At 41.4% G+C, this 72,089-nt stretch overlaps 2 protein-coding genes across 5 annotated transcripts; both read left to right on the plus strand.

Annotated features, from left to right (window-relative positions):
- Positions 1-9,311: 9,311 nt before the first annotated feature.
- On the plus strand, positions 9,312-29,420 carry LOC139410670 (solute carrier family 2 member 6). 2 transcript variants are annotated; one of them, XM_071156059.1, is made up of 11 exons: positions 9,312-9,467; positions 9,590-9,743; positions 10,047-10,156; positions 24,769-24,865; positions 25,682-25,781; positions 25,895-26,106; positions 26,197-26,346; positions 27,457-27,565; positions 27,806-27,982; positions 28,115-28,260; positions 28,916-29,420. In XM_071156059.1, exons 1-11 carry the CDS (start codon positions 9,421-9,423, stop codon positions 29,075-29,077), a joined length of 1,464 nt encoding a protein of 487 aa, XP_071012160.1. In that variant the 5' UTR covers positions 9,312-9,420; the 3' UTR covers positions 29,078-29,420. The 2 variants fall into 2 exon arrangements, with proteins under 2 accessions (XP_071012160.1, XP_071012161.1); XM_071156060.1 differs by lacking the exon at positions 28,115-28,260 and having other exon boundaries at positions 9,389-9,467; positions 28,916-29,228.
- A 7,349-nt stretch (positions 29,421-36,769) lies between these two features.
- On the plus strand, positions 36,770-40,953 carry LOC139411920 (uncharacterized). 3 transcript variants are annotated; one of them, XM_071158677.1, is made up of 7 exons: positions 36,770-37,005; positions 37,708-37,854; positions 38,638-38,703; positions 39,168-39,377; positions 39,540-39,686; positions 40,013-40,161; positions 40,251-40,953. In XM_071158677.1, the coding sequence occupies exons 1-7, from the start codon at positions 36,889-36,891 to the stop codon at positions 40,360-40,362; spliced, it is 948 nt and encodes a 315-aa protein (XP_071014778.1). In that variant the 5' UTR covers positions 36,770-36,888; the 3' UTR covers positions 40,363-40,953. The 3 variants fall into 3 exon arrangements, with proteins under 3 accessions (XP_071014778.1, XP_071014780.1, XP_071014779.1); XM_071158679.1 differs by having other exon boundaries at positions 39,540-39,602; XM_071158678.1 differs by lacking the exon at positions 38,638-38,703.
- Positions 40,954-72,089: the final 31,136 nt, after the last annotated feature.

Genomic DNA, 72,089 nt, shown 5'->3' on the forward strand with positions numbered 1-72,089 from the left:
GCTCTAGGAAGAGTCTTGGTGATTCCAAACTTCTTCCATTTAAGAATGATGGAGGCCACTGTGTTCTTCGGGATCTTCAATGCTGCAGAAATGTTTTGGTACCCTTCCCCAGGTCTGTTCCTCGACACAATCCTGTCTCGGAGCTCAACGGACAATTCCTTCAACCTCATGGTTTGGTTTTTGCTCTGACAGGCACTGTCAACTATGGGACCTTATATAGACAGGTGTGTGCCTTTTTTTAATGGATTTTTTATTAAACCTTTATTTAACTAGGCAAGTCAGTTAAGAACAAATTCTTATTTACAATGACGGCCTACCCCGGGCCAAACCAGGCCTTTCCAAATCATGTCCAATCAATTGAATTTACCACAGGTGGACTCCAATCAGTTTGTAGAAACATCTCAAAAATGATCAATAGAAACAGGATACACCTGATCCCAATTTCTAGTCTCATAGCAAAGGGTCTAAATACTTATGTAAATGAGGTATTTCTGTTTTATTTGTTATGAATTTGCAAACATTTCAAAAAAACTGTTTTTGCTTTGTCATTATGGGGTATTATGTGTAGATTGATGAGGGGGGGAAAGTAATTTCATCCATTTTAGAATAAGGCTGTAACATAACAAAATGTGGAAAAAGGGAAGGGGTCTGAATACTTTCCAAATGCACTGTATGTATATTTTATATATATATATATATATATATATATATATATATATATATATATATATATATATATATATATTGTGTATTATTATTTCTTTATTTTTATACATATTTTATTTATGAATTTTCGGTTTTACAAACATACAGATAATGACAGAAAACAATACATTGAGAATACCCCCTCAACTGAAAAATAAATAAATAAGGAATTAAGGTATTGGCACCTTGCTTCGTTGATATTTGACCTACTGTAAAGTATAAGGACTATGCTGGGCATTAAAAATAATGACAGTGGATCAGGGTTGGTTGCAGGTTGTGTGTTGTGTTTCCCATCATCATATGAAAGATACGCGATAAAGGGCTGCCATATCCTAACAAATGTACAGTTGAAGTCGGAAGTTTACATACACTTAGGTTGGAGTCATTAAAACTCGTTTTTCAACCATTCCACAAATCTGAACGTACTTTGGTGCGAAAAGTGCAAATCAATCCCAGAACAACAGCAAATAACCTTGTGAAGATGCTGGGGGAAACAGGTACATATATATATCCACAGTAAAACGAGTCCTATATCGACATAACCTGAAAGGCCGCTCAGCAAGGAAGAAGCCACTGCTCCAAAACCGCCATAAAAAAGCCAGAATACGGTTTGCAACTGCACATGGGGACAAAGATCATACTTTTCTGAGAAATGTCCTCTGGTCTGATGAAACAAAAAACTGTTTGGCCATAATGACCATCGTTATGTTTGGAGGAAAAAGGGGGAGGCTTGCAAGCCGAAGAACACCATCCCAACCGTGAAGCACGGGGGTGGCAGCATCATGTTGTGGGGGTGCTTTGCTGCAGGAGGGACTGGTGCACTTCACAAAATAAATGACATCATGAGGGAGGAAGATTATGTGGATATATTGAAGCAACATCTCAAGACATCAGTCAGGAATTTAAAGCTTGGTCACAAATGGGTCTTCCAAATGGACAATGACCCCAAGTATAAAAAAAAATCTCCAAAGTTGTGGCAAAATGCCTTAAGGACAACAAAGTCATGGTATTGGAGTGTCCATCACAAAGCCCCGACCTCAATCCTATAGAACATTTGTGTGCAGAACTGAAAAAGCGTGTGCGAGCAAGGAGGCCTACAAACCTGACCCAGTTACAGCAGCTCTGTCAGGAGGAATGGGTCAAAATTCACCCAACTTATTGTGGGAAGCTTGTGGAAGGCTACCCAAAACATTTGACCCAAGTTAAACAATTTAAAGGCAATGCTACCAAATACTAATTGAGTTTAAATGTATTTGGCTGAGGTGTATGTAAACTTCTGACTTCAAATTGTAATTTCAGCTAACCAGGTTTTAAAAACAGGTACTGTCTCCTTATTCCAAAGGCTTAAAATTTTTATTTTTGCAATAACCATGCCATATTGTATCTGTTCCCAGTGGGTTAAAGTCGTTAGATGAGGTGACCTGCCTAAAACTGCAGTGTCCAGGGCTGGTTTGAGGTTGAAGCTGTATACACCTGAGAAGCACTTAAAAAATTCTGCCAGAATGTGTGCAGTTTGGGGCATGACCAGAAGAGGTGACCCAGGGTACCCTCTGCAGATGTGCACTTAGGGTATATCGGAGAGACCGAGGGGTAGAACGAGTGTAATTTGGTACAGGAATAGTGTAGTCTGTGAATCACTAAGTTGGTGTCAGGAGTTTATCGAGCACAAGTGAATATCTCGAAGGCAATCAGCCCAACAGTCATCAGTAATCTCCATACCAAGGTTTTCCTCCCAGGTCTACCTCAAATGTTGTGAGGATACAGAGTAATATGCTGTAAAGTGATCTACAAATCTGGAAATCAAACTCATGGAGCCAGGAGCAAGGTTCATGAAAATATACAATTCGCGGGCAGGTGTAATTGCCTCAAAATGTGGGATATTTAAACGAAAGTTGTTTCTTATCTGAAGATATCGGAAGAAGTCCGATACAGGAGGTCGTACATTTCCCTCAACTGTGCAAATGTGGCAAAAATGTTATTGATGTAAAGGTCTGCAATAGTAGTAATGCCCTTTCTCTTCCAACATAAAACGTCTTGTCAGTTAGTGAGGGGGAGAAAGCATGGTTATGGCAAGTAGGTGTACAGACAGGGGTCTCTGGGAGACCAAATACTTTTCTTATTTGATACTAAGTTTTTAATGCATTTTTTGCATAAAGTTATTGCCAGGAATACATGTATGGGATTTAGCTGATGAAAAGAGAAGTGCTGGAAGAGAGGTGTTGTGCATATCTTGTTCAATAGCGAGCCATGAAGGGGTGGAGGGATCCATCACGCCAGGGTATGCATCCTGCTAATAAACCAGTGCTCTAGCATTTGCTGCCCAATAATAATGCTGAATATTTGGCAGACTCAGGCCCCCTAATTCTTTGGGCTTGATTTTATGTTTTTTAGAGATATGGTGTACTTTGCATCCCCACACAAAAGTCAATATAATAGAATCCAAGGATTTGAAAAAAGCTTTACTCAAACAATATAGGCAGATTCTGAAGAGATACAGGAATCTAGGGAGTGTAACCATTTTAATAGCATTAACACGGCCAATCATAGATAGAGGCAACACTCTCCAGATCTCAATGTTACGCTTCAACTTCTCTATCATGTCGAGATAGTTCACTTTATAAATCAATTTAGGGTCCTTAGGGATGACAACCCCTAAATATTTAATTTTGTCTTCTGTGACTTTAAAATGAATATGTTTAAGGAACTCTGGGTTTAAGTCACCTTTAAAAGGCATACATTCACTTTTATCCCAGTTTTTGGTGTATCCATAGAGTTCTCTAAAATGATTCAATGAGCTCCAACAGTGGTGGAAGTGACTCTTCGGGGCGCGAGACGAACAAGATGATATCATCCGCATAGAGCGAGATGCTGTGATCAACCTTTCTTATGTTTAGCGGAACAATGGTAGGATGGCTTCTGATCCTGATAGCTAGGGGTTCCATAGCAATGGCGAATAGCAACGGACTCAAGGGGCATCCCTGGCGGCAGCAACGTTGAAGTGAAAACGGAGGTGATTTATTGTAATCAGTGAGAACTGAAGCCGTTGGGCACGCATATATTATTTCAACCCAAGAGACAAAACTCTTGCCCAGACCAAACTCAATTATTACTGTCAGGATGTAGTTCCATTCCACTTGATCAAATGCTTTTTGAGCGTCAAGTGCAAGTATTGCAACTTTAGAATCTTTGTCATGTTTGGAATACATGATATTCACCAGTTGCCTAACGTTGGAAAATGAAAATCTGCCTGCGATAAAACCAGTTTGGTCATGATGAATTATAGTCGAAATGCATTTATTTAGTCTGTTCGCAAGTAATTTAGTAAAAACCTTGATCGCATCCGAGGAGGGAAATAGGACGATATGAAGATGGATCTGTTTCTTCTTTATCTTTCATTAATATTAGGGAGATATTAGCGGAGTATAAAGATTCTGGGAGTCTGTGAGTTTCAAGTGTTTTAACATCCTGAACATAAGAGGAGTAACCTTTTCTGAGTAAGCTTTGTAAAACTCGATACCAAAGCTGTCAGGGCCAGCCGCTTTTCCATTAGGGAAGGAACAATTTGTTTTATTTTATTTCACCTTTATTTAACCAGGTAGGCTAGTTGAGAACAAGTTCTCATTTACAACTGCGACCTGGCCAAGATAAAGCAAAGCAGTGCAACACAAACAACACAGTTACACATGGAATAAACAAACATGCAGTCAATAATACAATAGAAAAGGTACAGTGTGTGCAAATGAGGTAGGATAAGGGAGGTAAAGGCAATAAATAGGCCATTGTGGCGAAATAATTACAATATAGCAATTAAACACTGGAGTGATAGATGTGCAGAAGAGGAGTGTGCAGGTAGAGATACTGGGGTGCAAAGGAGCAAAATAAATAAAATAAATAACAGTATGGGGATGAGGTAGTTGGATGGGCTATTTACAGATGGGCTATGTACAGGTGCAGTGATCTGTGAGCTGCTTTGACAGCTGGTGCTTAAAGCTAGTGAGGGAGATATGAGTCTCCAGCTTCAGTGATTTTTGCAGTTCGTTCCAGTTATTGGCAGCAGAGAACTGGAAGGAAAGGCGGCCAAAGTGGGAATTGGCTTTGGGGGTGACCAGTGAGATATACCTGCTGGAGCGCGTGCTACGTGTGTGTGCTGCTAAGGTGACCAGTGAGCTGAGATAAGGCGGGGCTTCACCTATAGATGACCTGGAGCCAGTGGGCTTGGCGACAAATATGAAGCGAAGGCGAGCCAACAAGAGCATACAGGTCGTAGTAGTGGGTAGTATGTAGTAGTAGGCTTTGGTGACAAAATGGATGGTGCTGTGATAGACTGCATCCAATTTGCAGAGTAGAGTGTTGGAGGCTATTTTGTAAATTACATCGCCGAAGTCAAGGATCGGTAGGATAGTCAGTTTTACAAGGGTATGTTTGGCAGCATGAATGAAGGATGCTTTGTTGCAAAATAGGAAGCCGATTCTAGATTTAATTTTGGATTGGAGATGCTTAAAATGAGTCTGGAAGGAGAGTTTACAGTCTAAACAGACACCCAGGTATTTGTAGTTGTCCACATATTCTAAGTCAGAACCGTCCAGAGTAGTGATGCTGGACGGACGGGCAGGCAGGTGTGGGCAGCGATCGGTTGAAGAGCATGCATTTAGTTTTACTTGCATTTAAGAGCAGTTGGAGGCCCCGGAAGGAGAGTTGTATGGCATTGAAGCTCGTCTGGAGGTTAGTTAACACATTGTCCAAAGAAGGGCCAGAAGTATACAAAATGGTGTCATCTGCATAGAGGTGGATCAGAGAATCACCAGCAGCAAGAGCGACATCATTGATGTATACAGAGAAAAGAGTCGGCCCGAGAATTGAATCCTGTGGCACCCCCATAGAGACTTCCAGAGGTCCGGACAACAGGCCCTCCGATTTGACACACTGAACTCTGTCTGAGAAGTAGTTGGTGAACCAGGCGAGGCAGTCATTTGGGAAATCAAGGCTGTTGAGTCTGCCGATAAGAATGTGGTGATTAACGGAGTCGAAAGGCCTTGGCCAGGTCGATGAATACAGCTGCACAGTATTGTCTCTTATCGATGGCGGTTATGATATCGTTTAGGACCTTGAGCATGGCTGAGGTGCACCCATGACCAGCTCGGAAACCAGATTGCATAGCAGAGAAGGTACGGTGGGATTCGAAAGTCGGTGATCTGTTTGTTAACTTGGCTTTCGAAGACCTTAGAAAGGCAGGGTAGAATAGATATAGGTCTGTAGCAGTTTGGGTCTAGAGTTTCTCCCCCTTTGAAGAGGGGGATGACCGCGGCAGCTTTCCAATCTTTGGGGATCTCAGACGATTGGAAAGAGAGGTTGAACAGGCTAGTAATAGGGGTTGCAACAATTTTGGGGGATAATTTTAGAAAGAGAGGGTCCAGATTGTCTAGCACGTCTGATTTGTAGGGGTGCAAATTTTGCAGCTCTTTCAGAACATCAGCTACATACTGCAGAAACAACCTCTTCTAAAGTTCTCTGGATTTAGCTCCATTTGAGCAGCACCCCATAAATTAGGTAGGGAAAGGGAATGGAGGAAATCAGACATTTTCGCTGTATCTGCAGTGCGGCATCTGCAGGTGTAGAGGTCTTGATAACACTTTGTGAAACATGCATTAATTTCTTTTGGGTCTGTAGTAACAGCTCCTGTACTAGATGTAATTATATGAATAGCTCTATTGGCCTGTATACCTCTCAGCTGGCGTGCCAGTAGTGTATCCGGTTTGTTAGCCAACTCTAAGTATGTTTGTTTAATCTTTAATAGCATTGTGTTTACTTGGTTAGAGAGAATAGTATTGTATTCATATTTGAGTTTTATTATGTCATTCAACTTGGAAGATAAGGGCGGTTCCATATAGACTCTCTCAAGCACCGGGAGCTGGGCCTCAATTTCTAATAATCTTCTCTGCCTACATTTTTTCATGGTAGCCTCATATATTATATGCCCACACATAACAGCCTTAAATACCTCCCACAAAGTCGAGTCGGATACATCAGCAGTATCATTCTGAGACATATAGTCCGTAATTAAATTGGCTGTTTGTTGGTGAAATTGTTCATCATTGAGCAATGTTGGATTAAATCGCCAACTGAATTGCGGCCTTGTTCTGCCGAAATCCATTTGTAATAAAATGGGGCTGTGATCGGAAGTTATTATATTATAGAGGTGACGTTAGATGTCAATTTAGAGCCTGTTTAAAAAGTAGTAAATTCTTGTGTATCATTTATGCACATGTGAGAAGAAAGAATAATCCTTATCCGTAGGGTGTTGTAATCTCCACATATCGACAAGGTTCATTGTTCCAATTAAATGATTCAAGACAGTAGTGGAATTCAGTGAAGTGGTAGGGCGAGTAGGAAGCCTATCCATATAATGATCCAAAATGCAGTTCAAATCTCTGCCTGTAATTAAATGTGTGGTTGATAAATCTGGTAAGAGACTGAAGACATTCAAAAATAACCCTGGTTCATCGAGGTTCGGTGCATAAAGATTTATAAATGTTACATGTCGTGATAGAATGTGGCCTATTACTATAATAAAGCGGCCATTGTGGTCGCTTATAGTTGAAATATGTTTGAATGGGACAGTTTTTCGAAATAATATGGCTACACCTCTAGTCTTGGATGAAAAAGTTGATTGGTAAATCTGTGATACCCAACTACATTTTAATCTCCATTGCTCTGTATGCTTCATGTGAGTTTTTCGTAGAAACACAATATCTCCAGATAAAGATTTCAAATGTGAGAAAATGTTTCCTCTTTTCAAATTCGTTCTCAAACCTTGTACATTCCACGAAAGAAGGGTAATGTAAAGAAGTAATTATCAGTAGTCATAAGAAATAATTATTTGGTCCTCAAATACATTATAATTGTAACAGTAGGGTTGGCGCAACATGTAAAGAGCAAAGGACAAATGAAAAAAAATGAAAAAACATTCTCCACCTCCCTCCCCTGTCCACTTCCCCAAACGAAGTGGAATATAAATTCCCACATAAACATTGTGGAACTGCTGGACACTACAGGGAGGCATAGGTTTGCTAACCAATGTATAGTGAAACTAAATTTGTGTACCTTCAGGTGGTCCGACTGGGCCCCCTCACTCTTATGTCTATAACAATTGCTCTTAGAAAATAACTGAATTGAGCCAAACAATGTTGTCAATATGTCCCTACTGAAACAGGGAAATCGGTCAGGTGCAGTTTTACCCGCCTGTAGGACTATGACAGCACTGTCATATCTGAAAACTGCGGGATAAACCGGCCCACCGATCACTGTGAACAGCTGCTCTGGCCGGCCCTAATGGTCCTAGGCGTTGGTGGCTATAGAAGTAATCCTGTCAATGAAAGACTTGGCATCCTGTGGTTTTTAAAACACCTTCTCTACCGTACCATGGGTAAGAATCAGCCAAGCAGGGAAGAGGAGGCCATGTCTGATTCCTGCATCTCTGAGCTTCTTCCGAGCTCCATCAAAGGTCTGGCGCTACTTGGTTACCTCAGCAGTGTAGTCTGGGTATATGTTAACTTGAGCTCCGTTGAAGGATATGGGGAATTGCTGGCGGGACAGGCGCAGAATCTTTTCCCTCTCGGGGCCGTGGTGTATTTTGGCAATCATGATGCGGGCAGCGCAGCGGAGAGCCACTTTCGGCCTTGGGGGAAATGGTCAATCCCTAACAGTTTTGGTATAAATACTGCCAAGAACTGTGTTGGTCTGCCCTTCTCAATTTTTTATTCCAAGCCTGTGATTTTGATATTTGAATGCATTGAATGTCCCTCAAGGTCAATTAGCTTGAGTTTCAAAGCTTTGTTTGCTGTTAGTAGCTCTTCATACTGTCCCTCGAGGGTGGCGATGCGTGTCTCGTGGTCACCTGCGTTTCCTTCCAGATCAATAATGCGGGTTGTATGTTCAGCCATGGAGGCTTGCACTGACTGTAAGGATGAGTGGAGATGATTAAATTGAGTGTTCATGTCCTCTTCCATTTTCTTGATAGCTGCTAATATAATAGTCGGTGAGGGCTCCGAGTCAGGGTTAGCCATGCTAGCAATTACGGCCAGGCTAACGCAAGCATCACCATCCTCGTCTTGTGCTGTGGTGGGGACTTTGCCGTCTTTCATTTCTGTTTTTTGATTAATTAGTTTTCCCTTGGCCTTGTTTCTCATGGAGTTGCTCATTGTAACATTTTGGTCGGGCAAAAGTAGAATTTAAATCAAATTTAAGCAGGGGTGAGGAGAAGGTAGTCGTCTACTCAATGTGGTGCTCACTAGCGCCCCGTATTATTAAAGAAAAATAAAAAATAAAATATATATATATATATTTACAAAGAAAATATATGATGCAGACAATTACATTGATCTATCTGCTATATTAAAGCTGATCTACCCCCTAAAACAAAAACTAAAATAATTATATGATAAATGACAAGTCTGTAATGACTGAACAATGTGTGTGCTATATGAGATAAGACAACCTTTCACATGTTTAGGTCTGTTGCTCAACCAAGGAATTATGATCATATGACACACAAGTGCACACTTTCCCACAGACTGGGGATTTATGTTCTCCTTCCTTCCTATGAGGACACAATGGAATTGGTTGTGATTGCAAAACTCTAGTTCCACTTTCAGCTTGTTAAATGACAATAGCATTAGAACTAGTTTAAGACAGGTTCTACAGGTTGCTACAAGGAAAATGGACGCGAAAACACCGCTAATAATCAAGCCCACATCGCGCACAAGGTAGGCTACAATCATATAATTTATGTGCTGCTTTCTATCAAAGCCATCAGAGATTCTGACCAAATGCTATTTAAAATAAAATAAGTTGTTTATTCGTATTACTTCCTTTTTTTCATTCACAGCAATGCCAGGCTATACCTCGCTGTTTTTTCTGCTGTTTTGGGGAATTTCAATTTCGGCTATGCCTTGGTGTACCCCTCCCCAGTGATCCCTCAACTCAAAAACAGTGATAACCCCCAATTGAGAATGGACACAGAACAGATAGCCTGGTTTGGGGTGAGTGAGACAGAGCGGGAAAAACAACAGATGTCTTCTCATTCATTCAGTGTCTCCTTCATTAAGAGAATGTTGTCCGATGACAGCCAATAAGATAATGCCTTAACTCAATGATAATGTATATATATATTTTTTTAAATAAAAGTACAGCTATATTGTAAAGTCAATCAGACAATCCATATACTTGACCCATTCAGTATAAAGTGTGAGATGTAAGTGTAAGTAGCACTATGTCCTGAAACATTCCTCTTTAGTTTTAAGCATGTCCCTATTTGACTGTGCAGTGACTGTTTCTTTTATTAGTCTATTTTCACACTGGGGGCAGCAGCAGGAGGACTTGGTGCCATGCTTCTGAATGACCTGATTGGCCGGAAGTTGAGCATCATGGTGTCAGCAGTCCCCTCAACAGTAGGGTACGTAAGCTACATGTTCTGAATGGAAATATACATTTTCTGGTTATTTCCTGAAAGAACAAGGAACAAATACATTACTTTGTCATTAAGTGTAGATTGATGAGGGGAAAGAAAGTAATTTAATCCAATTTAGAATAAGGCTGTAATGTAACAAAATGTGGAAACGGGGAAAGGGTCTGAATACTCATATACACTACTACCAAGATGGCACCGATAGAGTTGGCAGCATCGCTTCTAATCCTTAAGAAAATGTGCAGTATTGTTTTTTAATGTATTATTTCTTACATTGTTAGCCCAGAAAACCTTACGTGTTATTACATACAGCCGGGAAGAACTATTGAATAAAATTAACTGAAATTAAGCAGGAATTCATTGACAAAATGGACGAAAATGCAGAGATGCAGTTGGCAGAGCTACAAATTCAGGTTAGCCAGCTGAGAGAGGAGCTGAAAACTTCCACTGAACAGGCTAGATCCAACCAGAGAGACGTCAACTTACCATCACAACCAGCACTACGACCAGGAATACCACTTTCCCAAAGTGGACCCATTTGAACTGATTCCAGAGGCTGACCCAAAACAACGCTGCCGGAGGAGAGGGTGCCGGAGCGGTCTTCTAGTGAGGCTTCGGATGCATGCCCACCACCCACCGTATCCTAGTACTGTATACTACTTGTTAATGTTCAATCCCTAAGTTAAAAAAGTCAACAAAATCAGGGCAATATTTGCTTTCCAAAGGCTCAAGGGTGGAGCGGCGCCATGTGAGACATACTTTCCCGAGCTCCTCACTAGAACATTTAAATATTTTATTGGTTTGTTCCAAAACATGGGCATTTTGTAATTTTGATCAAAATACCTTACTTTCACGTCTTTGTCGACGATGCCATGCACCAACCGCAAGAATCAGCCCAATGCTAATGCTAACAGACCAGCTATCATAGCCAAGGACCATGAGGCTACACCAATGGCTGAACAATACTGTCAGGGTTGCGTCAATTCGAATCTGCTATCAGGATAAGTATGACATTGAGTCACCGATTGTATACTATGTATTTTTTATTAGCTAAGCAATAAGTGGTAAATGCAATTTTCGTTTATACGGGCTCTCTGTCCCACCTCGCAGGGCAAACAGAGAACTGACTTGTTCTTGACAAAGATATTATAAATATACTCCGACAGAAATAGTTCCTGCTTCCGAGCCGGCCTGTCAGAGTAGAGACTGGGCGTGGTTTAGACTCACCCAGCCTATCGTTGATTGTTGGCGTAGAGCTGGTCCCGGCCCCGGCGCTCCAGTTGATAGATGTAACTGTTGCTGTGAAGAATATCTATGTGCTCATGCTCGATACCGTTATCTAACAAAATACTGTTTGTTCTTGCAACACTACGTTCTGAATGTGCCCCCCCAACTCATTGCACTGTTCCTGTCTTCATGTTATTCTGTATTTTTCCATCATGAGAAAGGCCCATGGCCCTGAAACTGTTAACAATGTTTCAAGTCAGCTATGTTGCATAACACGTATATACATCCACACAAGCCAACAGCAGATATTATTCAATCACATATATGGTAACGGGCTATAGTGCATAACACAGAATGGCGAATGGACAAGAAGGTATTCTACAGGCATTAACAGAAATTAAGCAGGAATTCATTGACAAAATGGACGAAAATGCAGAGATGCAGTTGGCAGAGCTACACATTCAGGTTAGCCAGCTGAGAGAGGATGACCGCATGACCAGCCTGGAGACAGCGGCTAATGGCCACTCAGACTCGATCACCACGCTGGAAAGGCATGTTCTCCAAATGAAAAAAGGAAATCAAGTAACTTCAAGAGAACAACTACAATTTGGAGGCTTTATCCCGTCATACGAATTTACGTGTGGCGGGTGTGAGAGTGTTAGTGTTCAAATACTGGAGAGTTGAGACCAAATCACGGACGCTGGACAGAGTGGATTTCAGTTGTAACAAAAGACAGTTTTAATGAGTCAGAGATATCTTGTCCCGCAGTTTTACGTGCACGGACCTAGTTCACATAACTCGGCAAGGAGCCAGGTGAAAAAGAGGCCTATACAATGGTTACATTCATTTTTATACATAGAATAAAGTAGGTGGAGTCTTGTCGTTTCGGTCTTCTTGACTGGTCGGAGGGTTGGAGGCGGGCCTTGCTCTAGCCAGAGCGGGCCCCATTGGTGCACAGCAAAAGTTCTTTGCTCTTGGGACCGGCCAGTTAGAGGGAGATGAGATGTGTGTTTATATAAGGAAGAGGGGGTCAGTCTTATGGCTGGGTGTATGTGTTCTTACGACGGAATGTCTTTGTTTATATGAGCTATGTGTATGAATATTTATATAACAAATCCCCCTCTTCACATCTATTAGACGTGAAAACTATAGCAGAAAGGTGGCGGTTGCAATCGTGGGTATACATAAGGTGGTGCTCCTAACCTTGTCTGGTTTGCATGGTGGGTCTGTAGGTGTAGTGCTACGTTTGGGACGGGAGTGATTGGAGGGAGTGATATCAGGAAAGGAGTTAGGGACATGTGTAGGGGTTGGTGTATGTGATGTGGCAGGGTGAAATAGTTGTTCAATTAACCATGTGAAAGTCCTAGGGTTACTCCAAATATCAGTAGGAATATCACAAATAAGGGACCAGATATCCCCAGCCTCACCCAGAGAGGGAGAAATTTCCCTCTAACTGGGCGAGGTTCCCTTCTCAGGGGAGGCGGAGTTTGATGCCGCATCACCTGAGGAAGGAGTGTCTTCATTTGGAATCGAATTTAGGCCGCTCAAATCAGCTCTGACTTCAGTCAGTGTTCTAGAAGGAATTGGGGCTGGGGTGCAATGTGTAAGGCGGTGCCAAGGTGTTGCCTGATTTACCTTTGACCTGGACTGAGTGTGAAGTAACCTCCTTCACTTCGTACGGTCCAGTCCACCTGGGTTCCAGCCACTTTCTCTTGTGGACTGTAACCCTCACCCCGTCACCAACCTTTACCTTCAGTAGTGGCGTGTCCCCTGGCAGCTCCCCCTCCTGGACCTTGTGAACCTGGGTAGAGAGTGCTGCAGAGAGAACCGTCAGTTTTTTCACATAATTAGACATTACAATTTGTTGTACATCAAGGGCGGGCATATGACCTCCCTCCCTTGGTGGACCATGCATGACTCTACCAGTCATTATCCCATGAGGCACATACTTTAGCTATCTTAGCTTTTGCTTTTGGTTTGACGTTCCACCAGATTTTGGGATTGGGGCCTGTACTTAGATCCAAATCTGTGGGTTATGCCAAATCTTTCTTCCACCTGTCTCAGGTGTTTGTTAAATGTGAGCCATTTGTCAAATTTGATTTGTCTTGGGATGCCATTCCTGGGTATTAGTTTGGTTTGTAGCCACTTAAAGACTGACCTAGCATCCTCCCCTTTTGTTATTATTGCCTCTACCCATTTGGAGAACCTATCTACTATGACTAGGAGATAGAGTTTGCCTTTAGATACATTTTCGGGGCCCATGTCGGTGTAGTCTATACTAATATCCTGAAAACATGCATTAGGTATTACGTATGAGCCCATTGGTGTTTGATATGGTTTCTTTGGGTTGTGTCTGTCACAACCATTGCATTCGTCACAAAATAAATCATCGTCATAAAATAAGTCAGTCATATTTTTTATGTGAGGGTGCCACCAGATGTGCGAGGCCTTTTTGGAGGGTCTTTAGTTTGCCTTCGTGTGTGGGGCCATGTGTTTCTCATAAAAGTTCTGGGTCCATCAGTGTGGCCTGCTTCATGGGCATGGGCTGAGTCTGTATAGATATTCAGTCTTTCCTTTTCCTCTGATGAGGACCTGCGTCAATCCGATGATTTCAGCTAATTTGGCCGATGCTGGTTGAGGGATGATGGCTGATTGAAGGGTGCCATCACGAGGTGAGCTGTTTTTTCAATAGCTTTTGCTACTGCAGCAACGTATCTGGAGCATGTTGACTGTCCTACCTCAATGTGGTCAAGTTTGAAGAGTAGTACATCAAGACCCTTCTCTCCCCCTCTTGTTTCTGGAATACGACGGATGAGGTGAATCCTTCCCTTCCAGAAACATCCAAATGGAACTTGTTCTTGTAGTCAGGTGCAGTCAGAGCTGCTGCCGCTGATAGATCTGTTTTCAGGAGTGCTATGGCTGTTGATGCTTCAGCCGTCCAGGCCAGGGGTGCATGGAGGTTCCTTGATCGTAGGATGACCGGTGCTGCCACCCCCTCTGGGCCACACCCAATGGTACAACACCTGATAGGTGGGGTCAGGTGCATCATGTCTTCGTCCCAGTCTGCAGTGTAGAGGCAGTCATCAGTTTCTGTTGCATTGAGTGTGCAATGGATCTCAGCTTGGGGAGTCTTATATGGGTGCAGAGTGTAGATTTGAGCTTTCAGTTGGTTGAACTTAAACTGGATGTGAGGGGTGGCAGGCCCTGTGGGTAGGCATTTTAGCCAGTACACTTCTTGGGCTTCAGACAGTGTGGTCATCGGCAGGAGTGGCATCCTCATCATTCTTACTGGGTGATCAGGTGTTGAAGTGGGAGGGTTGGTTGTAATCTTGCTGCTCCTGCTGCATGTGGCTAGATTCTGGGTGGTTGTATGCTGGCTGTTGCTGATGCATGGGTGTGGGTCCTGGTTGCTGATGTTGCAGAGGTGGGTTTCCCCCACTTCCTCTTGCTCTCCATTGCTGTTGCTGCGGGGAGAGTGGTTTCATGCAATCTCTGGCAAAATGACCGGTAATTCAGCAGTTAAAACACTGGTAGTTTCCCCCTCTGTGTTGTCCAGTGTAGGGACCCCGTCGAGCCCATACTGGGTGTTGTTGTTGCAGGATATACTGCTGTGGGGGAGGGTATTGGGGTGGTGGGGCTGCCTGCTGTTGGATCATCTGAGAGACAGTCTGTGCCACGATTTGGGAGATGTCTGTTTTGGTTCCCGGCTCCTTCGTTTCTTCCGCCACCATCTGTTTCTTAGGTTTTTCTCCTTGTTGTGCTTCCTTCAATTGGAGTTTCAGGAGTTGTACCTGGAGGGACTGCACCTGGCTCTCAGCACCCCCTCTTTCCTTGTTGTGCTGGGTCACATGGTGGTGCACATGCGTATTGAATTGGGTCAGAGGAAGTGCAATCAACCCTACCGTTCCTCTGAGTTTGGTTTTAACATCTCCAGGACACCCGTTGACCACCATTTCCTTCCACATGCTGAGTGTGGTATCAGTGTGATCGAATGGTTCTTCGTGGACCGATCTCCATGTGGTCTTAGCCCTGTCCAGGTATGCTGCAGGTTGCTCACCTGGGTTGATTGTGAAGGAGGATAAGGTGGCATGGTTTCTTTCTGTAGGGTATGCTCTCCGTAGAACTTCCCATAATCTGGTACGGAAGTGGTCTATGGGCAGTGTTGGGGCCCGCCATCCAAGGTCAGCTGCTGTCATGAGGGCCTCCATGGTTCCGTGGTCGGTGGCTCTTGCTAGAAGTGCTTTCATGTCTCCTAGGCAGAGTTGCAGGCCTGACGTAAGTGTCTGCAGTTGAAGTAGCCACGCTGAAGCTCCTCCATGTAGGCTAGGCATCTGTCCCATCAGTGTTGTTAAATCAGTCATTTTCCAGGGCTGGTACTCCACAGTGTGTGCATCACCTGGTGTCGGTCGCAGGGGGTACTGTCCTGCCATCTCCTGCTCTCGCTCTCTTCTATCAGCAATTCTGGAGGATCGACGGAGTGTTTCGGACCCCATTGATTCGGTAACTTTGGTTACTGTTCCTCTCATTATGCCTTCCACACGGTAGGCTCCCTCTCTGTTGTTATCTTGGTTAGCTATTAGCTCCCTGAGTTCCTTAGCTCGAGCTATTGATGATTTCAGCAGCTCCTGCATCTTAGTCATGTTTGGAGCTCCCATCGGAGCTGGGGTGAGCACCATGTCAATTTCTTCTTCGTTTTCGATATCCATGTTCTGATGACAGTCCTCCCTATCCGTCTGATAGAAGTGGTTTGAATCTAATCTTGTTTGTAAGTGTCCTCTGGTTTCAGAGGTGAGAGAGTTCACAGAGGAGCATTGCGGCCTCCGTTCCTGGGGGAGGTCTCCTGCTCCTGGAATCCCAGTTTCGAACTGTTCACATACCATATGGCCAGCCGTTATCCCCAGGGTAATTTCCCCTTTTAACTCCCCTTGGTCTATTCTCAGAACTGGAGCCTGTATTGTGGGAGGTGCCCTGGGCAGGAATGGGTTGTGTGACGGGCTCCGGTGATTTTGTCCCTTTGAGTATGGCTGGGGCTGAACTGCCTCCATTGTCAATTGTGGATATAGTGAGGGAGAAACGGCCACAGGGGGAGCCGTGGGCAAGTTCTCAGGCGGAGCTTTAACATCCCCCGACGCCACAATAGCCACGCCCATCATGTCTGGTGTGTTTTTGGGTAGCACCCTCCTACTCTCCTGTATGGCCCATGTACCTATCTTGAGCTCCCCCTCTGCTCTCTCTCTCTCTCTTGTACCTACTTTTTTGAACCTGTGTATCTTGTTTCTCTCCGCCTCACTCGCTTTTGCATGCTCTACTGCGTCCTCTAATTCTGTCTGCATATCTTGGAGTTTCCCCCCTGTAGGTGGTCCTCCGCTAAAATAACCTGCTTGTGTCCATCTTATCCGTAATCCTTTCCACACTTTCTCCACTTTCCCATACTGTTTTTTACCTCCCGCTCTATCAATCATACTCTGATCTAAATATTCATTGAATTTTAGTTTGGGCGTGGTAGCTGCAGACATTTTATCTAGTTCGTCTGATAATGTGTATAATGCGTTATTTAGGTATATTCAATCCTTACTATGTGGTGTTTATTTCTATCGTTGTATGCTTAGCCTGTCCCTGGTCGAGACAAAGGGGGTTATCAGTATGTGACGCCCGCCACGTGTGTATTTCACCGGTATTTTATTTGAATTTGTTCAGCGATTCGTTTAGGTATTTTCTATAAATGATTCTGCGATTTCCTTTTGGAACAATATATCAGTGAATATATGCGGTTCTATAACAATTTTCAGAGTAATTCTAGCTCTTTAGGAAATATAGATAGAATTTCTAGACAACTAAGAGTTGTTCAGTGAATTATTTAAATACTTTCTGTAAACAATTCAGTAAATTCCTTTATGAACTTATATCAGTAAATTCGAGCGATTCTATAGCAATTGTCAGAATAATTCTATATATTTAGGAAATATGGATAGAATAGAAAAACCCCAAAATCAGTGTGTAGCTTTTAGCGTCTGTAAAACAAAGTCTGTACTAAGCTCGGCGGCTTATTTAAATACTTTCTAGAAACAATTCAGTAAGTTCCTTTATGAACTTATATCAGTAAATTCCAGCGATTCTATAGCAATTGTCAGAATAATTTTAAACTTTAGGCAATATCAACAGGAATGAAAAAAACGAAAATCAGTATTCCAGCCCGGCTGCTGTCAAAGTTGCACGGCCATTCGATACTAAGGTGGCTTTGTCTTTCAGCACGTGTGCCTAATAGCCCAGTTACGTATCCCAACCTACTCCGCGACAAACGTTTCTTTCAATTTAATTTCCCCCATCTCCAAATCATGGAATGTCAACTCTGGTTCATATTATGTTTATTGTTTGATGTGCAATAGCCACATCATTCCCGATCTCTGTCTTGTGGAACGCCAAACTTACATATCCTGTATCTACTCGACTACACCTCTTACAAAACCTATTAAATAATACACAGCTTTTTTAATAGGGCATTTTTCATGCAGATTCATTCAATCCAACCACACCTCCACAAGACCTATTCGATGTTATATGTATCAACAGGAGATTTTACTTGCAGATCCGGTTCATCTATCATTCAACTATAACCACACCTCCACAAGACCTTATTCGATAGTACAGAACGTATCAAAATAGGAAATTTTTACTTGCAGATTCGGTTCATCTATCATTAAACTATAACCACACCTCCACAAGACCTTATTCGATAGTACAGAACGTATCAAAATAGGACATTTTTACTTGCAGATTCGGTTCATCTATCATTAAACTATAACCACACCTCCACAAGACCTTATTCGATAGTATAGAACGTATCAAAAATAGGACATTTTTACTTGCAGATTCGGTTCATCTATAATTCATTCATTCGTATGAAATTCTCATTGAATTTCCAACATCCATAATTGTGTCCATTACGTGTTAAAACACAGCCACTATTTAACGTCACCTCTATACACAACCCAATACATATATAATTAGGACAGTTTTCTATGCAGATTTCAGAACAAATAGGGTCCCTGGAGGAATTTAACACATTGGTCAATCACAATTCACACATTCCTATTAAAATAACTGAGTATAGGCCCATTAATAAGAATATATATATATATTTTTTTACAAAACAAGATATCTTTAATCAATGTCTTAGGTTCTTATGTAAAAAATTTGGGCACCGATTCATACTCACGCCCAGTACTTTCTGATCAAAATTTGGTTTAGGCTATAATACAATATGCAGATTTCGATATAACGGGCTCTGCTCACCTTTATATAGAGCGCTCCGATCAGATTTCCTGAGGCAAGATGAATGGCTGGGGAAGTCACTCTTCCGTCTGATTTTTTAGCCGTGATCAGTCTCGTCCTCTCACACTAACTTATAATAGATCGAATTCAAGAACAACCATCCTCTGCTACCAATTCTGTTAGTGTTCAAATACTGGAGAGTTGAGACCAAATCACGGACGCTGGACAGAGTGGATTTCAGTTGTAACAAAAGACAGTTTTAATGAGTCAGAGATATCTTGTCCCGCAGTTTTACGTGCACGGACCTAGTTCACATAACTCGGCAAGGAGCCAGGTGAAAAAGAGGCCTATACAATGGTTACATTCATTTTTATACATAGAATAAAGTAGGTGGAGTCTTGTCGTTTCGGTCTTCTTGACTGGTCGGAGGGTTGGAGGAGGGCCTTGCTCTAGCCAGAGCGGGCCCCATTGGTGCACAGCAAAAGTTCTTTGCTCTTGGGACCGGCCAGTTAGAGGGAGATGAGATGTGTGTTTATATAAGGAAGAGGGGGTCAGTCTTATGGCTGGGTGTATGTGTTCTTACGACGGAATGTCTTTGTTTATATGAGCTATGTGTATGAATATTTATATAACAAGAGCGAGACAAGAGGATGGCAAGCGCACTACAGAGTTCATGGCAGAGATGCTACAATTGGCACTCGGACTGGATAAAGTCCCACTGCTAGACCGCGCACATCGCGCTCTACGAGAGAGACCGGGAGATGACCAGCCACCACAAGCATTCGTGATAAGATGCCACTACTACCAAGAGAAAGAATAAATCCTCCGCAAAGCAGGCGAGGTCAAACAAGTGATATCCACATTTGGATTCGAATCTACCCTGACTACACTCAAGCGGTTACCAAGCAGAGGGCTATGATCAGGGGCTGTGAGGGAATCTGTTATGCCCTGTGGTACCCTGTGGATTTGAGGATAACTACCCCAGATGGCGTTCGGAAAAGCATCTCAGAACCAGCGCTAGCTAAGGGTTTCATTCTGAAGAATTTGACACACAAGTGAAGATCGAACACAACAGTAATTCAGTTCTCTTTCTAATGTTGGGTGAAATTTTAGCCTAACAAACCAAGCTAGGAAGCAACGGGCTATTTGGCAATCAGGAGGTAAACTTCCATTGCAAGCGCAACGCAGCCATAGTTGTTATCTTTCCCCTGCATAGTTTGGAGTTATACATCTAATTTATCGTTGTAGATCATTGGGCTTTCTACAAATCTTCGCATTACATGTCATACCAACTAAATTCACTAGAGGGCATACAAGTTAATGGTATAATTATTGACCTGCACAGCCCTGCTATTTTAGCAGTAAGAGCTGGTTGAACTGGGTGTTTTGAAAGGGCCTATTGTGAATTGCGGCACGTTACAGTATACTCAAATCTGTTTGTTATTGTTATATTTTTAAGGGAGTTTTGTTTCCTCTCCTTTTAATAGCCTGTTGACTGTAATGTGAGGTTATCTTAAATTAACAAAACATAATTGAAGTGTTACAGAACACAAAAGTAACAGGGTAACCACACTGAGATATTTACTCTCAGACACTATAAATGACATAAAAATGTACATTGAAAGTTTGTATGTTATGCCATATGGCAAGGAATTCACTAATCTGTGTGTGTGTGTGTGTGTGTGTGTGTGTGTGTGTGTGTGTGTGTGTGTGTGTGTGTGTGTGTGTGTGTGTGTGTGTGTGTATTTGGATAAGTTCGGGTGAGGCGCAGTCTCTCTAGGTAAGCTGTTATCGGTATGCGGTGTAAGTGTGTAGGAGGGGTTAGTGCAGCATCTCATTTGGGGAGAGGCCAGTACTGTTCATACTAGTTCTCCTCAATGTGAATGTATGTTTTTAATTAAATGTTTTATTATAATTACTATTATTTATTTATTTTGTTTTATTTATTTATTTTTATTCCTCTCCCCACCTCCCTGTCCCCCTTGCAGAGGTTTTCAAAGGTTTTAAAGGTCCTTACTCTTAACTATGGCATTGCCAAATAGGCTAGGCAGGGCAGTAGCTACATTTGTCAGTTGGAACACCGCATTTGAACCACCCAGTCAAATGTAGTAAGGTATTTTCCCATTTACAGAAATTAAAGGCAGATATAGAGTATCTCCAGGAAACACATTTTCGCATTACGGATCATTCTAGACAGATTCTCACAGATATTCCATTCCAAGTTTCATGCTAAATGCCGTGGCTCTGCTATTTTGATTCCCAGAGATGTTCTGTTCGTAGAGCCGAAGGTGATATCGGACAAAAATGTATATATAAACTCAGCAAAAAAAGAAATGTCCTTTTTTCAGGACCCTGTCTTTCAAAGATAATTCATAAATATTCAAATAACGTCACAGATCTTCATTGTATAGGGTTTAAACACTGTTTCCATGCTTGTTCAATGAACCATAAACAATTAATGAACATGCACCTGTGGAACGGTTGTTAAGACACTAACAGCTTACAGACGGTAGGCAATTAAGGTCACAGTTATGAAAACGTAGGACACTAAAGAGGCCTTTCTACTGACTGAAAAACACCAGAAGAAAGATGCCCAGAGTCCCTGCTCATCTGCGTGAACGTGCCTTAGGCATGCTGCAAGGAGGCATGAGGACTGCAGATGTGGCCAGGGCAATAAATTGCAATGTCCGTACTGTGAAACGCCTAAGACAGCGCCCCAGGGAGACAGGACGGACAGCTGATCGATCGTCCTCGCAGTGGCAGACCACGTGTAACAACACCTGCACAGGATTGGTACATCCAAACATCACACCTGGTACAGGACACCACCACGACTGGTACAGGATGGCAACAACAACAGCAACAACAACTGCCCGAGTTACACCAGGAATGCACAATCCCTCCATCAGTGCTCAGACTGTCCGCAATAGGCTGAGAGAGGCTGGATTGAGGGCTTGTAGGCCTGATGAAAGGCAGATCCTCACCAGACATCACCGGCTACAATGCCCCCCACCGTTGCTGGACCAGACAGGACTGGCAAAAAGTGCTCTTCACTGACGAGTCGCGGTTTTGTCTCACCAGGGGTGATGGTTTGATTCGCGTAAATCGTTGAAGGAATGAGTGTTACACTGAGGCCTGTACTCTGGAGTGGGATCAATTTTGAGGTGCGCCATGGTCTGGGGCAGTGTGTCACAGAATCATCGGACTGAGCTTGTTGTCATTGCAGGCAATCTCAATGCTGTGCTTACTGGGAAGACATCCTCCTCCCTCATGTGGTACCCTTCCTGAAAGCTCACCCTGACACACAGAATGAGCAGTATGACAGCATGACAGTGCCACCGCTGTCATACTGCTCATTCTGTGTGTAATTTCATGCAAGACAGGAATGCAAGTGTTCTGCCATGGCCAGTGAAGAGCCTGGATCTCAATCCCATTGAGCACATCTGGGACCTGTTGGATCAGAGGGTGAGGGCTAGGGACAGGGCCTTTCCCCCCAGAAATGTCAGGGAACTTGCAGGTGCCTTTGTGGAAGAGTGGGGTAACATCTTACAGCAAGAACTGACAAATCTGGTGCAGTCCATAAGTAGATACAGACCGCACCACCCTCTGGAGAGCCCTGCGGTTGTGAGCGGTGCAGTTGCTGTACCAGGCGGTGATACAGCCCGACAGGATGCTCTCAATTGTGCACCTGTAAAAGTTAGTGAGGGTTTTCGATGACAAGCCACATTTTTTCAGCCTCCTGAGGTTAAAGGGGCACTGTCTGTGTGTGTGGACCATTTCAGTTTGTTGGTGATATGTACACTCGAACTTAAAACTTTCCACCTTCTCCACTGCTGTCTCATCAATGTGGATAGGGGGGTGCTCCCTTTGCTGTTTCCTGAAGTCCACGATCATCTCTTTTGTTTTGCTGACATTGAGTGAGAGGTTATTTTCCTGACACCACACTCCGAGGGCCCTCCCCTCCTCCCTGTAGGCTGTCTCATCGTTGTCCCCAGCTAGCCATGTTTACATGAAACAGAGTATGTTACAATCCCGGATATCTCTTTGGAAAGCAACTCTTTTTTTGCAATAGTTTTTTATTGGTTTTTAAAAGTAGATATTAAGACAGTACATAATGTACAGCAACAACATAAATACAGCAACAAGCTACATTGATACCATCCTATGGCACAGCTGTAAGACAAAATATATATATTTTTAAATAATCAAAATTACATAATAATATACATACATACACATGATATATATATATATATATAAACTCAAACTGATGAAGCTGGTGGCCACACCAGATACCTTTATTTAACTAGGCAAGTCAGTTAAGAACAAATTCTTATTTTCAATGAGGCCAGTGGGTTAACTGCCTGTTCAGGGGCAGAACGACAGATTTGTACCTTGTCAGCTCGGGGGTTTGAACTTGCAACCTTACTAGTCCAACGCTCTAACCACTAGGCTACCCTGCCGCCCCAGATACTGACTGTTACTTTTGATTTTGACCCCCCCTTTGTTGAGGGACACATTATTCAATTTCTGTTAGTCTCATGTCTGTGGAACTTGTTCAGTTTATGTCTCAGTTGTTGAATCTTATTATGTTCATACAAATATTTGCACATGTTATGTTTCCTTAAAATAAACGCAGTTGACAGTGCGTTTATATATGAGTTTATATATATATATATATATCATGTGTATGTATGTATATTATTATGTAATTTTGATTATTTAAAAATATATATATTTTGTCTTACAGCTGTGCCATAGGATGGTATCAATGTAGCTTGTTGCTGTATTTATGTTGTTGCTGTACATTATGTACTGTCTTAATATCTACTTTTAAAAAACAATAAAAAACTATTGCAAAAAAATAGTTGCTTTCCAAAGAGATATCCGGGATTGTAACATACTCTGTTTCATGTAAACATGGCTAGCTGGGGACAACGATGAGACAGCCTACAGGGAGGAGGGGAGGGCCCTCGGAGTGTGGTGTCAGGAAAATAACCTCTCACTCAATGTCAGCAAAACAAAAGAGATGATCGTGGACTTCAGGAAACAGCAAAGGGAGCACCCCCCTATCCACATTGATGAGACAGCAGTGGAGAAGGTGGAAAGTTTTAAGTTCCTCGGTGTACATATCACCAACAAACTGAAATGGTCCACACACACAGACAGTGCCCCTTTAACCTCAGGAGGCTGAAAAAATGTGGCTTGTCATCGAAAACCCTCACTAACTTTTACAGGTGCACAATTGAGAGCATCCTGTCGGGCTGTATCACCGCCTGGTACAGCAACTGCACCGCTCACAACCGCAGGGCTCTCCAGAGGGTGGTGCGGTCTGCACAACGCATCACTGGGGGCAAACTACCTGCCCTCCAGGACACCTACAACACCCGATGTCACAGGAAGGCAAAAAAGATCATCAAGGGCAATAACCACCCAAACCACTGCCTGTTCACCCCGCTTCCATCCATAAGGCGAGATCAGAACAGGTGCATCAAAGCTGGGACAGAGAGATTGAAAACAGCTTCTATCTCAAGGTTATCAGATTGTTAAACAGCCATCGCTAGCACAGAGAGGCGGCTGCCTACCTACAGACTTGATATCATTGGCCACTTTAATAAATGGAACACTAGTCACTTTAATAATGCCACTTTAAGAATGTTTACATATCTCGCACTACTCATCTCATGTGTATAATGTATACTGTATCCTCCAGTATCTATTGCATCTTAGCCACTCTGTCACTGCTTATCCATATATTTTATACTTATGTATTCTTATCTCATTCCTTTACTAGATTGTGTGTATTAGGTTTTGTTGTGCAATTGTTAGATATTACCTCGGGTCTAGAACCATAAGCATTTCACTACACTCGCAATAACATCTGCTAACCATGTGTATGTGACCAATAACATCTGCTAACCATGTGTATGTGACCAATAACATCTGCTAACCATGTGTATGTGACCAATAACATTTGATTTGATTGTATTTACAAAAAGCCCCAATGCATTAGGCCACATTACATCATAAGGTAATTATTAACAAAGTTGTTTGGATAAAAATAAAAATATTTGTTGTATACCTCCTTCCAACCCTTACAGGTACATTCTGATGGGAGGGGCACAAGCTACTTGGATGCTACACCTAGGCAGGTTCCTGACTGGTATCGCTGGTGGCATGACTGCTGCTTCCATACCTGTAGGTCTGATAATGTTGTGTGCTCTCAGTGGTGGAAAAAGTACCCAATTGTCATACTTTAATAGAAAATGACTCAAGTAAAAGTCACCCAGTAAAATACTAGAGTAAATGTCTAAAGGTATTTGGTTTTAAATATACTTTACTATCAAAAGTAAATGGAATTGCTAAAATATACTTAAGTATCAAAAGTAAAAGTATAAATCATTTCAAATTCCTTATATTACCCATTTTTATGTTTATTTATTTATTTATGTATAGCCAGGGGCACACTCCAAAACTTAGACATCATCTACAAGTGAAGCATTTGTGTTTAGTGATTCCGCCAGATCAGAGGCAGTAGGGATGACCAGGGGTGTTCTCTTGATAAGTGTGTGAACTGGAACATTTTCCCGTACTGCTAAGCATTCAAAATGTAACAAGTATTTTTGGGTGTCAGAGAAAATGTATTGATTAAAAATGACATCATTTTCTTTAGTAATGTAGTAAAGTAAATGTTGTCAAAAATATAAACAGTTAAGTCATTTTTGGGGGTATCTGTACTTAAGTAGTTCTTTAAAGTATTTTTTACATAAGTACTTTATACCACTGTGTGCTCTTCTGATGCTTTATCCAATAACAAAGAGTTGGACCATTTAGATACTGCTGTGGACTTCAGAATATGTCCTTAGTAAACTGGTTAACCTGATCTATTGATGTGTCCTGAAATCCCCTCTCCAGGAAATATAAACCCATCTTAGACAACAGGCTTATGGGCTTACTGTCACACCTTACATTAGTGATGATGTTGTTGTGTTCTCTTCTCTTGCACTGCTCCAGGTGTATATATCGGAGATCTCCCACCCCAAAGTTAGGGGGGCTTTGGGATCGTGCCCTCAAATCACTGCTGTGTTTGGAGCCCTGTCACTCTATGTCCTTGGTAAGAACCAATCTCCCTCTGACACATCTCGTACATGGGTAAATACTGTAGGTGGCCATCCATGAGGTCTATGTTGCTGTTAAGATCTTTGAATTTGTATGCGTTTGGTGAAGGGCTGGTGCTTCCATGGCAGTGGCTGGCTGTGGTGGGGGAGATCCCAGCTCTGCTCATGCTGCTGCTGCTGTGCTTTATGCCCAACTCTCCCCGCTACCTCATCATCTGTGGCAAACAGGAGCAGGCCTGCAAGGCCCTGGAGTTTCTGAGGGGGCCCGACTCAGACTTCATGACAGAGTTCAACAGGATTGAACTCAGTATCTCGTCTCAGGTACACAGACAGTACTTTGGTTTGACTGCCTCCAAAGACTTATTGTAGATGTTCGGATTGAATACATTTGGTGTTTCTCCTTTCCTCCAGGGGAGAATCAGGTGGTCCGATTTGACAACGCCATTTTACTACAAGCCCATCCTGATCTCCATAGTGATGAGGTTCCTTCAGCAGATGACTGGCATAACTCCCATCCTGGTGTATCTGGAGCCCATCTTCCACAAGACTGATGTCTTCCTGGTACGTGTCTTTTGTCTCCCTGCTATGGGGCTTTTCACACTACTGAGCCAAACCAAGCTGCACTGAGCTGGTCTGGTTACGCATCTACCATAGTTTCTGAAACTGCTGGAATATTTAGAAATATCTGAGCCAGCTCAGTTTGGTTCAGGTTGGAACGATCGTGAAAAAAGGGTAATGGATTAGGTGGGATCAAGTTAAACTGTATCGGTGTAACAGGCATTGTGCTGCTTAGCAGTATTGCTTCCCTGCTCACATCTTTACCGGTACTTGGTCTCGTGCCCTCTGCCTCGCCAACACACGTATCCGCCCTGTTTGACAACGTACTCACCAGCTGCGCCACAGAAAAGCTAGCAATTCGGCTGCGCCAGTGGAGACATTTCAAGCTGTGGGGTGAGTTTATGACACAATCTGTACAAACTGTGGGGTGAGTTTACGACACAATCTGTTCAAACTGTGGGGTGAGTTTACGACACAATCTGTTCAAGCTGTGGGGTGAGTTTACGACACAATCTGTTCAAGCTGTGGGGTGAGTTTACGACACAATCTGTTCAAGCTGTGGGGTGAGTTTACGACACAATCTGTTCAAACTGTGGGGTGAGTTTACGACACAATCTGTTCAAACTGTGGGGTGAGTTTACGACACAATCTGTTCAAGCTGTGGGGTGAGTTTACGACACAATCTGTTCAAGCTGTGGGGTGAGTTTACGACACAATCTGTTCAAGCTGTGGGGTGAGTTTACGACACAATCTGTTCAAGCTGTGGGGTGAGTTTACGACACAATCTGTTCAAACTGTGGGGTGAGTTTACGACACAATCTGTTCAAACTGTGGGGTGAGTTTACGACACAATCTGTTCAAGCTGTGGGGTGAGTTTATGACACAATCTGTTCAAACTGTGGGGTGAGTTTACGACACAATCTGTTCAAACTGTGGGGTGAGTTTATGACACAATCTGTTCAAGCTGTGGGGTGAGCTTACGACACAATCTGTTAGACCAGGAAATGGCTCCTTTACCTCAGTAACCTTGATGTTACAGAACATGTCATTTATAACCCAGGAGATTTTATATTACCTTTGCCAGTTGAAAAAAATGCATCCACTTTGATCTAGGAACCTAAGTATGATGCTGCGCTGGTGGGAGCAATTCGACTGCTGTCTGTGGTGATTGCTGCCAGTTTGATGGACAAGGCCGGAAGGAAGGCCCTCCTCTATACCTCAGGTGGGTGCGTTCGTAGGCCAAGTGACAATAACATGTTCCGTACTCTGACAGGGACCAGAGTCATGATTTTCAAACGAGTAAAGCCATAAAATCATCACTGAGCTCTGCGAATAGGCCCTTCAGAAATGACCCACAGATTTAATCAGTGTACCATAAGTGTAACTGTGTTGTCGTGAATTTTTTAAATAAAATAACATTTTTATTTGACTTCATTTCTGTTCACTTGTTCTTCCTCTGCAGGGTTCCTGATGTTTCTCGCTACCCTTACAATGAACATGTACTCCCACACCACACCCTGCCCCTCCGGTAACCTGACTGGTACTGTGCTCCCCACAGACCTCATAGCACAGCAGGGGGAAGCTGCCTTCAACACCATCACCCTCATCCCATTAATAAGCACCATGGTCTTTATATTTGGTAAGATTCTGAGTCTTGATTGAGGAAATACAGGTTTAATGCGTAATTTCCCAAACACACTCAACACACTTGGGTGGTTTCACATAGGCCTGCTGTAATCTTTTTTGCCCGTGCTGCTCCTTTCTCATCAAGGTTATGCTCTGGGATGGGGCCCAATCACTTGGCTTCTGATGTCTGAGATCTTGCCTCTGGGAGCACGGGGGGTCGCGTCAGGCCTGTGTGTGGGGGTCAGCTGGTTGACTGCCTTTGTCTTGAGTCATGTCTTTATTCATGTGGTGGTGAGTTCATTGCTCCATTACTCTGACTACTAATCCAATGTATGGGTACATTTTAATGACAAATATTTAACATACTACAATTAACATAAATCCTCTTACTATGACATTCAAAGACTGTAATTTCCCTACCCATCTCTTTAACTGAACTTGAGGGGATCTGAGTTAGCATTTATTGCATTCAATTTGGAACCGGGCTGCATCCTGGGCTTGAGCAGGGTGCCTGTTCTGGCCAACTGCGAAGTTGGTTAAGTATGATTCAGTATGATTCTGTGTTTTCACATGCAAAAGTGATTGCTTTTGATTAAAATGCTTTATCTGCCTTCCCAATGAAAAACTAGTTTTAAAATTAGAGCATGTATTTTATGGAAAAGAGATGTATGTATCTGAATGATGCACTGTTGCATTGTTGACATTATGATAGAGTAGCTGCAGATTACCGGTCACGTAACGGGCCATAGCTCGGCTCAGCCTGGGACAGCTTAATCTAATCCCATCCGTGTATGTTGTTAATGTGAAATATTCATCCTTGTCCCTTATACATTATTACTCACCACCAAACAACATCCCAAATTACAATCCTACATTCAACGACTAATAGAAAATGGTTTTGTGTTACAAAGCTCTTGTAATGAGATGTTGTCCATGTTTTCTACAGGAGACCTATGGACTGTTTGTTCCGTTCCTGTTCTTCTCGGTGGTGTGTGTGGTGAACATAATTTTCACCGCCGTGTGTGTCCCTGAGACCAGGAACAGATCACTGGAGGAGATTGAGAACTATTTCCGGACTGGACGCAGTTTCACCATCATTGACACATAGCACCTCTTTGCTGTTGCTTACTAGAGCATTGTGGACTTCATCAACATGATGCAGTCATTTGTATGAATTGATTTTATTCAGGTGTTCAATTCCGGGATTTAAATGTTTTTTAAAGGACAAAGACACTGTTCTTGGATCTTAATGATATAGTTGTATTAATCACTCATACATATATTTAATTGTAAAAGGACTTTACATACATACACATGTAAAAATACCATTGTCTGCCTGTCAGTCTAACATGTACCTGTAACAAAAGGTTATAGATTTGAACATTGGGAATGGAGGTTAGACTGTCAAAGTAACACACAGACAAATGAACCATAAACCAGTTTCAGAATTAGACGGCTCAATTCCCTTTAGGTATTCAAACTCACCCTTACCCTTTTGCCTTCTTCTACAAACAGCAATGAGACGTTTCCTTTTACAAAAAAAAGTGAAGATGATCATACACAATTACAGTGACAAGAAAAAGTATGTGAACCCTTTGGATTTACCTGGATTTGGTCATCAAATTTGATCTGATCTTCATTTAAGTCGCAACAATAGACAAACACAGTGTGCTTAAACTAATAACACATTATTGTATTTTTCTTGTTTATATTGAATACATCATTTACACATTCATAGTGTAGGGTTGGAAAAAGCATGTGATCCCCTAGGCTAATTACTTCTCCAAAAGCTAATTGGAGTCAGGAGTCAGCTAACCTGGAGTCAGGAGTCATCTAACCTGGAGTCAGGAGTCAGCTAACCTGGAGTCAGGAGTCAGCTAACCTGGAGTCAGGAGCTAACCTGGAGTCAGGAGCTAACCTGGAGTCAGGAGTCAGCTAACCTGGAGTCAGCTAACCTGGAGTCAGGAGTCAGCTAACCTGGAGTCAGCTAACCTGGAGTCAGGAGTCAGCTAACCTGGAGTCAGGAGTCAGCTAACCTGGAGTCAGCTAACCTGGAGTCAGGAGTCAGCTATCCTGGAGTCAGCTAACCTGGAGTCCAATCAATGAGAAGAGATTGGAGATGGTGTTAAGAGCTGCGATTGCCCTATAAAAAACACTCACAAAATGTCAGTTTGCTATTCACAAGCAGCATTGCCTGATGTGAACCATGTCTCGAACAAAATATCTCAGAAGACCTAAGATTAAGAATTGTTGACTTGCATTAAGCTGGAAAGGGTTACAAAAGTATCTATAAAAGCCTTGATGTTCATTAGTTCACAGTAAGACAAAACAAATTGTCTATAAATGGAGGAAGTTCAGCACTGTTGGTACTCTCCTTAGGAGTGGCCGTCCTGCAAAGTTGACTGCAAGAGCACAACGCAGAATGCTCAATGAGGTTAAGAAGAATCCTAGAGAGTCAGCTAAAAGACTTACAGAAATCTCTGGAACATGCTAACATCTCTGTTGACGAGTCTACGATACATTAAACACTAAACAAGAATGGTATTCATGGGAGGACACCACAGAAGAAGCCACTGCTGTCCAAGAAAAACATTGCTGCACGTAAGAAGTTTGCAAAAGTGCACCTGGATATTCCACAGCGCTACTGGCAAAATATTCTGTGGACAGATGAAACTTCAGTTGATTTGTTTGGAAGGAACACACTACACTATGTGTGGAGAAATAAAGGCACAGCACACTAACATCAAAACCTCATCCCAACTGTAAAGTATGGTGGAGGGTGCATCAGTTTGGGGCTGCTTTGCTGCCTCATGGCCTGGACAGCTTGCTATTATCATCGACGGAAAAATGAATTCTGAAGATTATCAAGACATTTTGCAGGAGACTGTTAGGCTATCTGCCGCCAATTGAAGCTGGTGTATGTAAACTTCCGACATCAACTGTCCACATGGGCAGCAGGTAGCCTAGTGGTTATAGCGTTGGACTACTAACCGGAAGGTTGCAAGATCGAATTGCTGAGCTGACAAGGTAAAAAATATGTTGTTCTGACCATGAACAAGGCAGTTAACCCACTGTTCCTAGGCTGACTTGCCTAGTTAAATAAAGGTAACATTTTTAAAAAATAGGGTCACTGTGGGAATGACGTCATTGCACTTATTGATGAAGCCAATGACTGATATGTACTCAATGCCATTGGAAGAATCCTGGAACATATTCCAGTCTGTGCTAGCAAAACAGTCCTGTAGCTTAGCATCTGCTTCATCTGACTACTTTTTTTATTGACATTGTCACTGGTGCTTCCTGCTTGAATTTATTCTTGTAAACAGGAATTCGGAGGATAGAGTTATGGTCAGATTTGTCAAATGGAGTGCAAGGGATAGCTTTGTACGCATCTCTGTGTGTGGAGTAAAGGTGGTCTAGAGTTTTCTTTCCCCCCTGGTTGCACATTTAACACAATTTGGTTGAAACAGATTTAAGTTTCCCTGCATTAAAGTCCCCGTCCACTAGGAGCGCTACCTCTGGATGAGCATTTTCCTGTTTGCTCATGGCGGAATACAGCTCATTGAGTGCGGTCTTAGTGCCAGCATCGGTCTGTGGTGGTATGTAGACAGCTACGAAAAATAAAGATGAAAACTCTCTAGGTAGTGTCACAATTTGGCTCTTTTGGGGTGTATATCGTGGCTCCCCCCCCTCTCACTCTCTCTCCCACATCAGGTTTTTCAATGGTCATAAATTCCTGATAGAAACTCTCTCTCTTTGCTGCCATGGAGTGTGGAGGGAGAGAGCCTATGGAGAACAAATACATTATTCTTCCCAAAACGTCTAATCCCCAAAATTGATGAATTAAACAATATTTATATATTTGAGAATAAGGGAATAGTCTGTGGACACTTAAGGGACAGTCATGTCAAGTGTGTTTCATTTGGTGATCTCATGAAGGACAGGAAACACACATAACTATATCTCTTAAAGTGTACATTTTCCAGCTGTCAGGTTTACTTCTGAATGTAAGGAATGTAAGGAATAAGAATACTTTTGAAAAGGTAACAATGTGATTTAGTCTTCTAAATGAGAATTGGTTGTTTTATGGTAACTTATGCACAGTCAGAGGTAGATGCCCAGTTGGGCACAAATTTGATGATACTTTGCTACCCAAGTATAAAAGCCCCTGTGACGCAATTTACATTAGACCATGCAAACCACGGTGTAAGCTAAGGTTGCAAATGGTTGAATTTCTAAGACCAGAAAATATGAAGCGGGAGCTACAGTGAGGGAAAAAAGTATTTGATCTCCTGCTGATTTTGTACTTTTGCCGACTGACAAAGAAATGATCAGTCAAAAAAATGTAATGGTAGGTTTATTTGAACAGTGAGAGATAGAATAACAACAAAAATATGTAATGGTAGGTTTATTTGAACAGTGAGAGATAGAATAACAACAAAACAATCCAGAAAACGCATGTCAAAAATGTTATACATTGATTTGCATTTTAATGAGGGAAATAAGTATTTGACCCCTCTGCAAAACATGACTTAGTACTTGTTGGCAAAACCCTTTTTGGCAATCACAGAGGTCAGATGTTTCTTGTAGTTGGCCACCAGGTTTGCACACATCTCAGGAGGGATTTTGTCCCACTCCTCTTTGCAGATCTTCTCCAAGTCATTAAGGTTTTTAGGCTGACGTTAGGCAACTCGAACCTTCAGCTCCCCCCACAGATTTTCTATGGGATTAATAAAGGTCTGGAGACTGGCTAGGCCACTCCAGGACCTTAATGTGCTTCTTCTTGAGCCACTCCTTTGTTGCCTTGGCCGTGTGTTTTGGGTCATTGTCATGCTGGAATAACCATCCACGACCGAATTTCAATGCCCTGGCTGAGGGAAGGAGGTTCTCACCCAAGATTTGACAGTACATGGCCCCGTCCATCGTCCCTTTGATGCGGTGAAGTTGTCCTGTCCCCTTAGCAGAAAAACACCCCCAAAGCATAATGTTTCCACCTCCATGTTTGACGGTGGGGATGGTATTCTTGGGGTCATAGGCAGCATTCCTCCTCCTCCAAACACGGCGAGTTGAGTTGATGCCAAAGAGCTCCATTTTGGTCTCATCTGACCATAATTCAGATGTTCATTGGCAAACGTCAGACGGGCATGTATATGTGCTTTCTTGAGCAGGGGGACCTTGCGGGCGCTGCAGGATTTCAGTCCTTCACGGCGTAATGTGTTATCAATTGTTTTCTTGGTGACTATGGTCCCAGCTGCCTAGAGATCATTGACAAGATTCTCCCGTGTAGTTCTGGGCTGATTCCTCACCATTCTCATGATCATTGCAACTCCACGAGGTGAGATCTTGCATGGAGCCCCAGGCTGAGGGAGATTGACAGTTCTTTTGTGTTTCTTCCATTTGCAAATAATCGCAGCAACTGTTGTCACCTTCTCACCAAGCTGCTTGGCGATGGTCTTGTAGCCCATTCCAGCCTTGTGTAGGTCTACAATCTTGTCTCTGACATCCTTAGAGAGCTCTTTGGTCTTGGCCATGTTGGAGAGTTTGGAACCTGATTGATTGATAGCTTCTGTAGACAGGTGTCTTTTATACAGGTAACAAACTGAGATTAGGAGCACTCCCTTTAAGAGTGTGCTCCTAATCTCAGCTTGTTACCTGTATAAAAGACTCATGGGAGCCAGAAATCCTTCTGATTGAGAGGGGTTCAAATACTTATTTCCCTCATTAAAATGCAAATAAATTTATAACATTTTTGACATGCGTTTTTCTGGATTTATCTGTTGTTATTCTGTCTCTCACTGTTCAAATAAACCTACCATTAAAATTATAGACTGATAGTGCACTAAGGAAGTCTCGAGGTTTTGCTCACCTGAGGTAGAGTATCTCATGATAAGCTGTAGACCACACTATCTACTGTCGTGTCTGTGACTACACTATCTACTGTCGTGTCTGTGACTATCAACTCTCTATGTGTAATTATTATTATGTGATTAAACTAATCATGTACACTTTAATTAACTCGGAAGTGTGGTCTACAGCTTATCATAAGATACTCTACCTCAGGCGAGCAAAACCTCAAGACTTCCTTAGTGCACTAGTTGTTGTTTACAAATATACATAGTCTGGCTCGTCGGACTCGTTAAAGGAAAAAAAAGCTTCTGCCAGTTTGTGGTGAGTAGTCGCTATTTTGATGTCCAGAAGTTATTTTGGTCATAAGAGACAGTAAAGGCAACATTATGTACAGAATAAGTAAAGAAGTAAGTTACAAACAATGCAAAAAAACAAACAAAAAAACATAGTTGGTTAGGAGCACGTAAAATGTCTGCCATCTTCTCAGGCGCCATGATACATGGCCAGTACATGATCGAATATCCTGGTAGTTGGTAAACTTCATGATGCCGTTGACCTTAACTTAAGGGCCCCAGGACCAGTGGAATCACAATAACACCGCCTAGAGAGTGTAAAACGGCATTGGCACTTGGATTGGAACCAGTGCTATTGTCAAAAGACATGAAAATAGAGGTCTTTGTCCATCCAAACCTGCGGTGGATTTGGCCTTGGCAAAAATATGCATAAATATCCTTGTCCTTACTGTAAAAAACTAGGGAAACAGGGGATCCAATAACCTATATTTTATTTTCCTTTTGTATTACTTGTTAAACAAAATCTCTTTCTCTGAGCAATTGTATTAGTATAAAATTGGAGCATACAAATACTGAGCTATATTGTATGTATTTATTACAGTCTTTTTTTCTCATCTTTATCAAGGGATCCAATAATTCCCGGACCCCACTGTATATCTGTTTCAGTGAAGACAATTTAAAGGTGATGTCACATTGGGATGTAACCTACAGTAACCTACATGCTGTTTAGCTAGAAGATCTTGTAACTGTACCTGCTTTGTCTCCCCTTGATGACACAGGATTTGTTGATGTTGATCATTGCTTGGCAATATTCTTCCTCGCTTGTCTTTTGAAATTTATTCAGGAAATTCTCCTCATCACTTGACCACTGGCTGATGAAGCAATAAAGCATCAGTAACAGGGTTCAGATCAGATGTTATAGCTGGCTTTAAGGGACACAAATGCATAGTTAGAAGTACACAGGTACTGCCTTGGAAAAATTCCAATGCAGGCGCTTTTATCTCAATATCAAATAATATCTGGTTAAGTACCTTACTTATATTATGTATTGTGTGTTCATTTGAGTTTTTTTGTCAACAGAAGGCAGACTGTCGTCCTCTCCCATTTATAATCTGGGCTCGTTTGCTCATTTCTATCACCTGAGACCTGAACTACTAGCAGTCATAGAGCTGGAAAGAGGGCACACCTCCTACCTACACTCTTACAGAAAAAGGTTTTAAAAGGACTCTATCAATTGCTTCATATATGGCACCTCTAAAGGTTCTATACAAAGCCCAATTAACCCTTTCCTCCATAAAGCAATAATGTGCTTCATATATGACACCCCTAAAGGTTCTATATAAAACTCAAAATAAAACTTATTTCAAGAAATAGTCTATATAGAACCTTTAGGAGTGTCAGATATGAAGTACACGATAGAAACCTTTTGGGTTCTAAATAGAACCTTTTTTTCTATTTAGAACCTTTCTGAAAAAGGCTTTGTTGCAAGTGCTGTCCATCTCTATGGGTGGATTCAAGGTCTAGCAACAGAGCCAATAAGATCTAAGAACAGCGCACCCTGCTGTTGCGTTGAACATATATATCAAATCACATTTTTAGTTGTCATATGCACGGGATACAGCAGGGTGTATACGGTACAATAACATAATTACTTGTGAGCTATCCTCTCAAACAGTGCAGTATCAATATAAAAAATATATATTCAATAAAGGCCGTAGATTGGGAAGAGGTACTGTATGCACAGATGACCACTATTTCCATATTTGCTTGTTTCAACACTTTGGTCCATGGATATTTTACAGTCTTTACTCCAGACCTCCCACTCCCAGAACTTTGTCACAAATATAAAATGTGTCGTAACAAAACCAGAAATGATTCCACTCAAAAGCCAACTCGGAAGGAACTCAGAAGCCAACTCTATACACACATTCTGCTTATGTTAGTAGGCCACATTTCCTCTTTCCCCTCACATAGTTCCTAAATTAATGATTTTAGCTCATTCTATGGGCAATTGTAATCCTGTTAGGTCACAAAACACAAATGGCAAATCATGCGATAATCAGTGTGCCGTGCATTTAAGAGGATTGTCCAGTATTTTACCCTATGTAAACACTGTAATGTTATACAGGTCAGAGGTAAACATTATAAATTATAGGCCTAGCCCTAGTATACCTGTGCAATATGCATGTATAATCACACACCCCATTCTAATGATTAACCAAGTGGCTAAGAAGATTATATGATAAGTTTGAATTGTGACACTGCATTTTACTTTAGTGGTGTTACTGGTGGAAAAATAATTGCTGGTCATTAAAGTGAAATAGACCAGATTTGTTTTGGTTGGGGGGTTACCCTAATTGTTCTGGAATTATTGATCAATAACTAACATGTTTGAAAAATATACCAAATATTATCTTATCACTCTGCTAAGATAACAAAAAATTGCATCAATTTTAGCAGGCATTATTTCGTTCAAAGAGTTCATCTTCTTGTTCATTCATTGGGTTACACTAAAGTCATGATTTATATAATTATGCAAGTAGCCTACACTCGAGTCCTCAAAAGCGATTGGTCGACCAGAAACAGGAGGATTGTCCCCTGTAGAGCGAATCCCTCATCGCCTGCCATCGACATAGCTCCCATCCGTGAGTTTCGTAAGGGTCTTGTGTAAGGCTGTTGTTACATAGCCTTCAATGGCTATTACATATATATGTAGTAGCTATCTACAGTGTTTCCAAAAGTCCGGGAAAATTGTCAGTCGCTCACGTCGCATGTGAAGATGTATCCAAAAAGAAAAAGTGCATTGGATAGTCAAATTATTTCGGCAGAAATTGCTTTAGGTCTTGTTCTGTGTACAGCATATCGGATAATTTCGAAGAACATTTTCAGTCAACAGGTAGGCTATGTTTACATTACTTTTGATACAAGCTGAATTTATAATGCTAAAATGAAATAACATTAGGTAGAGGTTAGGAGAAATATAAAATGAAAATGTAAGATGTTACTGCATGAGTAAGAAATCAATAGGCCTAGTTTTTGTCTTTTGACATATGCATTTTGAAAGTGTTATTTTCCCTTTTGTTCATGATCATTTCAAATTATAGCCCACTGTTTCTTGTCTATTGATTCTTGAAGAAGCTTTTCTCTTATAACATCAGTAACCCCATACGGTTGATTTAGATCTATTGCTGCGTTCATGTGCTAATCGGAACTAGGAAACTTACATTTTCTACTTGCAAATACAGTATGTTTGAACGCGGCACGTATAACAACAACCAGTAAGTCGAAGATGTCCAAGAGTCCTAGTTCCCGACTAGCATATGAACGCGGCATATGTGAGTCTTTGTAAACCTTGTAAACAAACAGTGTATACAGTAGCTTCAAAATATATATATATAAAAAAAAACTGGCATCCATCATCTATCATCCATCATCTATCATCCATCATCTATCATCCATCATCTATGAATCTGACATTGTTTCCATTTCTTCAGACACATCCCTCATCTTAATAGCAAACCAAGTGGCAGGGCTGCCATTTGTTTGCTTGAATTCAGGATTGTGACTTTAATCTGTGCATTTATTTTCTATTTCTTAGGAGGAGAGTCAACCTGTTGACAGTGAAAAGTTTGAGCTAACAAGGTCACTAGTGTGTGTATGGCTTGCAAGCAACATAAAGTTCCTACTCATTAAATGCAACAGCAATCCAGTTTCACTGTCTGCACATTCAACATCCAGGCTGATTGTGAGTACTCCAAATCTCTCCTGAATTCATTAATTCATTGATTGTTTGTTTTTGACCAGGTAAGTTCACTGAGAACACATTCTCATTTACAGCAACAACCTGGGGAATAGTTACAGGGGAGAGGAGGGGGATGAATGAGCCAATTGGAAGTTGGGAATGATTAGCACCACAAACATAGGCACGGACACATGCATACAAAAACACAATATTGTGTTGTAGATATGTGGTAGTAGAGTAGGGGCCTGAGGGCACACACTTAATATGTTGCGAAATCTGTTGTGAATTTATTAGAATGATTTTAAAATTGTAGAACTGCCTTAATTTTGCTGGACCACAGGAAGACTAGCTGCTGCCTTGGCAGCAGATAATGGGGATCCATCATAAATACAAATTAGGTGGCCATGATGGTATGAGGGACAGACTGTAAATTTGCCAGGACACCGGGGTTAACACCCCTACAATTACGATAAGTGCCATGGGGTCTTTAGTGACCACAGAGAGTCAGGTCTCCCGTTTAACGTCCCATCCGAAAGACGGATTGATTGATACAACCTTTTATGTTATCACTCTGCTAAGAAAAAACGAATTGCAGCAAGTTTAGCAGGTATTATTTTGTTCGAAGAGGTCATCTTCTGGTTCGTTCATTGGGTTACAATAAAGTCATGACTTGTATAAATTTGCAAGTAGCCTACACTGAAATCCTCAAAAGCGATTGATCGACAAAAAACAGGGGGATTGTCTTCAGTAGATTGATTGATTTATTGAGTAATTGTCTATTTACAGGCATTTCTGGCACTTCTACTGGATAGCTGCTACGGAATTAATTATCAGAGACTATATACTAACGAAGTAAGTCACCCACTATTATTTGGTTGATACAGTATTGAAAGGTTAGAAATGCTTTTATCATAGGCTACTTGCAACTGCAAATGTTATTTCAAGTTGGTAATAGATTATTATTCTCAGCAGTGCCATATAACTATGAATAGAATAAGCCAGGGGTTCTTAAACGTTTTGAGCACGAGTCCAAAATGAGAAATTGACCATAATATGACCAAAATCGTCCTCCAACGACCCAATTTAAGAAGAAATTGTGTGTATTATAGATGTATTCTCGTAACTCGCAACCCACCATGCCCAGGGCCCACTTTGGCTCCCGACCCATAGTTTAATAAGAAACCCTGGGTTAGGTTGTATGTGTCTGTCAGGTTTTAAGTGCATAAATATTTTGTCTCTCTAATGTTTTAATGATTTAATGATTAGATGTTGGATTGCGATTGTTTTCACTGACAGTCATTTTTTTCTCCTTCTAGCGGCCTACAGTGGACATGGCCGTGTGTTCTTTCTTCATAGTGAGCAGTATTGTCCTCTTCCTTTTGGACCACAGCCAGCTGCAGAGCAGAGTGGACTTGCGCATGATCTTCAGTGACTCTCAGAAGTTCTTCCTTCAGATGGACTTTTTTGCCACCTTTGTCTTTGGCCTCCTCTGGCTGGCCTTCCCCGATTGGCTCCTAGGATTCCAGGTAGGCTCTTAGTACCATAGAAATACTATGAGGCAAGATTTCACATTGTGGAGATGCGGGATGACCTAGAAAAGTCAGTAGCTTCCAGGTTCCAGTTTGAGAATGTGCTGTTACAAGAGGTGAAGAATGTTTCTGGAATAAATGTTTGCTTCACTCTTTCAGCCCATTACAGGTTCTGAGGACATCTTCCATCTCCACCTCAGTAGAGCCTTTGGCGCCATGATGGTGGGTGACAGTTTTGTCTCTTTTACAACACAGAATTTCCAACCCAACAAAGAAAAGCCATCCGTGTTCATAAGCCGAGCAGTGGTATGTGATATTTCAGCAATCTCTCATTTTTTTGTCTTTTTTTTTTTTTTACAATAAAGAGTTCTGATGCTTCCATATAAATACATAGAATCAATTGAGAATAATACCCCATCATACACACCCCTCCCCACCCACACAAAAAGTTCATGTCAGGCAAGGCTGTGACTAGGTGGCAGTTTCACACAATGAAGGCCTACATGCCATGCTCCTCCCTATTCTGACTTGAGACCTGCATGCTTAACTGGAATTATCATGCAAGTCTGCCATTGATGTCACTGAATAATTTATGTGAAAGGTGACTGCAGTGTTTTCTCTTGGTTTTTCAGGGCAGCTTGGTGCTGCTGGTGTTCCTGGTCCACTCTCAGCTGACCACCTCTGCCTGGGCCCCTGCCCAGATCTGGTTTGGCCTGTTGGGAGCCAGCCTCTGGACAGGAAACTCCATCTTAGGTTACCTCAGCTCTAAACAACAAAATATGTAAGAAGTCCATTCACACAGACACTGAACACAACAGTCACAACATAACGTGCAGAAGTTACATTGAACCCTCTTCTGTGTCCCACAAGACTGTTAGCCCGCTTAAGTGAAGCTGATCACGTGAGCATGGTTAATCAAACCACAGCTGTTGCGCAGAAAGCAGAGGCAGATTCTATGGGAACCTGGAGTGACTTCGAATGAGTGATTATTTATTGTTAAACCATTTCCATCCTATGTTGTTCAGTCTTATGATTTTCATACTTCACCATGAATGAGATGGTGATGGTCATTGCTGACAGAGGTGGAAAGAGACTCTTTGGAAATCGAAATGTCTAAATATACTGTAGTGTACATTTGTAAATGTGTAACTCCTCTGAGAAGAGGTTAGAAGCCATAGGAGATTGTAAAAGACACTTGACCCTACCATTCCACTGTACAGAAGTGAATAGTAAGTATGCAGGCTCAGCCTTAGAAACATAATTATGAAATAACTTTTTAGGAACTATTGATGGGAAGCGTGGAGGTGTTGTAGCTGCACCCATAGATGTAACTGACATTGAAATTCTGTCAAGGAATAAAAGTGAAGGGAAATGTTACTCAGAAACATTGTGATATTCTAATCTAGTGCTTCCTTTTTATTTATCCTGCTCCAAGGCTAGAACTCTCTGTAACCACTAGATGGTGGTATGCACATGGCCATGGAGTGCCTCTGAATGGATTTGAATCATAGGGAATCTAGGATTTAATAGCCCATCATTCCTATCATTATATTTCCATGACATAGTCTAACCAGTTGAACCAGTCCCTTACTGATGTAACTTGTTAAATCCACTTCAATCAGTTTAAATGAAGGGGAGGAAACAGGTTAAAGAAGGATTTTTAAGCCTTGAGACATTTGAAACATGGCTTGTGTACGTACGGGGTGAATGGGTGTGAAACAGCTAGCTAGTTAGCGGTGGTGCGCGCTAAATAGCGTTTCAATCGGTGACGTCACTTGCTTTGAGACCTTGAAGTAGTAGTTCCCCTTGCTCTGCAAGGGCCGCGGCTTTTGTGGAGCGATGGGTAACGATGCTTCGTGGGTGTCAGTTGTTGAGGTGTGCAGAGGGTCCCGGGTACGGGCGAGGGGAAGGTCTAAAGTTATACTGTTACATTGATGCTGTTGACCCGGGTCACTGGTTGCTGCGGAAAAGGAGGAGGTCAAAAGGAGGGTGAGTGTAAAGGATGTGAAACAGTTAGCGGTGGTGCGCGCTAAATAGCGTTTCAATCGGTGACGTCACTTGCTCTGAGACCTTGACGTAGTAGTTCCCCTTGCTCTGCAAGGGCCATGGCTTTTGTGGAGCGATGGGTAACGATGCTTCGTGGGTGACTGTTGTTGATGTGTGCAGAGGGTCCCTGGTTCGCGCCCGGGTATGGGCGAGGGGACGGTCTAAAGTTATACTGTTACATTGATGCTGTTGACCCGGGTCACTGGTTGCTGCGGAAAAGGAGGAGGTCAAAAGGAGGGTGAGTGTAAAGGATGTGAAACAGTTAGCGGTGGTGCGCGCTAAATAGCGTTTCAATCGGTGACGTCACTTGCTCTGAGACCTTGACGTAGTAGTTCCCCTTGCTCTGCAAGGGCCATGGCTTTTGTGGAGCGATGGGTAACGATGCTTCGTGGGTGACTGTTGTTGATGTGTGCAGAGGGTCCCTGGTTCGCGCCCGGGTATGGGCGAGGGGACGGTCTAAAGTTATACTGTTACATGGGCAAGACAAAATATTTGAGTGCCTTTGAATGGGGTATGGTAGTAGTAGGTGAGTGTGTCAAGAACTGCAACACTGCTGGGTTTTTCACTCTCAACAGTTTCCTGTGGTCTACTACTCAAAAGGACATCCAGCCAACTTGACACAACTGTAGTAAGCATTGGAGTCAACATGGGTCAGCATCACTGTGGAATGCTTTTGACACCTTGATACCTCGGCAAATTGAAGCTGTTCTGAGGGCAAAAAGGGGTGCAACTAAATTCTAGGAAGGAGTTCCTGTTTTGTACACTCAGTGTATATGTTAGCTGTTGTGAATACTTCAAATTATATAGCACAATGAGTATATATTTTGATGATTGTGCATTGACAGTAATAGGTACACTCACTTCATAGTACAATTTTGGTTGTGAGCTAAAAACACTGACAGGTGCCCTGGCTTTCTATAAAACATCCTCACAACTGTTAGTCAATACTGACACCTTGACCTTGACCATGATCATGCTTATAAGAATTCACAACAACACAACATCAGAGAACTATAGAGGTTATTTAAATCAGTACAACTGCCAGTTAAGTACAGCAGAGAAGATTGAGGTTGAGGAAAAGGTTACTTGGCTCCACTGGTCCTGACTGCTGATGTGGTTGGATTACCAAACCTCCATTGCTCTTCATGTGCACTTCTCTCAGCTGGCCACATCCTTTGTAGTCACCCTAAGAAAAGGTGACTGGACAATGAAAAACGGATACCAAATGACTGACTGTGCTCCGGTGTCTAATGAGCACACAAATGAAGCAGGTTTACAGAGGAGAGGACAAACCTGGGACAATGAGCAAAACTGGTTGGAAAGATGTCTTTTCAACCAGTTTTGATGTTGAAAAGACATATTTCAAACCAGTTTTGACTTTGAAAATACGTATTTTTTAACAAGTTTTGCTTACTGTGGGGTGGTAATGGGTGCATCTGCAATGGCACTTTATTCCCTACGTAGTGCACAACTTTTGAAGTTGAGCACTACAAAAGGAAATGGGGTGCCATTTCAGACAACGTCTAAGTCACAACATGTCCTTACAGATTTCAAATAAATCAGTGTGGGTTAGAATGATCCATCCTCATGAATGATGCAGATATTCTGTGAATAATAACAACACAAGTGTACTTGGTTATAACAGATATTTAAAATGTTTAATAAAGCTGCTTTCCTCTCATCAAGAGGTCAAGCAGGAAGTAGCACTCTATATATTTTGAGTTTGGAGTGTTGCGCTCGCAAGTCAATAAGAGCCAGTGAGGTTGTTAGAGCCAGTGTGATCACACTTAGTGATTCACAATCACATGACAAAGGCATTGGCAGCAAAGTATCCCCAGAGCCCAGCAATTCAAAAGTTGTCTATCTGGATTAACGCCTATAGGATAAGATTAAATGCATAGAAATATAATGAAAAGAACACGAGTCCCCATTCTAGTCAATTATTTGCCTATTCTATTAATTTCAATCCTATCCAATAGGCAAAATCCTGATAGATAACTTAAATCCCTAACAAAGGGATAGTTGATATATGCAATTAAACATGTCCCCATTAATGCAAATCCACTAGGCACAGATGTCAATTCAATGTTTAGTTTTGATTTAAATCTGGTTAAGTTGTCAACTAACGTGAAATCAACAACAACAAAATCATCATGTCATTGGATTTAGGTTAAAAATGCTAAATTCCCTTACGTTGATGACTTTTATCAAATCCAATCAGTTTTCCAAGTTGATTCAACGTCATCACATTGAATTTATTTTGTTTAAATGACGTGTAAACAGCGTTGATTCAACCCGTTTTTGCCCAGTGGGAAGGCTTTTGCACACCAATCATTTCCTGGTGTGAGAGGATTAGACTGTGCTGATAGCACACAAACACAAATCTGAAAGGCAAAGGCAATCAGTTGCTTCAAACTGCACTCCCGTGACATAATGTTTCAGTGTGTGTATCTTCTTCTCAATGGCATCTGTTCGCTCTTCCACTCATTTCTATGTAACAATTCACAAATCACAACTTTATATATAAAATGATCCTGTGAACCCTGTCAATGTTTGTTTCCCCAACAGTTCTAATAAGAATCTGCCAATAAATGATCCTATGTCAATAATATTAAACTCTGAGTTCTGAAAACATTTTTAAAATAAAAAATGTTAACGTCATTGTACAGCACTTTGCTCCTCGTGACTCACTCTTCCTGTCTGCCAAAATTTCTAGGTAGATAGAAAACCCACATTTTCCCAAAGTATCATCACCCTGCTGCTACAGACAGGATTCAATTAGTATTTGCTTGCCAAATACTTTAGCAGCACTTGATTGAGCTTGTCTGGCGCAAAGTAGTCAATGGAGTAGTCCTGAAAGTGGAAAACCCATCTAAGCCTTCCAGGTAGGCTCAATCAAACACATAACATTTTAAAAAGAAAACAAATAATATTCAAACCCCGGTCTTTCATGCTAATGAGTAGGGAATCATGAACATTTGGTAGCCTGTGACCAAGTCTGCCTCAGCGATCAACACATGCACGCATTTGCCTCTAATCTGTCTGCCCTCTCATTCCTATCTGTATAATAACAATACAATAGGAGAGCAGAGTTGTAACCTATATCGTATGTTGATCATAGGCCTTTGCCTTCAAAGGTATTATTTTCCACTAACAATCTGAATTTGCCAGCTGAAAAACGCATGTTGTTGCTGTCGGATGAAAACGGATGAAGAATTGAGAAAAAACATTGCTATATTTACCATTAACAACAAAGAATTTCAAAACTTCAGAAGCTATTTTAAATTAATTGTATTGGTCCTAGAGTCATGAAATGTCCAGAGCATATTGAGGAGAGTTACTAATTTGAATACATGTAAAACAAAATGAAAATTGTCAAAGATTGAGTTTCAAGGTTTTCATCAGACAGCGACGATGTACATTGAGTGTACAAATAAGGTGAATCCAGGTGAAAGCTATGATCTCCTATTGATGTTACTTGTTAAATCCACTTCAATCAGCTTAGATGAAGTGGAGGAGACAGGTTAAAGAAGGATTTTTAAGCATTGAGGCAACTGATACATGGATTGTGTATGTGTGCCATTCAGAGTTTTGTACACTCAGTGTATATGTATACCTGTGTTGTATGAAAGTATCCTCAAGATTCTTGTGTTTGGGGTTGAGTGAAATTGTGGATGAACAACAACTTCAGGTAGAGTAACCTACAGAGCATAACCACTGTCATCCCCCAATCACCAGCTGACCACCTTACTGCTGTAGGTTTCCATGTATTCAACCTGTGATTTCTGTCCCAGGGCCTTCCAACCCCATGGCCCAAACATACATACAGTAAATATGCTAATTTTCCATCTTTTAAACAAATGACTGCTCTAGCCTTCCAAGGTCAGAAGAGACAAGAGTGGTTGTGATGAAGTTAAGATTATTGTCTGAGCTGTTCTAGCAATGCCCTTCTGTTAAACACTCCTGTGTGAATTATAATGACAAATAAATTCTGCACAGCTGAAGGAGGTATCATTGGTCTCTAGTACTAGCACATTGTGAGAACCATAATCATCCTTACAGCTCTGGTGGTCTGAATCTGACCAGTCATTTTTCCAATTGCAATTCAAAGATGTATGGCCGGGGTTGCCTGGTCCCGGCAGGAGAGCTCAGAGGACCAGGTTCCGTTTTGTAATTAATTTGTAGCAATTTCTCTGTGCGTTTGGCAGCTGTTTAAAAAGGCAAACTCGGGGAAATTCACATAGTCTTTTTTAAATGTTTTATTGAGATTTGTGAGCTGCTCATTTAATCTACTGTAAGTGTGTCTCTCCAAATGACTAGAGGTCTGCTGCCAAATCTCAAGATTAACAGAAATGAAACACATTTAAGGGGTTGTAGAAAGATTTCTGGCATTGAAAGTTACAATTATAGCAAAATGATAATGTACTTTTGGGCCAGTGTCAATTTTTTCACCTTCACTAATTATCCAGAGGTCAGGGAAAAATAATTTGAATATAGTGATCTTCCTTGACATATCCCTTTAGGTATTATCACCTCTCATTGCATTTGCATAATACTCTATAATATTACATTCACCTGTCATTTAGTTTAATTTGATTTGCCATAGGGGAAACATTAACAAAAATTAGGTAAAAAAAAGAAGGCAATCAAAACTTTCATACAGTTTGCTGTCCCCATCTGTACAATGAGATAGGTATACAGTTACTGCCAGTACCAAGGGATTATACTGTAAATATGAATCTATGAAATATACAGAATGCTGCTGAATGTGTCTGAGAGATGAGGTCATCTACACCCTGCTAACAGCTATATGAACAGTGATGCTGTCCTACCAGATCCTGGGTTGTTGCTGAATTCTGTGTTTTTTGCTGCTGTGTTCTATGCTGTTGTATTCTGTGCTGCTGTGTTTTGTGTTACTGTGTTCTGTGTTGTGTTCTGTGTTGCTGTGTTCTGTGTTGCTGTGTTCTATGTTGCTGTTTTCTGTGTTGTTGTGTTCTGTGTTCTGTGCTGCTGTGTTTTGTGTTCTGTGTTTCTGCGTTCTGTGTTGCTGTGTTCTGTGTTATTGTGTTCTATGTTGTTGTGTTCTGTGTTACTCTGTTTGTGTTTCTGTGTTCTGTGTTGTTGTGTTCTGTGTTGTGTGTTCTGTTTTCTGTTTTGCTGTGTTCTGTGTTCCTTTTTTCTGTGTTGTATTCTGTGTTGTTGTGTTCTGTGTTGCTGTGTTGTGTTCTGTGTTTTATTTGTTGAATTCTTTGTTCCGTGTTGTTCCGTGTTGTGGTGTTATGTTTTGTTGTGTTCTGTGTTGCTGTGTTCTGTGTTGCTGTGTTCTGTGTTGCTGTTTTGTGTCTTTGTTATTTTTCTGTGTTTCTGTGTTGTGTTCTTTGTTGTTGTGTTCTGTGTTGTTGTGTTCTGTGTTGCTTTGTTGCTGTGTTCTGTGTTGTCATATCTATCCTGTGAGGATCAGAATGGGTCCGATCAGACCGGCGAGATTGTGACAGTAACCAGTTCTCTCTCTCTCCCACAGAGGGGAGAGGGGGAACTGCTGGGTGGGCGACAGTTCACACTCAGTCATAAATTACAAGAGAGGGAGATTCTCTCTCTTGCTCTTTAGTATCAACCATAGGAATGTCTTCGTTCACAAACATTTTTGCCAGCCAAAAATCTAATGTTCAAAAAGTGATAATGGAACAATATTGTTAACATACCAATGTGGGAAGTGGTCAGTGGGGAACTATGGAAAACTAATGTCATATTGTTTGTCATTTTGTAATGTTCTAAAATCTGTATGGACCAAATACTGTAACTTGTAAAGCATACACCCTTTATCTGTTCAGTTTTCATTCAATATGTTGTGAAAACAATATGAAAAGTGATGAAGGAATTTGTGTTAAGATATGAATGTGATTTTAGTTTTCTAATTAGAAAATAGTTTTGATATCCTTTGCACATTAAGTAGCCACGCCCCAAATGAGGTCACAGAGCTTGTCAGCATGACGGAACACACCTTTTGACCAAGATTGCATAAAGGCTTTGAAGAGGAATCAACCTTTATACCAGGAAACATGAAGCGGAGAGCTACACATTTGAAAAAGTTGAAACTTTCAACCTCAACAAGAGGTGAAGAAAATGAACTCACCTACCAGACCAGGACACTGCCAGTCTGCAGCTGCACGTGTAAAGTGATTTGGAACTTTGACTAGCTACCACTGGTACAGCTAAGTAGCTGTCCTGAGGAATGAACACCGATGGACATTGCGACCTCAGACCTCATGTACAAGTGGCCCACAGGAAAGGCCCACCAAACCCTTTCCAAGAAGGCTTGGTTCTGACAGAGATAAATGACAAATGAAGGCATTCGGCAGGGTAGCCTAGTGGTTAGAGCGTTGGACTAGTAACCGAAAGGTTGCAAGTTCAACTCTCTGAGCTGACAGAGCTGTCGTTCTTCCCCTGAACAGGCAGTTAACCCACTGAAAATAAGAATTTGTTCTTAACTGACTTGCCTAGTTAAATAAAGGTAAAAAAAAATGAATAAATAAATCCTGCATTAATGATTTCTTACTCCATAACGGGCGATGGTTCGTGTGGAAACTATTTTATTTTGATCTTATTTTATTAGGATCTCTTTTGGTCCCTATTTGGACTAGTCTTCCAAGAGTCCTTAAACATTAAAATAAAATGTATAATAGTAATAATAATAATATTTTCACAACAGACATAATACGCTAACATATTGACCAGATAAATACTCTAACAGTCTAAAAAGATAGATTGATTCTTCATCTACCATTGTCCAGCACAACTGTCCTATGTATTATATTTAAATGGTTTAAAGTATTGTTGGAATTTATATATTGAAAGGTTTCTGGTTTGCTCAGATAAATTATTCCATTTCTTTATTGATCTAAATCAAAATGTTATTTTTCCCATTTCACTTTTCTGTCTGGATAACACATGGACAATTGATTCCTAGTATTTACTGAATGTCTGTCTCTTACCAACTTAATACTGTTGTGACTAGAGTTTGGCCGTTTTAAATGGTGTATATTATGAAATAAAATAAGCATGTTTTTCGATTATCTTGTTGATTGATGACCAACCATGAGAATTGAGCATGACTACAACAGAAGAACCATATCTCCACCTTAAAACAATCCTTACTGCTTTGTTCCGTTCAATTTGCAGCCTCCTAATTTCACGTTCATTTCCCAAGACCACAGAACAGTAGTTCACCTGACTCCCAATTAATGCTTGGGTTATTTGCTCAGACTTTCCTGGTAAATATTTAGCTATCCTTCTGATCATGCATGCAGTTTTAATATTTGTTTTTACATAGATTAGTTATTTGAGACGACCATGATAAGCAGTTGTCTAGCTGCACTGCTAGTATTTTGGTTTCTGCCACTTCCTCAATTTCTAATGTGTGTGTTTCTAGTTCTGACCATGCAGTAATATCTAACAAGTAATCTAACAATTTCACAACAACTACCTTATACACACACACAAGTGTAAAGGAATGAATAAGAATATGTACAAATAAATATATGGATGAGCGATGGCCGTGCGGCATAGGCAAGATGCAGTAGATGGTATAGAGTACTGTATATACATATGATATGAGTAATGTAGGGTATGTAAACATTATATAAAGTGGCATTGTTTAAAGTGACTAGTGATACATTTATTACATCCAATTTTTTATTATTAAAGTGGCTAGAGCTTGATGTACCTGTTGAACCGATTGTCTTGCTGTATAAATTGTAGTATCATCTGCAAATATAGTAGCTTGAGTTTCAGATAAGGCATAAGGAAGGTGGTTGGTATATATTAAGTAAAGAAGTGTCCCAAGGCAGCTGCCCTGCGGTATTCCACAGTTTAAAGCACGAGGGGAAGAAAATTAACCATTAATATAGGTGGACTGTTCTTGTCAGTTAGATATGACTGTACCCAATTCAATGTTACCTCCTTAAAACCATAATGCATTCATTTGGTCAAAATTGATCCACTAAATCAAATGCTGCATTAAAATCTAAAAATAGTACACCCAAAAGCCTGCCCTTATCTATAGCATTGAGCCACTGACTGACGTTACTGTGAGAATAATTCTGAAATGTCTAAACAATAAGTGTGCATTTCTCCCTCTCCCTCTCTCTCTCTCTCTCTCTCTCTCTCTCTCTCTCTCTCGCTCTCTCTCTCTATCGTCAGAGTGCATGCTGGGAGTGAGTCGGAAAGCAGGAACTATTCTGAGAGCGACTGAAATGTTTTCTCTTTATTGGGTTTCGGTGTTTTCAGTGTGTATATATCTATATATTGATTTGTTTATTTGTTTTATGGTTATATTTGTCTCATTGTCACTAAGCACGTATAGGGGAGGTGTGATAGTTCAGGTTGTTTTTCTCGAGGGCGCAACCAGCATATGGGGCTGGTTGCAATGGTCCCGCGCGGAGGGTTGGGGTTTGAAAAGCTTAGTCAGCCGCATGGAGTAAAGATTCCTGCTGCAGCAGGGTGTTCGGTGGAAGAATGCAGCTTAGCAGCTAGTGCTATCATTGGGTATGATAATATCTGCCTCAAGGATGAATAGCGCTGTAGTGATATTCTTAGATTCCATTGAAAAGGTGAATATGATAGTTGAGAGTGGTGTTGTATTACGGGATACGCAGACGTTGATATTTCCTCTTATGAATCCGGCAAAGAAAGTTATACTTTATAATGTGCCACCATTCATTAGAGATTAAGTGTTGGAGCGAGAGTTATCTCCTCATGGTCAAATTGTATCTACAATAAAAAAAAATATTTTTGGATGCAAATCTCCTTTGCTGAAACATGTCATGTCTCATAGGAGACAAGTGCACATGATTTTAAAGAAGGATACTGACGAACTGAATTTAGCATTCAGTTTTAAGATTGACGGATTTGATTATGTGTTATACACTTCTACTGAATCAATGAAATGCTTTCGCTGTGGAAGAGAGGGGCATTTGGTACTTTATTGTCCCGAGAACAAGCTCGCAGAGCCCGGTAGCAGCTCTAGCGCTGGTGCAGCTAATGCACCACCGCGAAGGGATGAATGTGCCAAGGATGCAGGGGAAGGGAGAAGGTGGGCAGATGTGGTTAGAAAAGTAGGAAAGGAGAGCGGGGTGACTACGGGGGAAATTGTGGTGGACCAGAGCAAAGATAGAGGGCAAATAGCCAGTGAGACGGCGACTGAGGTCGCTGACCAGTCGCTGAGTCTGTGTTGGAAAATTAAAGTGGAGTTCAAGATGAGATTGAAACAATGGAAAATTAAGCAGCTGTATTTAAAAAACAGAGGATTAAGATGAAAAATTCAAAGGGTGATGAATGTTATAATTCTAAGAGAAAGGTAGAGATTGATAAACCAGTTGAGAATAAACAGGTTGTAGAGATGGTGGAGTTTCCTCGGGGGAGGATAGCGAGAGTGAGTCATCTGCTGCATCATAACAACATAGTGAGAGAAATGGAGTGGAAGGGAGCTATGGGATTGAGAACGTATGTCAATTTCTGAAATTGACAAAAGAAATATAAGAAGGCTAATAATTTAACAGATTTTTTTCCTGAAAGTAATTTGTTTATTGAATCAGCAAAGGTTTTGATATCAAAAATAACGGGGGGAGGTTTGACATGCCCTGAAATAGCTAGACTCAAGAAAGTTGTTATGACAAGTTATTTAAATTATAAAGGAAATGAAAGAGTTCAGTCACAGTCTTAACTCTGTAAAGAGATATGTTTTCTGCCTCTTCCTCTGTATTTTTTCCAGCCATGAGCAGTTTTAAGATTTCTTCTTTAAATGTAAATTGGGCGAGAGATGTTAAAAAAAGAGCTATGGTGTTTGAGTTAATGAAGGGAAAGGGAAGTGACATGCGTTTTCTACAGGAAACACATAGTAATATTGAAAATTAAGTTATGTGGCAACAGGAGTGGGGGGACAGTGGTGTGTAGTCATAAAAGCTCAAACAGTGGGGGTGTGTCTATCCTGTTCTCAAAGGGTTTTTTGCCTTTGTCATATGAGGTTGAAGAGGTAGTTGAGGGGAGTTTATTAAAAGTTAGAGTGAGGTATGAAAACATCACTATGTGTTTAATAAATGTATATGCCCCAGTAGTGGCAGTTGAGAGGGTATGCTTTTAGAGACATTATGAAATACCATTAAGAAATGTAACACTGAGGATGATCTATTTCTTGCTGGGGATTTTAACTGTGCAGTCTGTGATTTAAATAGAAACCACAAAGAACCTCATACAGCCTCAAGGACTTTTTTTAAAACGCCTTATTGTAACACATGAAATGTGTGATATTTAGCGGAGCCAACATGGAGGCACGAGACAGTACACATGAGGCCAAGTGAGAGAGAACATCTCTCTGGCCAGATTAGATACGTTTTATTGTTTTGAGCATCAATCTCAGGTCTGTACATTTTCTGATCATTGTTTAATAAAAGAGGTGGTGTACATTAATGCTGTAAAACCCCAACGTGCATACTGGCATTTAATATAACTTTATTGAGTGATGCTCACTTCAGGAAATGTTTTAGTTTTTTGTGGGAGAGGTGGAGGTCTCAAAAGGATAGTTTTCTATCCCTTCAACAGTGGTGGGATATAGGAAAAATCCAGATTCAACAATTCTGTAATCAATACACGATGAGTGTCACCAGAGATATCACCAGATCAATGAACGCTTTAGAGTATGAAATAGTGGAACTCCTGACGTTGGTTGAGACCACAGGAGATCGAGGCCATATTCAGAAAAAAAGCTGCATTGGCAGACCTGCTGGGTATCAGAGCACAGGGGGCGGGGCATTGGTGAGAAGTAAGTTTCAGGGAATCTCTGAAATGGATGCCTCATCCAAATTTTTATTTGGTTTAGAGAAGAAGAATGGACAAAGAATAATTATTAATTGCCTCAAATCAGTTGTTGGACAGGAGCTCACTAGCCCAAGTGAAATTAGAAAGAGGGCAGTAGAGTTCTATGCTGAGCTCTGCAGGTGTGAGTACGAAGAGGATATAACAGTGACACAACAGTTCCTTGATGGGCTCCCACAGGTGGCAGCAGAAGCTCAGGTTGAGCTAGATCAACCATGGTCTTTGCAGGAGCTATACACTGCATTAAAAGGCATGGAAAATGGAAGGGCACCGAGCATTGATGGGCTTCCCGTCTTTTTGGACTATGTTGGGAGAGGATTGGCAAGCAGTAGTTAACAATAGTTTGACCGGAGGCTTACTATCGATAAACTGCAGAAGGGCTGTACTCACCCTATGCCAAAAAAGGGTGATCCTATGGCGGTGAAGAACTGGAGGCCGGTGGCCTTATTGTGCACTGATTTTAAGATTTTGTCCAAGGCTTTGTCCAACAGGCTGAGGAAGGTGATGGGGCAAATCATACACACTTACCAGTCCTACTGGGTTCCCGGCAGGCATATAGGGGATAACGTTTCCCTGATTCTGAATTTTTTGGGACGTATCTAGGGATATTGGGTTGGATTCTGGTCTTATTTTAAATGATCAGGAAAAGGCATTTGACTGAGTTGAACATCAATACTTATGACGCACCTTCTGAGGAATTTAGTTTCAACTCTGGTTTTATTGCCATGATCAGGGTGATATATGGTGACATTGATAGTGTATTTAAATTTAACGGTGGCTTGAGTGCTCATTTTAAAGTGTGTAGAGGTATTAGGCAGGGGTGTTCGTTGTCGGGAATGTTATATACTATCGCTATAGGGCCACTACTAAATAGCGTTAGAAGTCACATTGAAGGGCTGAACCTTTCAGAGGATATTCTTCCTATTCGTCTCTCAGCCTATGCTGATGTAGTTATTTTAGTGAAAAATCAAGTGGGGGTTGATAGTTTGAGTCTCATGGTTGATCGGTTTAGGGGAATATCCTCTGCAAAGGAAAATTGGGAAAAAAGTTTGTGCTTTACAGATTGGGAAATGGTCTTGAGGGATCATGGCTTTGCCAGGGGGTCTGGAATGGTGTAAGGGAGGTTTAAGTATCTTGGAGTGTACCTAGGGGATGACGGGACTATTGAAAACATTTGGAATGGGGTGGTTGAAATTGTGGAAGGGGGGGATGAGGAGATGGCGTTGTTATCTCGCTTGTCATATAGGGGGCGCACTATTCTTGTTAACAATGTGATCTACACTGTGGCATCGGTTGTCATGTTAAGAGACACCATCTGGCCTTCTGTCTTGCTAGTAGGGCTGTTGTTTTCCGGTTCCAGTTTATTCAAAGGTTGCTTTATGGACTGGAAAATGTGGTTTGGAGAGGGGTGGCAGGTCTTGTATTACAGCAGGAAGGGGGATTAGGTTTAAAGAAGGCTTTTTTTGGTTGATAGTAGCCAGATTTCTAGGGAGGGAGTACCTCCGTTTTATAGAGGCCTTCTTAGGGTTTGTAGTATAATGAAGGTGTCCAGAAGTACTACAGCGGAGTCAGTGCATTGGTTGCTGGAGGACCCTCTGGTGTATGGGGCAAGACTGGATTGTACAATTGCAGCTGTTCCACATCTCTCCAAGATTCTGGTGAAGGGCAAACACCTTAATGGATAGAGAAAGGGTGGCTGAAAGGGTGAGGTCGGAAAGGATTGTCGGATAACTTCTAGGAAGCTGCAGGAAGGATCTGTCAGCAGAAGAGTGTATTATGCTTAACAGTCACAAGAAAAAGGTACAAGATGAAAACATCCCATTTCCAAGATTAGGGATTACACCCAATATCTCAGAGTCAGAAATAAAGGCGTTATTACTGGATTTGAGAGGGTTGGAAGAGGTGGGTTTGGATGAGGTGAATGGGAAGGATTTATATAGGTGGTGTGTCTATCAGGAGTCAAGGTAAGACCCAAGTGCAGACTGTGTGAAGTAACAATGTTTATTGTAACCACAGGTGCATGCAAATGACAGGTCAAGGCAGGCAGGCAGGGATCGGTAATCCAGAGCAGGAGAAAAGTTACAGCACAGCAGGCAGGCTCAGAGACAGGCAGTGGTCAGGACGGGCAAAAACCAGGAGGACGAGAAATGGAGAGACTAGGGGGCAGACAGGAGCTGAGACAAAATGCTGGTAGGCTTGAACAAACAAGACGAACTGGCAACAGACAGACAGAAAACACAGGTATAAATACACAGGGGATAATAGGAAAGATAGGCGACACCTGGAGGGGGGTGGAGACAAGCACAAAGACAGGTGAATAAGATCAGGGTCTGACAGTGTCAAGGTTTTGAATAAAGATAAATTGAAAAATAGAAAAGACACTCCTTGGAGGGTAAAACTGGCCTTGATGACAAGGTAAAGCCAGCTTGGAGAGCACTGTACAAGCCACCGTTACAAAAGGGTACTGGTGATATGCAATGCAGGGTTTGATTGCAGTTAACGCATTTGTTTCTTTCATTAACTCAGATGTTGGAGATGGATGTCCTTTTTGTCATATAAGAGAGACAATGTTTCACTGTTTTATGAAGTGTGAGAGGATAAAGCCTCTCTTTGAAATAATAGAGTCTTTGTTTACAGCTGAAGGGGAGATTTTCAGTAACACTGTTTTAATTTGGGGGTTTCAATATAGTAAGCAAAAGAAAAGAAAATATTTCAACTGTAAAATGTTATTTTGGGACAAGCTAAGATTTAGTAGGAAATAGTATAAAATAGACACGGAATATGGGCAGGATGTAAGATGTGTTTTGAAGGGATTAGTCAAAGCGAGAATAAAAGGGGATTTTGAGTTCTTCTCGGGTGTAAAAGATTTCCCATTGTTTGAGGAGAAGTGGGCTTAAGAAGGAGTTTTGTGGAGGAGGGGGAACTACATGTATTTTTTGTTGATGAAATTAGTTGAATGCTTTTCTTATTTTTAATTAAAAAATATATATATATATATTTTTTTTTAAATAATTACACGTGTGTCACGCCCTGGCCTTAGTATTCTGTGTTTTCGGTATTATTTTGGTTAGGCCAGGATGTGACATGGGGATTTATGTGGTTTGTTTTGTCTGGGGTTGTTTGTAGTTATGGGATTGTGGTTAGAGTAGTACTCTAGGTAAGTCTACGGTTGCGTAGAGTGGTTCTCAATCAGAGGCAGGTGTTTATCGTTGTCTCTGATTGGGAACCATATTTAGGCAGCCATATTCTTTAGGTCTTTTGTGGGTGATTGTTCCTGTCTCTGTGTTTGTTTTCACCAGATAGGCTGTATAGGTTTTCGCACGTTTATTGTTTTGTTAGTTTGTTCATGTGTAGAGTCTTTATTAAAGAACCATGAATAGAAACCATGCTGCATTTTGGTCCGCCTCTCCTTCATCGGAAGAAAACCCTAACAACGTGTTGTTTAATTTCTGAAAAGGCACAGTGTGCCATTATTTGTGTTAATACTTGAGTATAAAATAAAGGTTTATTGTTTTTGTTTTATTCTGTGTTGTTATGTTCTGTGTTTTGTGTTGTGTTCTGTGTTGTTGCGTTCTGTGTTACTCTGTTCTGTGTTTCTGTGTTGCTATGTTCTGTGTTGTTGTATTCTGTGTTTCCGTATTGTATGTTGTTGTGTTCTGTATTGTTGTGTTGCTGTGTTCTGTGTTGTATTCTGTGTTGATGTGTTGATGTGTTCTGTGTTGTTTAGTTCTGTGTTATTGTGTTCTGTGTTTCTGTGTTGCTGTGTTCAGTGTTACTGTGTTCTGTGTTTCCGTGTATTGTGTTCTGTGTTGCTGTGTTCTGTGTTGTTTTGTTCTGTGTTTGTGTGTTGTTGTATTCTGTGTTGTTGTGTTCTGTGTTGCTCTTTTCTGGGTTTCCGTGTTCTGTGTTGTTGTGTTCTGTGTTGTTGTGCTCTGTGTTGCTGTGTTCTTTGTTCTGTGTTGTTGTATTATGCGTTGATGTGTTCTGTGTTCTGTGTTGTTTAGTTCTGTGTTGTTGTATTCTGTGTTGCTGTGTTCTGTGTGGCTATGTTCTGTGTTGTTGTATTCTGTGTTTCCGTGTTCTGTGTTATGTTGTGTTCTGTGTTGTTGTGTTCTGTGTTGTGGTGCTCTGTGTTGCTGTGTTATTTGTTCTGTGTTGTTGTATTATGCGTTGTTGTGTTCTGTGTTTCTGTGTTGTTGTATTATGTGTTTCTGTGTTGTTGTGTTCTGGGTTTCCATGTTCTGTGTTGCTGAGTTCTGTGTTCTCTCTTGAAGTGTTTTCTGTTGTTGTGTTCTGTGTTCTCAGCACTTTGACACTATCAGCCAGCCCACTGCAGCTGCAACAGATATTGTTGCTTTCTGTTAAGTGTTTGATGGAATAGGTGTTACTGGCTGCAGATGTTAAGCAATCCACCATTGGAATGTATGTTATTGGGCCATCAATGCAACATTTAACATAATAGATTATTGTCTTCAATTCAACTTTTGCTTTCAAAAGCTGCTCAAATTTAGAACATGTAAGAATTAACTATAGCCATTGAATTCTACCGTGCAAATATACATTGCATTACAGGTAAATAACGCACACCCTAGAATGCCATTAAGCCAACCACAAATGAGTATTCAACAATGCCATGGTATAAACTGCAGCTAAACTCAGTTCAGGATGAAAGGCTCATGTCCTGCTCATGTCCTGTACTTCTGAGTGAGACGGAATCTGTTTCCAAACTTATGCATGTTTTAATCTTTATTTAACTAGGCAAGTCAGTTAAGAACAAATACTTATTTACAATGACGGCCTACAGCAGCCAAACCCAGACGATGCTGGGCCAATTGTGTACTGCCCTATGGGACTCCCAATCACAGCTGGTTGTGATACAGCCTGGAATCGAACCACGGTGTCTGTAGTGACACCTCAAGCACTGAGATGCAGTGCCGCTGTGCCACTCAGAGGCATATCATTTGGAGCATCCTACGACTCCCATTGTTTTGCACCCAACAATGCTACACCTTGGATCTACTCTGGATTCATAGACTGCTATCTTGGTATCCATAAGGTGAGGTAAATGACTCCTTTAACTGACCACTTGTAGCAGCTAGAGGTAAGCTATACGGTCAAGACTCTTTATCATGCTGAATAAGTCACTGGTTGGGTAGTTAAATGTTCCCTTTATTTTGGACTGTAATCTGCATTTTAAATGAGTTTCCACAATTAATTATGCATGAGCTTGAAAGTGTTATTGGCTCTGTTAAGTGCATTTTAGTGCTTTGTTTCTTTATTGAAAGTTCTGTTGTATTTGACAGTAGAAAAAAAGTGGTAGTTCATAATAGTCATTTATTACATCAATGGTTGGGTGATGTTTAGTATGAGGAGATACTCTCTCCCTCTTCCTCTCTCTCTCTATTTCTTTCTTGATTAATTATTTCCCTCTAATGCGTTCAGAACATGGGGCTTGTTCAACGACATCTGCCTGTAGAAAAGGAGCAGTGAAAGAGTCCTTGAGAGACGCTGCTTAGCCCCTTCCTTATGTCGCTGGGAAATGTGATCCTCTTCATCACAGCTAGAGGGCTGTTATCACAGTCTGCATTTGCTCAAGGCTTTATTTATTATTTAAACGCACAGGGTGACATTTTGACAGTACAACAATGCAAGATGTGGCCACAATGCTTGTGTTGCCTTCCAGCAACAAAGGTGACGCATACTATAACCTCGAGAGACGCTCTCCCTCAGTCGCTGGTAGCAAACCAGATATCAACCTGCTTGCAATGACATAATTTCATCCAGATATCAATATGGTTGCAATTATGTAATTTCAACCAGATATCAAATCTAATCAAAGTTATTTATAAAGCCCTTCTTACATCAGCTGATGTCTCAAAGTGCTGTACAGAAACCCAGCCTAAAACCCCAAACAGCAAGCAATGCAGGTGTAAAAGCACAGTGAAATGTATGTTTTAGACCTCTATCCTACCAGGTTTTCCTTTGTCCTTTAAAACAAGACACTCATCCTTTGTGATCGTCAGACATTGTGGAGACCGAAGCACAGTGGACTATGTAAAATCCTCATCACTTCCTTCGCTGTGACATTTTAAAAGGAGGTACTGTGGGATCGACCGACCTGCATGTGGGTAGTCAACACTTCTCTTATTGGGGTTAAATCACCGAACCACCAGCATGCTTTTTCATTATGCGTTGCTGTGTTGATTGTGTTCAGCATACATCAAGAGAGAGGGAAAGATGGGTACAAACATTTATCCAAGAGCCTTTTGTAGAAGGACGTGTGATTTGCAAAGAGAGCTATGGAGGACATAATGGAGTGCATAGCCTTTTTCTGGAGAGAGAGAGAGAGAGAGAGAGAGAGAGTTATTTTATTTCTTCGAACAAACTCAGCCTCTCCTTGTCCACTGACTCAGCAGCAACCTGCTGAATGTATTCATGTCAATCTCCAGGCCGTGTATTCAGACGGGCCAAAGCTAAATCAATCTGCTCATATCTGGCCAAACAGCACATAAGCAAGAAAATACAGACAGCTTTATAATCTATGCTTTAGTCTGTTGCATGAATAGATTCACATTGGGATTTTATGTTGAGTTTTATCCCCTCAATTCCACCCCATACAAGCACACAATATTAATATTAATGTTGTTCTTGTTCAGTGTGTAATTTCCAACCCATTTGGCAAATCTGACCATAATTCTATCCTCCTGATTCCTGCTTACAAGCAAAAACTAAAGCTAGCAAAGACTGGAATATGTTCCAAGATTCATCCAATGGCATTGAGGAGTATATCACCTCAGTCACCGGCTTCATCAATAAGTGCATTGACGAAGTCATCCCCACAGGGACCATACGTACATATGCCAACCAGAAGGCTAGAGCTGCCGCTTTCAAGGAGCGTGAAACTAATTCGGACGTTTTTAAGAAATCCCGCTATGCCCTTAGACGAACCATCAAACAGGTGAAGCGTCAATTCAGGACTAAGAATAAATCCTACTACACCTGCTCTGACGCTTGTCGGATGTGGCAGGGCTTGCAAATTATTACGGACTACAAAGGGAAACCCAGCCACGAGCTGCCCAGTGATGCAAGCCTACCAGATGGGCTAAATGCCTTTTATGCTCACTTCAAGGCAAGCAACACTGAAGCATGCATGAGAGTAGCAGCTGTTCTGGATGACTAAGTGATCTCTCTCTCCGTAGCCGATGGAAGCAAGACCTTTAACCCTTTCATGCGTGAGTTCCAAATATCTCTAACGGTCGCCCCAGCGTGAGTTTTTTTATGCACGTGATGTTAGAACGTTCTTTCCATTCCAGAATGTGATTGTTCGGTAACAGTACATTTAATCGTCGCTGCCCTCAAACCAAAGCACGCAGCCTGTTTTATTTGTCAATTTTCAATTATTTTCTAATAACAGTTTGAACTGAGGTGTGTTCCGCCTCATTCATTCACATACAGGTAGTTATTTTTACTTTTGCGGACCAATTAATTTTTTGGACATTTCTGACCCGGACAAAATTCCCCAAACACTTCTCAATTGTTTGTGCAGTTCAAGTCTGCAGACATTTGCTCATCTGCCGTCCTGCACACACGTGTTCATATTTTCCAACTGTCGCCTGCATCGCAATCAAAGTTGTTTTCGTTACCAATAATAACTTTGGAAATGTGTGCGTTTCTATCAAAGTGCCTTATTACGTTATAATAGTTTCTGCGTGTCGTTTCTACTGTAGCATAATGTTTTTGTTTATATTCCTTATAACTGCGGACACGCGATGTAACGTTAATCATTTCATAACATTTATGGTGTTATACTCAATGACTAGGTAGCTAGCTACATTCTTCTATTAGCTCTGGAAAACAATGCTAATTGCGTCAGGGAAGTATTTGCATGTGTTGTATTTTGAAGCTACCCTGGCCTTATGACTCCCAAGTGGCACAGCGTCTCCGTGCTAGAGGCATCACTACAGACACCCATCTTCAAATCCAGACTGCGTTTCTATCAAAGTAAGTGCCTTATTACGTTATAATAGTTTCTGTGTGTCGTGTTATACCGTTTCTACTGTACTGCTACTGCTCACTGTATGTATGGAGCATAATATATTTGTGTATATTTCTTATAACCGCGGACACGCTAGGTAACGTCACTCACCTTTTATGGTGTTATGTTCAATCGTGCTTATGTAGCTAGTTACATTCTTCTATTAGCTCTGTAAAACAATGCTAAACGCGTCAGAAGAAGATGTTGTATTTTGACGCTACCCTGGAAAAATGTAAATATATCTTATACCACTTGGTCGTTTTCTGAGTGCATTCCACAAAGCTGTTTATCATGTCAGCCTTCTCCACTGCCCCCATTTTGAGGTTATAGTCAAGCACACAGTCTGGTTTGATGTTTCTCTGTCTGGTTCATTTCTCTCTCCCATCAGGTGGTCCACCTTCCCTGTGGCCGACATGGTTGCTGTATAGACAGAGGAGAGGACATGGACGTCTCGTTTGTCATGGAACTTTACTGCCAGCTGTTAACATTTTTTATTTTGTATAACGGGTCATTTCGAATGGCAGTAGCGTTGTTGATGAAATGCAGTCATAGCAGCAGAACTAGAAAGCAGTCTTGGGAAAAGAGGGTGGCAAAGAAGGGAGTTGCAAACATAGGATCTCTGCTCCAGTATTCTCTTAGGATGTTCTTCTTTACTGTCACCAGGAATGTATACATTTCACTAATTGTGGCTGACCCCCACTCCTGGCTCTCTCTTCTCATGTAGCTCCAAGGCATAGCGATTGGTCTCTACTATGTCTCCCACCAGCTCCTCTGTCAGAAACATCTTGAAGCACTCTGCCTCAGATGGAAATTGCAAGGGGTGTTGCACTCCAGACTGGGACTCATCAACACAAACAGCAGGGCCAGGAGGGGTGAAATGGCTGGCAACCTTCCAGCTACCACAGAACTCCTATACTATCGGTCTGCCTCCATCACCACCAGCATCTTTGAAGGGAACTGGGACTTTGTCAGTGGACAAGGGGTCGGTCCTCTGTCACTGTCAGAATCTGATTCCTGACATTCAGACTTATTGGCAGAATTTTTTTTAAATCTCAATTTCTGCATTTCTGAGTTGTCTCCTTTTGAAAGACATTGCTAATGCTACAGCTTAGCTCATTAGCTACATACATAACAACACTGAATGGCTCAGAGTGGGAGTGAGAGGTTACGTGATTGACTGCCTGCACGCGCCATTTGTATCAATAAATCACTTTCAGAAAATGTTTTGTGTGGTGTTGATATATTTACTATTTTATTCACGTTTTTCAATTACCGGTGATAAATCATGCATTCTGATTTTTGCATAGATTGTAAAGGGCACATAGTATGTGTGTAAAATAATGTTTTGAAGGTTGTACTGATTATGATCTAAGCTAATTCCAGCTATGCGTGTGGAGCCATGTTTGTTGACATACAATGCATTCTGGGTTTCACTTGATCGTCTGTCGGACCAAAGATGTTATAGCAAAATGAGGTGAGTAAGAGTTCACAAATTTTTGAGGATTAATTCATTAATGGTGGGATGTGAACAATGGTAGATGACACACCCCTTCAACATGCATACTATAAACAGATCAAACTCATCTAGTCTTCTCGTATTATCTTCGGTTTCTGTGAGGAAAAAATGCATGGCTGCGCGCTGAAACTAATCGTCGGATTACTTTCGATTTCTATAAAGTGTTTTACCTAGTTATTTCAATCAATGGTGAGCTCACCCGTGATGTGATTAATTATACATAGTAATTGCTATTAGCTAATTCATATTGTAGTTTATGTCAGCCGAGAGTTAGAAAATATGACTGCTTGTGTTGGGTCAATTTTTCCTCAGTTAGTGCAAGGACAAATGTAGCCTACATTTTTCCGGTTAGGATGATTGTGTTATGCTATAGATATTTCTGTGAATATCTGAACATTGCATCCAAAAATAAACTGCTCACATTCTGGACATAACTTTGTAAGGACTGTGTTTGTGTAAATAGTTCCTGAAAAAAGTGTGGCCAGCTCAAACGCTGATTGTTGCGTCATTCGAAACTGGACGTTCTAAACGAGCACTCTAAATGAGTGTTCTAATCACACGGGGTGTGATCATATGCTTCAGGGACCACTGTAGAACGATCACACCCGTGTGATGGTACGTGTGAAAGGGTTAACTTCTTATGGCTGGGGGGCATTATTGAGTAGCTTGGATGAATATGGTGGTCATGTTGCACTTCCTAAGGCTTCCACTAGATGTCAACCGTCTTTAGAAACTTGTTTGAGGCTTCTACTATGAAGGGGGGCTGAATGAGAGGGGAATGAGTCAGAGGTCTGGCAGCAGTCACGCGCTGGTCATGCGCATTTCACATGAGAGGTATCTCCCTTATTATTTACGTTTTATGTTAAAAACATCCTAAAGATTGATTCAATACGTCGTTTGACGTTTGATTTTTCGTTAGATTTTTCTATATAAATATGAACTTTATCAAACAAAACATACATGTATTGTGTAACATGAAGACCTATGAGTGTCATTTGATGAAGATCATCAAAGGTTAGGGATTAATTATATCTCTAGTTCTGATTTTTGTGACTCCACTCTTTGGCTGGAAAAATGGCTGTGTGTGTTTTTGTGACTTGGCTCTGACCTAACATAATCGTTTGTGGTGCTTTCACTGTAAAGCCTATTTTAAATCGTACACTGTGGTGGGATTAACAACAAGATTACCTTTAAAATGGTATAAGATACTTGTATGTTTGAGGAATTTTAATTATGAGATTTCTGTTGTTTTGAATTTGGCGCCCTGCACTTTCACTGGCTGTTGTCATATCGATCCTGTTAACGGGATTTCAGCCCTAAATTAAACGGGTCAACATTTACAAGGCCGCGGGGTCAGACGGATTACCAGGAAGTGTACTCAGAGCATTTGCAGACCAACTTGCAAGTGTCTTCAGTGACATTTTCAACCTTTCTCTGGCCGCGTCTGTAATGCTTAGATGTTTCAAGCAGACCACTACAGTCCCTGTGCCCAAGAGATCGAAGATAAACTGCCTAAATGACTACCATCTTGTAACACTCACATCGGTAGCCATGTAGTGCTTTAAAAGGCTGGTCATGGCTCACATCAACACCATCGTCCCGGAAACCCTAGACCCACTCCAATCGCATACCGCTCCAACAGATACACAGATGACGTAATCTCAATTGTACTCCACACTGCCCTTTCCCACCTGGACAAGGAACATCTATTTGAGAATGCTGTTCATTGACTACAGCTCAGTGTTCAACACCATAGTGCCCACAAAGCTCATCACTAAGCTAAGGACCCCGGCACTAAAAACCTCCTTCTGCAACTGGATCCTGGACTTCCTGACGTGCCGCCCCCAGTTGGTAAGGGTAGGAAACAACACATCTGCCAAGCTGATCCTCAACACGGGGGCCCCTCAGGGGTGCATGCTTACTCCCATCCTGTGCTCCCTGTTCATCCACGACTACGCGGTAAAGCACAAATCCAACACCATCATTAAATTTGCTGATGACACAACGGTGGTAGGCCTGATCACCAACAATGATGAGACAGCCTATAGGGAGGAGGTCAGAGACCTGGCAGTGTGGTGCTAGGACAACAACCTCTCCCTCAACGTGAGCAAGACAAAGGAGATGATCGTGGACTACAGAAAAAAGGAGGACCGAACACGCCCCCTTTCATATCGATGGGGCTGTAGTGGAGCAGGTCGAAAGTTTCAAGTTGCTTGGTGTCCACATCACCAACAAACTATCATGGTCCAAAAACACCAAGAAAGTTGTGAAGAGGGCACGACAATGCCTTTACCCCCCCATGAGACTGAAAAGATTTGGCATGAGTCCCCAGATCCTCAAAAAGTTATACAGCTGCACCATCGAGAGGTTGCATCACCGCCTGGTATGGCAACTGCTCGGCATCCGACCGACCGTAAGGCGCTACAGACGGTAGTGCGTATCGCCCAGTACATCACTGGGGCCAAGCTTCCTGCCATTCAGGACCTATATACTAAGCGGTGTCAGAGGGAGGCCCCCAAAAATGTCAATTGATTCCAGTCACCCAAGTCATAGACTGTTCTGTCTACTACCACATGACAAGTGCGCCAAGTCTAGGTCCAAAAGTCTCCTTAACAGCTTCTACCCCCAAGCCATAAGACTGCTGGATGATTAATCAAATGGCCACCCGGCATAGTCACTTTACCCCTACCTATATGTACAAATTACCTAGACTAACCTGTACTGCCGCACACTGACTTGGTACCGGTACCTCCTGTATATAGTCTCATTATTGTTATTTTATTGTATTACCTTTTTTATTTTTTATTTTAGTTTATTTAGTAAATATTTTCTTAATTCAATTTTCTTAGAACTGCATTGCTGGTTAAGGGCTTGTAGGTAAACATTTCACGGTAAGGTCTACACATTTGTCACGGCACGTGACAAATACAATTTGATTTGATTCGATTTTATAAACGTGTTAGCGCTGTAGAGTGTTGGAAACTGATGAATGTAATGGTATGCACAATTAGCTCAGGGTAGAGGATAGAAAAGACAGCCCCATTGCCTTTGCTCTCTGCAGCAGATGTGACCTTTGCTGCAGTTTGTTGCTCTGTGTGTTTTCTCTGCAATTACCCAGCTGGCAGTGCCAACTCAACACTCCCATTTTATGGATGGGTTTTAGAGTGTGTCAAAAAGAGCAAGAGAAATCACATCTCACGAGTCTACATTCCTCACCGGTTTGAATATGAGTTATCTGTATGGGAAGCCATTAGAGAGCAGTGTACAGTTGAAAGCTTGTAAATATTTCATATCTTTAAGGAAAAGACATGTCCAATGCTTTTCCAACAGTGTTGCTTTGCAAGACCTTTGGCAAACATACAATTGTTATTACATTATAATAATATTTAATAATCAAATGTTAAGTCAATGATTCTAATTGAAATTAATGATAAATGTCTAGTGGATGTAGAATATATTACTGTCCAGCTAAAACTATTATTTAATACTAGTATGCTCTATCATGTAAATGATAATTGTGATTTTTTGATTACCTTAGTTAATTACAGTGTTTTTTTATTCCCTAAGTTGATCATTAGGCCTAGCTTACATACATTAGCTGCATACATTTCCTAGTTAAATGAAGGGTAAATCAAATAAATACAAAACAGATTTGTGTATTAAAACGTGTATGTGCATTAGATATTCTCCTCGGTGGCAGGGTTGGCTTTATGGGTGAGCCCCAGGGGGCCTGGTCCGCCCTACCGTACACCCTTCTCCTTCCAAATAAAATATTTTCAATATTGATCATTTATTTGACAGAAACGCGGGCCGACAGAAAGACGCATCCATCTCAGTTAAAGCATCCGAGTGAGTGGAACAGCGCCCCCCTGTCTCAGTATGTGTAGACCATGTATCTGACGCTGTCTGAACCAAAAGAGTATGTCATGTCATACTATTTCTGTCCAGACAGCATCAGTTACATGGGCTACATGTAGAGGGGCACTGTTTCGCTCACTCAGTTGCTTTCTCCGGTAACATAGTTTCAGCAGAGAGGAGAGGCAAAAGCGTGAGGGCTCACTCACCAACATCTGTCCAGAATAAGCGCAATGTGTTTCAATGGGCATAATATGCAGACCTAAGCTTGTCACCTGCCTTCCAGCCTTTGGGACAAAGACTCCTTTTGTAAGGGCGGGGACATGAGCATCTCGTCATTATATACAGATACCTGGTTTCAGCCTCTTGCGAATTGGAAAGGAAAGTTGGCTGGTGCACTGCACTTTTTGAATGCTGGGTTGCCCTAAAGTAAAATGATGTTACTCCAAAATTATATAATTACTGCTGTCTAAATAAAATCATTCAAAATACTTCACCTGGGTTCACCTTAGGTTGGAGTCATTAAAACTCATTTTTCAACCACTCCACAAATTTATTGTTAACAAACTATAGTTTTGGCACATCTACTTTGTGTATGACACAAGTCATTTATCCAACAATTGTTTACAGACAGATTATTTCACTTATAAATCACCGTATCACAATTCCAGTGGGTGAGAAGTTTACATACTGTTACAGAATGAGACTAAGGTGCAGCGTGGTAGACGTACATTTTGAATTTATTAAATGAACAACCCAAAAAAACAAGAAAGATAAACGACACGTAAAGTAATGTAGCGCTAAATCAGCAACTAACAAAAACAAGATCCCACAACAGAAAGTGGGAAAAAGGGCTGCCTAAGTATGATCCCCAATCAGAGAGAACGATAGACAGCTGCCTCTGATTGGGAACCATACTCGGCCAAAAACAAAGAAATAGACAACATAGAATGCCCACCCCAAATCACACCCTGACCTAACCAAATAGAGAAATAAAACGGATCTCTCAGATCAGGGCGTGACACATACACTAAGTTGACTGTGCCTTTAAACAGCTTGGAAAATTCCAGAAAATTATGTCATGGCTTTAGAAGCTTCTGATAGGCTAATTGGCATCATTTGAGTCATTTTTGAGGTGTATCTGTGGATGTATTTCAAGGCCTACCTTCAAACTCAGTGCCTCTTTGCTTGACATCATGGGGAAATCAAAAGAAATCAGCCAAGACCTCAGAAGAGTCTGGTTCATCCTTGGGAGCAATTTCCAAACGCCTGAAGGTACCATGTTCATCTGTACAAACAATAGTACGCTAGTATAAACACCATGGGACCACGCAGCCATCATACCGCTCATGAAGGAGATGCGTTCTGTCTCCTAGAGATGAACGTACTTCGGTGCAAAAAGTATAAATCAATCCCAGAACAACAGCAAAGAACCTTGTGAAGATGCTGGAGGAAACAGGTACAAAAGTATTTATATCCACAGTAAAACAAATCCTATATCGACATAATCTGAAAGGCCGCTCAGCAAGGAAGAAGCCACTGCTCCAAAACCACCATAAAAAAGCCAGACTACGGTTTGCAACTGCACATGGGGACAAAGAGGGTACATTTTGGAGAAATGTCCTCTGCTCTGATGAAACAAAAATAGAACTGTTTGGCCATATTGATCATCGTTATGTTTGAAGGAAAAAGGGGAAGGCTTGCAAGCCGAAGAACACCATCCCAACCATGAAGCACGGGGGTGGCAGCATTATGTTGTGGGGGTGCTTTGCTGCAGGAGGAACTGGTGCACTTCACAAAATAGATGACATCATGTGGAATGATTATGTAGATATATTGAAGCAACACCCCAAGGAATCAGTCAGGAAGTTAAAGCTTGGTCGCAAATGGGTCTTCCAAATGGACAATGACTCCAAGCATACTTCCAAAATGGCTTAAGAGTGTCTCTGGTGGTAAACTGAATACTTGGCAGTGTCGTGTTGTTTGTTAGAAGAGATCCTTTGTCTGTCCTTTCCAAGCCAACGTTTACAGCGGCCGCTGCTAACTCAACGGCTAGGAGGTATCACTTCTGTAGTGAATAAGAGTTCAAAGTTCATACTATTTGCAACCAAAGCTCACGCTGAGGTTGGCTTAGTTCTGTAGTTATTATCTGAATCCTTCTGACATCGGACCGTCGCTCTAATGTACCCGGAACAGCAAGTTATTCGCCCTTTTAACGCAGAGGCTGCAGGGCTCGCGTACTCGGAACAGGAAGTTATATTTTTGTAAAGGGCTTATATAGTGGAGGGAGAGAAGGGTGTGTTTCATAGTTTATAACCAATGTCTCTTCACATGGGCGGGCCACTGAGTAAGCAGAGCTCTAACCTTATGAAAACCCAATTCTCTCATTTGGAAGCTAAAATTCCATTGAATCTTTTCACAAATAGTTTCATATTTAAACATTTAAATTGCACAACAATTCCATGTGAATCTGATAATGATAATCTGATAACTATAATGTGTAAACTTTCCACGATACAGTTTATGTCATCCTATCATTAATAAGAATGTCTCAGATGACAACCGAACTGACAGCATATTCATTAAGTGCCAACGCATATTTTCAACTGGTTGGATTACCGAAATATGGTTACTTTCCCCCCAACTTTTGATGTTCCCCGACTCTCTATGTTTAACAAAGGCTTTTCAAGAGTCCTTCAGTAGAGTCAAGAGAGGAAAGGGAGAAAGGTATTTATGGGTGGTCATAAACCTTACCCACAGGCCAACGTCATGACAGTTATATTATCTATAGTATACGATTGTGGCCCAATAGGCCTGACATGTTACCCCTTTCAAGGTGCTTTCTGTTTTGATAGGGTTATTTTGCCTAAAAACCTTTAGTCCTACATATAGAAAAAAAACAGAGTGTACTGAAGGGTGTTCTGCAAGCGCAGACAGGGTATTCTCCGCTGCTGGCCTGCTCTCCAGGCAGCATTGCATGAGCCTGATGCCAGACTCTGGCCAAACTCGTGTTTCTAAAAAGGAATTCAAAGGCACTGTAAACTGGGCCTAATAAGGGATTTTTTGTTATATTTGTATTTATTCTAAGTAAGTCATAGCCTATATGTGCAATGTATTGGCTATAATAAAACAAGAAACCATTCTGTAAACTTCTGGCCCTTCTTTGGACACTGTGTTAACTACCCTCCTGACGAGCTTCAATGACATACAACTCTCCTTCCGTGGCCCCCAACTGCTCTTAAATACAAGTAAAACTAAATGCATGCTCTTCAACCGATCACCGCCCGCACCTGCTCTGGACGGTTCTGACTTAGAATATGTGGACAACTACAAATACCTAGGTGTCTGGTTAGACTGTAAACTCTCCTTCCAGACTCAAATCAAACATCTCCAATCCAAAATGAAATCTAGAATTGGCTTCCTATTTTGCAACAAAGCCTCCTTCCCTCATGCTGCCAAACATGCCCTCGTAAAACTGACCATCCTACCCATCCTCGACTTCAGCGATGTCATTTACAAAATAGCCTCCAACACTCTACTCAAAAAATTGGATGCAGTCTATCACAGTGCCATCTGTTTTGTCACTAAAGCCCCATATACTACCCACCACTGTAACCTGTATGCTCTCATTGGCTGGCCCTCGCTTCATACTCGTCGCCAAATCCACTGGCTCCAGGTCATCTACAAGACCCTGCTAGGTAAAGTCCCGCCTTATCTCAGCTCGCTGGTCACCATAGCACCACCCACCCGTAGCACGTGCTCCAGCAGGTATATTTCACTGGTCACCCCCAAAGCCATTTCCTCTCCTTCCAGTTCCCTGCTGCCAATGACTGGAACGAACTACACAAATCACTGAAACTGGAGACACTTATCTCCCTCACTAGCTTTAAGCAGCAGCTGTCAGAGCAGCTCACAGATCACTGCACCTGTACATAGCCCATCTGTAAATAGCCCAAACAACTACCTCATCCCCTACTGTATTTATGTATTTATCTTGCTCCTTTGCACCCCAGTATTTCTACTTTGCACATTCATCTACTGCACATCTACCATTCCAGTGATTAATTGCTATATTGTATTTACTTCGCCACGATGGCCTATTTATTGCCTTACCTCCCTTATCTCAGCTCATTTGCACACATTGTATATAGACTTGTTTTTCTACTGTATTGTTGACTGTATGTTTGTTTACTCCATGTGTAACTCTGTGTTGTTGTATGTGTCGAACTGCTTTGCTTTATCTTGGCCAGGTCGCAGTTGTAAATGAGAACTTGTTCTCAACTTGCCTAATTGGTTAAATAAAGGTGAAATAAAAAATAAATAAATGATGAGTGCTTGTCACGACCTGACCTTAGTTATCTTTGTTTTCTTTATTATTTGGTTAGGTCAGGGTGTGACAAGGGTGGTGTGTTTAGTTATAGGAATTGTCTAGGGGATTTGTATGTCTAGGGGTTTTTTCTAGTCTAGGTGTTTATATGTCTATGGTTGCCTAGATTGGTTTTCAATCAGAGGCAGCTATTTATCGTTGTCTCTGATTGGGAACCATATTTAGGTAGGCATATTCCTTGGTTACTTTGTGGATTGATATTCTATGTTTAGTTGCATGTTCTGCACTTGCCATATTGCTTCACGGTTCGTTTTGTTGTTTTGTTAGTTTTGTTCAATGTTCGTTCTTCTATTATATAAGTATGTTCGCTTACCACGCTTGGCCTTGGTCTCCTCTTTGTGACGACCGTGACAGTGCTTAATGTCCCTGCCAGCTTATGTTGCACTTGCATATGCTTCATAATGTATTTTTTTGTAGGCTATAGGTTTGAAATAATTGAAATAATAGGCTAATAATATAGTCTAAATAATTCATGTTCATTCCTTCATAGGCTACATGTCTGGCTCCTGACCTATTTTGAGTGTTTATATGCTTATCACGTTTCAAGAGAAGACCCAGATGCAGACAAAGTAACAAAAGTTTATTACTAGAACAGGGGCAGGCAAAACGACAGGTCAAGGGCAGGCAGAGGTCAGTAATCCAGATCGGAGTCCAAAAGGTACAGAATGGCAAGCAGTCTCGGGGTCAGGGCAGGCAGAGGTCAATAATCGAGGGTGGTGTGACAAGGCGCAGAACGGCAGGCAGGCTCAGGGTCAGGGTCAGGGCAGGAACTAGAACAAACAAGAGCAAGGGGAAAAACGCTGATAGGCTTGACGAACAAAACGAACTGGCAACAGACAGACAGAGAATACCGGTGTGCATACACTGGGGATAATGGCGAAGATAGGCGACACCTGAAGGGGGGTGGAGACAAGCACAAAGACAGGTGAAACAGATTAGGGTGTGACAATGCTGTTTAATAGGACATTTCAAATTATGAGAGCTTTTTATAGTCACCTTTTCGTGTTGTTTATTAAAATACTTTTCATTCCAATCATATGGTTTAGTTTCAATACTTCAAAACCAAATGGTAGGTCACAGAAATAAATGGCTGCTTGTTAAATGGGGATTTTAATGAATGAAGCGAATTAGGAGTGGCAGTTTTTTTAAATGTCATGGAGTGCTGGAGCAGTATGCAAGCACCACTCAAGGCACACCGCTCTGTGAGAGATAAGCATTTCAAACCGCTCAACTCCCCTCACATACTCTAGGCCAGTGATGATTTGATACAATGTTGTACTTCACTAGCAATAGATCAAGTCAAGATAGATAGATAGGGAGGCAGACACACAAAGTAGAGAGAAGAATGTGATTGAATGAACCAGAATTTTCTTCACAATATTTTCCACAGTTTTTATTTGTTGTTTTAGGCCCATGAATTTTGCTTAATTGGCAATGATTTTGAGAAACTAAAATGTTATTATTGAAATTAAACCGTTTTTTCCATGAAAATACTGAAACGAAACTGTTCCAAGGAAAATTATGAAATTAAATTGTTCCACGAAAATGTGAATACAAAATAATCATTCTTGGCACATAGATTGGTAGAAATGGTAGCATAAATTGAAAAAATTTATGACTCACAAGCTGCATATGGTCTTTACTATTCACAACCAAAAAAACATGCCTGCCTATGGAAATCAAAGGCCCATGTAACTGATATGTTCTGGTGCCAGACCTGCTCTGTGTTATATTACATTCGAGTGGATTTATATGCAGTGCATTTCTACATGGGTTTACAGCACAGCAAGGAAATGTAGAGTATCAGACTAGCCAGACAATATATATATACAATTTACTTGGAGGCAGAATTCAGAGTGCATAATTAAGTCTATAGTAGCACCATGGGCCCATTCACTTTAGAAGTAATGGCTTCAAGTTGCTGTAGAGATGGGCAAGTTGATCCAAAGTAATACCTCCCAAAACCAGAAGCCAATTCACTGCTGTACACAGGGTTTTCTC

Source organism: Oncorhynchus clarkii, chromosome 6, assembly GCF_045791955.1.
Source record: "Oncorhynchus clarkii lewisi isolate Uvic-CL-2024 chromosome 6, UVic_Ocla_1.0, whole genome shotgun sequence".
Taxonomy (NCBI): domain Eukaryota; kingdom Metazoa; phylum Chordata; class Actinopteri; order Salmoniformes; family Salmonidae; genus Oncorhynchus; species Oncorhynchus clarkii.

Excerpts from the sequence above, each read along its gene's own strand:
- LOC139410670 (XM_071156059.1), top strand. The coding sequence starts at position 9,421 with ATGGACGCGAAAACACCGCTAATAATCAAGCCCACATCGCGCACAAG. Across the intron at positions 27,983-28,114 it reads CACCATGGTCTTTATATTTG|GTTATGCTCTGGGATGGGGC; the intron begins GTAAGATTCTGA and ends TTTCTCATCAAG. Across the intron at positions 28,261-28,915 it reads ATGTCTTTATTCATGTGGTG|GAGACCTATGGACTGTTTGT; the intron begins GTGAGTTCATTG and ends TGTTTTCTACAG.
- LOC139411920 (XM_071158677.1), top strand. The coding sequence starts at position 36,889 with ATGTATCCAAAAAGAAAAAGTGCATTGGATAGTCAAATTATTTCGGCA. Across the intron at positions 37,855-38,637 it reads ATTCAACATCCAGGCTGATT|GCATTTCTGGCACTTCTACT; the intron begins GTGAGTACTCCA and ends GTCTATTTACAG. Across the intron at positions 39,378-39,539 it reads ATTGGCTCCTAGGATTCCAG|CCCATTACAGGTTCTGAGGA; the intron begins GTAGGCTCTTAG and ends TCACTCTTTCAG.